General features: G+C 48.1%; 1 protein-coding gene across 1 annotated transcript; it reads left to right on the top strand.

The window, feature by feature from the left end:
- The first annotated feature begins 48,595 nt into the window (after nucleotides 1-48,595).
- On the top strand, nucleotides 48,596-69,381 carry LOC146202768 (alpha-L-fucosidase-like). Its single transcript, XM_084588324.1, has 9 exons — nucleotides 48,596-48,718; nucleotides 50,599-50,947; nucleotides 52,854-52,960; nucleotides 54,578-54,708; nucleotides 63,016-63,146; nucleotides 63,232-63,329; nucleotides 63,833-63,965; nucleotides 67,166-67,336; nucleotides 67,891-69,381. The coding sequence occupies exons 1-9, from the start codon at nucleotides 48,715-48,717 to the stop codon at nucleotides 68,225-68,227; spliced, it is 1,461 nt and encodes a 486-aa protein (XP_084444450.1). The 5' UTR covers nucleotides 48,596-48,714; the 3' UTR covers nucleotides 68,228-69,381.
- The last annotated feature ends 2,708 nt before the right edge of the window (nucleotides 69,382-72,089 follow it).

Here is a 72,089-nt window from a genome sequence, read left to right as displayed (position 1 = left end):
CGTTTTTGCGGGTTTAAATCCCAATGAACGGTCACGCGTTTTTATAATTACGCATTTATGAACTTGAAGAAATAACTTTTTACTTCCATGATTTTATTCGGCGGGGAAATTTAGCGAAGCGTTCACTGACTGCGGCTACGTTGATGTCAACGTCTCTCTGTGGGCGTATAGAAGCGCCAGCACAACCATGCGTGACTCAGACATTGTAGAGCGCAAGTAGTCTTTTTAGTATATTCCCATGACACGAAAGGTTCTCTCGGCGCTGGCAAGGGGGGTCACTGGAAGGGCGACTACAATCTACAGCAGTTTGTACCCATTTCGATACAAGCTGCACTCGCAAAAAGAGAGGGTATCTGTTGCTGTTTTGGGCGCTGGCTTGCTGCTTTGCTCGACCACTTTCTTCATCATAGCCGCAGTTATACCAAAACAACCCTCACATCCAGGACTTGCGCAAAGTCGGCCAAAAAATTGTCTGCTTTTTTCTCTTGATAATTTTGCATTGGTAATATTTGCGCATGGTACATTTAAGATTGTCCTGTGATTTCCGAAGCGGTGGTGTAACTGTGCTAATAGGTGGTACATGCATGGAAGGAACGCAGCTCTCCGGGAATATTCCTCAGTATTTTCTCATGCAACGCTCCCACGACCCCGCACTCGGATTTCGGTTCGACGGTTGCTGATTTCCACACCCAGTTTTTTGCCAGTTCCTGCACTTGTGCTAAGATCTTTGAAAAGTAAGCAGTCACATTCTTGCGGTCATATTCGATCGACCGCTCTACCACATCTATGTTGTCAATGGATGCGCTTAGGTCCATGTTCATAGTCTGCAGTTTGACAGTGGCACAGTCACCGCTAACACATGCTCAGCCATAGGCAGGCTTACAAGTTATGCCGGTGACAAATGTACCAACGCTGGACTATTTGCCCGAACTGGACTTTAGTCCTTGCCTTTTAATTTTATCTCCTCTATAGTATCGCGATCACCGATTCAGAGGTTCACAAATTAAAAAAAAACTGAATCGAGGTTTTGAATACGACGCGTTTCACGTAATTTGAAAAGTCGCTGCCTTGTGAGCTCCACTTACCACTTATCGTAAACCGTGCGAGCGGTTAGAAAATCTCTCGACAAAAAGTTAGACGTTGCTTTCAGTGTTACGGAATATTTTAGGACATCTGCGAGGCAGCACGAAGCAGATAGAACTAGGCTGAGGGAGTGGCTGTCGGAATGTGTGTAGCGTGGCTGGATATTTCTCGTTTGAACATGACACCACTCGTTTTACCAGCAATAGAGCTGCACCACCTTGGCCACGAAGATGATGCATGCTAATTCCAATGTCCAGCAGAGACATTATTATGGTGTCTGCAACCTTGTTTCTGAATTGCCACAAAGCCTGAAAACACTTCTGCATGGGCATTGCCATGAATTTCAGCCCGAGTTCGCAATGCTTGTGCCGAAATGTTTTTTCGAGCTTGAAAAAACACCATTGTGAGCAAAATCAACAATGATTTCCGGCACCAGTGACTGCTTTGGTCAGCGGCGAATGAGAGTGCTAAAATATTTCGATGGAGGCTGAAGCCCCATAAGCACGCCCCCTGACTACGCCCAGGTCCGGCAAGGTTGCAGGAACTGTCAGAGAACGGTTAAAGGTTGTACATAAAAATTGCGCTTCATTGCTTGCAGAATCACTTGACTAAAGGCCATCATGTACCTTTTATAAGTGCGCGAGGTGCATCTCTCCTAACGTGGAACTTGCTGGGCATTCAAGGGAGAGGTGAAAAAGAACAGTGTTCGTTGCTCAACGAGTTCATAAAAACGACGCGGAACAGCGAGCGGTCGCTTCAGAGACGGCATACTCAGATGTTCCCATGCAAACTACGTTTCGCTATGTATTCTATGTGTTCCGTACTCAGACACTCCTTACATTCCGGTTGGGCGCCTTCATTTATATTTGACAAATGCTTTAGAGCCCCTTCAAATATGATTGAATGTTTAAAGATTCCCGGCACTCTTCTTTTAGTCATGGCTCTACAAGATTTGCTGCGTATGAACGGTCCCATAGTATACGTACCCTTTTAAACGTCACTGTCGTAGTTACTACCCAGCTAGTTGCATTTCCATGACGTAAATGAGTGACTAATGCACGCGCGAGCACGAACGAGTGCTCTAAAAGCGTGGCATGTTAACCTGTTTGAGCTAAATTAAGAATCAGGGCCAAGCACGGCAGTGTATGGCTGCTCCTTGACAGACTGAGGTAACGAGACCTTATAATTGGTTACCGTTTTCGCCGCGGGATCGAATTTCGATCACGGGGGCCAAATTTAGATGGGGAAAATGACTCCATGGGCTATGCCTGGGGACAAGCAAAGCACCCCCAGGTGGTCGAAATCTATCCGAAGCCTTCCACTGTGGCGTCCCCTAAACTTAACACCTCGCATGTTACACACCGTTACACCCTCCATGCGAAACACCATTCGTCTGTGCTCCTTGCGCGTGCATTTCTCACTCATTTACGTCATGGAAATGTAACTAGCTGGGTAGTAAATACGAGAGTGACGTTTAAAAGGGAGATTAGAGTGAAGTGGGTGGCATTTCTTAATGGGTAAAAACTCTGTTGTCGATATAAATTGCATTCAGCCAATTCTCACGACGGTAGAGATATGCGCCCGTTCATGCGCAGCACATATTGTACAGCCACGACTATAAGAAGAGCGCCGGGAATCTTTAAAGGGGCATTGAGGGACAAATCGTTGAATTTGACCTATGACAGTCGGTTACGGCACTCTGTTGACAAAGCGCCTACTATACTTTCGCTGAAATGAGAGGTTCCAGAAGCTGGAGAAGAAAACAAAAATGAAAATAAAATGAAGTTTTCGCCGCGACGCGCTGTTTTCGAACACTGCAGTTCGTGCAAGGTGGCAGCAAGACTTTTTAAATTTTTCTTGCGCACTGTCATTCACTTCTAGTCGGTAACAATATAACGAGGTTATTTTAGTCCCTAACATCGCGAGTTCGAACGTAGAGGCAGCGAAAAAAAAAAAAAAAAAAAAAGTATCCTATATCGAACTTTAATTTTGTGGGCAAAAATTGGTCTTTTTATTTTTTTGCTAGAAACTAGAAACAGGGTCACGGGAAGTTAAACAATCAATTTTCGCTAAGAACATTAGATGTTTTTGTTCTTGGTGCCTGTTTAACTTTCGTCGTGCTCCTCTTCTTATGGCTGAAGTAATCTTGAATGTCGCAGCGGCATGATGCGTCTTACGATTCGACAATGGGGGCCTCCTGAGTCCTGAACCACAACATTATTTGTACAACAATGCTCAACCGCATGGAGTCATTTTTCCGAATTAATTTGTGGAGAGTGGCGGTATCGCGGGCCAGCGTGTTCTCTAAAATCAAATCCAAACTCTGTGTGCAGATACTCGTAGGATCTCTTCAACAGAATAATAATCCACCTATAACGCTGTTTGACTTCCGGATACTATTGGTGGAATTATAATAATTATGTGCCAAGTGCGTTCACACGCTGCAAAATTTGCATGATTATGTCTGCTTAGACGCAGCATTTCGATCGCAGCATTTATCTTTAGTAAAAAAGATATGAATCGCTCACCGGATATCTACAGGCGCTTAGTTCTATATAGGAATATTTTTCCAACAATCTCGTTCTCCCATGCATCCAGACCAGAATAACGTACGACTATTGTTCTGAATGCCTGGTTTTAGAGATATTGGTTGCCTCCCCTACAGCGCAGCTAAAACAGGGCATGTGCAATCCTTTTTTGTGTTTCGCTGGCTGCCATTCACGCTTTACCACCAAGGAGCCTCGCGGTCTGCCAATTTACGTCGCGTCCACCGAGAAGGATCGATGCTTTGTTTGTCAATGGAGAAATATAGGACCTATCTGAACGAATTCATAAGCCACCCGCACTAAAAGGACATCCCTGGGTTTAGCTGTGTTGGAAGCCTCCGGACGTGTGAGCGGCACCTGCCTGTAGAGGGCCTCCGGCTTGTTCGCCACCTTGATGCTGGAGTGGCCGTCGCTCAGCTGCGCCATGACCGAGGTGATCCAGCGTATGCGTGCATCCATTTCGACGCTGTCCGAGTAGTCGGCCAGAGGCCGCCAGCCGGAACACACGAACGCCGAGAAGTCCTGGCACGGGTCCAGGCTACGGTTCAGCCCTCTGGCGACAAGCGAAGCGTGCTTCTGGCATTCGCGGATCCCGCATACCTGCCGTATAAGACCACGGGGAGAAGATTTTAGCCCAGCTGTACCTATAGTTTGGCTCACTGCGCGGGAACGTGGGTGCCTCGACCTTGTCGAGTCTCTAAGGGCCACTTTTCGGCGGGCTTGGAGGTGATGAGAAAGGTGGTATGGTTTACAAGTGTGTTCATTATTTTAACGCAGTGCTTTACATGGTCGGCTTGCGCGAGATTTACGTGTGCTGCTAATGTCAACATTGAAGTCCCCGTCAATACCCTCTGAGATGCTTTGTGCACAACTGCGTACGTTGTGAACTTGCAGCTTGATCCCTGTTTCTGGCTTTCCTCTATAGGACTGATTTTTGTTGTTTCAGGCGAATTCAGCATCCTTCTCATTGCGAACACGGCGCTATGCTGTTTCGCAAATGCAGCAAATAATGTTTCTCCCAAATTATAGGGACACGTCCTTTTTTTTTTTTTTTCAGAAATAATCTGCCACCAATAATAATGCCATTTTTAATGCAAGAGTGTTAGTACCCTCATGTCAAACAAACAAACAAAAAAACATTGTCTGGCGGCGTTGGCGTCGGCGACGTCGACCGTATGAAGGCTTGCAGCCTCGAAACATCATGGGCATGCCTTTGGAAGGCTATTGAAAGGTGGCATGGTTTGGCATCAGTGTCTCTGTCATTCTTTTTTTTTTTTTTTTTGAATAGACGATGACATAATCATTTCACATGCTGTAGAAGAGTAATGCTCTCGTGCATATACAATATGAATCTCAATGATAGTCGTTTTTTTTTTTTTTTTTGTCTAGGTTTCTATCTATACGCTATATATACGCCGTTAACCTCCTCTGATTTTACTCTTAAATTTTCCAACTATTCTGACAATTGGTGAGCAATTTTATCTTCATATGTTCATAAAAAGTAGCCACTGATGTGTTTCTCGGGGAAATAATGGTAATAGCTCTAAGTAATAGCGCTTTTAGCTATTACCAAAATAATAAATGACGCATCAAAGAGATAAGTCAAATATCTTGGCCTCAGTAGAAATTTGGTTTGATTTGGTTTGGTTTATGGTGTTTCAGTCCCAAAGCGACTCAGGCTATTAGAGACGCCGTAGTGGTGGGCTCCGGAAATTTCGACCACTTGGGGTTCTTTAACGTGCACTGACATCGCACAGCCTTACTTTTGGCCTCCATGGAAAAGCGGCCGCCGAAGCCGGGATTCGATCCCGCGTCCTTGGGCATAGCAGTCGAGCGCCTTAACCACTGCACCAAATAATACGCGCTGGAACTCACCCCATGTTACTCAAACGAAGACGAATAATAATAATAAAAAAAGACTGAGCCAGACAACATCCTATAAGCGAAAATTCGGCGATAGCCGGCGGCTGCTGGCGGTGACGCTTCCTAGTAATGAAGCCGCCTAGCACGGACCACGTGAGAGACAACACTTTCGAAAGATGAAAGTCCGCCCTCTGTGCGTCGTCATCGACGCCGCTATCGTCACTCGCCGCACGTCGGAAACGATACGACGCCGATCGGCTTCTCAACTGCCGACGAAAAAAACTTGATCTTGTATGCCCCGACGTCGAGCCTCTTGAGCGCGATGCCAGTGTCCTCCGCATCACTTGCAGCACTGCTGGATGGCAGCTGCTGCGAAATCCACGCGCATTTATTTGTTGTTTTTTTTTTTGGTTTGGTTATCTTGTTTCAGCAGCCTCCCATAGAGAGGAATCTTGCCTTAGCTCACTCCTGCCGAGTCCTTTCGCTTCCGGGTTGCAGCCACTCGCTTGAGTGACGATTAAGACGAAAAGAGTGCGTCTCGCACCACCGTGGTCAGCGATAACATCCCTTGTGAACCCGAAGCAGCGCCGATAGCATGGGCGAAAGGGATAAGGAGGGAAGCCCCTGCGATTGAGTTCTATGTGTTTTTTTTTTTTTTTTTTTTTTTTTTTTTTTTTTTGTAGCGAAAACTATACTACACTACCCTTGAGCATTTCGCCGTTATTTCGCCGGTGCCTGAAACAGCGCCAACTCGGGCCTTTTTTTCCATTCATGTGGGAGGGTGACATTAGAATCAGCCTGCCGTGACAATTCAATTCACGTTACCACTACGCCACGCAGGCACGTTCATACAGCTTAGTTAAAGTGGGCCTTTATATTGTAGCCGAAGAAGAGGAAGCGCAAGCGTTTTTGAAGAAAGAAGACGCTGGTGAGGGTAGTTCTCTCAACGTTTCTGACCCCGGCGTCGCGCTTGTTCCCGCTGGTGCCCTGTTGACCTGTGATCGCTGTTGCCGTCCTGCCGTTAGGCTAGGACGCTATATTGGTGGAGGTGCTGGGTGCGAATCCCTTGCAGCGTAGCCCTACATGTAATTCGAGCCCAGTCTTAAGTCCAGGCCAGCCGAATTTTCTTTCGCGGCAGCATCTGAAAGCCGCGCTAGTCGACGTCAGCAAAGCCGGCTTCGGAATTCGGACTCTTGTCGGGGGGGGAGTCTGCCAGGGATAAAGTAACCACGGCCTTATAGCCGCAATAACCCGAAAATGCCGCTGCTGCATGGATCATCCACGTGCTGGTGACCCCAACGACTGTCAGCCTGTTTCGTGGCGATGACATGGAAAGTATTAAAGGCTGGGTCCAGCATTATGAACGGGTTGCGCGCCACAACGGGTGGACCCCCGACCAGTGCCTTTAGAAGATCTACTTCTCTCTGGAGGCAACGGCGAGGTACTGGTTGGAGAACCACGAGGCCTCGTTGACCTCTTGGGAGGTGTGCAAGAACAAATTGGTGTGCACGTTCGAGAATCAGTACCGGTGACACCATGCGGAAGATCTTCTCCAAGCTCGAAATCAGTGCCCTACCTCAGGAAGCTTTGTAGAGGACGTGCAGCGCCTGAGTGCTCGTGCGGACCCACAGACTACCGAGGAAAAAAGTTTGGCCGTGGCTTAGCTGAGCTGGGCCAGGATATACGTAGCGAAAGCATGTGTGCCTGGCGCTGAGCTGCCCACTCCTCTCCAATCCAATCTAACGCCAATCCAATCCAGTCTAATCAAATACAGTGCAATCAAGTACAGTTCATTGCAGTGAAATACTATCCAACCAATCCTGTCCAATTCAATCGAAACCAGTCCAATCGAGTTCAATCCAATCCAGTCCAATTCAATCCTGTCCAATGCTGAGTACACGCTCGTTCGAAACGCACCGCTGACTAGCCTATCATCATCACTACTATCATCCTAAGACTAAAGAAGGAGAATTAAAATGCGCTATTATTTCTAACTATGTTGTTGCATTAAAGACGACATATCTTCTTTTTTATCTTCCGGTTGATTGTTGATTGCCTGATAGCGCGGCGAGGGCGCGGGGTCCGCCATCTGCGGCGGTTGCTAGGCAACGGCTCTGTGCTTTCCGCCACGCGAAACTCCTCGTTCGTGGCCAATGTAGCTATTGCAAAAAAAAAAAAAAGTGCGCGTCTTATTGCGGAGCGTCCTAAATGAGATTTTTGGCGGCCGTATACGCGATCAACCGATAACAGTAGCGAGTTTCGTGGCCGAAGCGACTAACATTGAGCGCGCATTGGCAACGAGAACGAACCACTATCAGCGACTGGGCACATACCCCAACGTCTCGAACTTTGCCTCGTCTGGCCCTAGTGCATGGTGCTGGCCTCACTGACGTCCTCGAAATCATTTGCGAGGTCGCGCGCGATGAGCTCAGTAGGCTTTTCCCAGCTCTTGAGCAGCCTTCACCCGTACCATCGCTACAGCCGTTCGTGTGGAACTGCGACAGGCACTCACATCGGAAGGCGTTTTCACTGTGCTAATGGTTGCTGATGCAGAACAACAACCGGCTGAGAGTGCTGCCGCTCTCGATGTCGGCCGCCGCCCGTACCTCACCAACGGGCTACGGATCCTGGGTCTCGACGCCGTGAATTCCTGGCGCAGCATGGCGTATACTCGGAGCCGCGGAGACGACAAAAAACCGACACCTGGAGTACTGCGGACAGCCGACCGTTATATTTTCGCGAGCCCGGTTCATGGTTGTTTGGCCCAGCAGCCAGGCCATGAACGTTCGCACCTCCTTAGCTGTTGAGTAAGCTCAAATGAGAAACTAAAGGCAGGAGGATGGTTGGTAAGCCCTAGGTGATGCCCGTTGGGTGAACAGCGGTGCCTGCGCCGGCCTGTGCCTGGGGAGGAAGCATCATTGCACATAAAACTCTGAACTGGAACCCGAGAAGCACTCGATGGGCGAAGTAGCCGCGACAGCGAACGATCCCCTTGAATTGACTGAACCAGCAACCCGAGCTCGTGGTTGTTACGGGCTATGAAACCGGGTGTGTTCTGGAGGGACCCCAGATTCGCCATCTCCACGTTATGTTTTCACCTGTCTCTGCGTCGGTGCTCAGGTGTGCCCGGTGAGTGAGTGGCATTACCGCGAGGCCGGGCCGCACATTCGAGTGATCTTGGTGCTCTGTCTTGGCCAGGCAGGCCCTACGGGGAGCAAATATCAAAACGTCATGGCAAAACCTCGCTGTCCCCAGATCCCGTCCAACTACACATAACCCATCCCTTACTCCTATTTCCCATTTCGACGTCTCCCATCCCATTCCGCTATTTCACAGGCGAGATCAGGGGAGTCTCCCCAGGCCCGTACTCCTGGCTATGGGTCGCTGTAGTAGCATCCCCCCTCCCCCTTTTTATTACTTCAATGTTCGAACTTTTGTCCGTATGGACTTGTTAATTTATATCGCCAATTCCTCAACTTTCTCTACCCGTGATACATTAGCGGTGCGGGAGAAGTCTGACTATGGTCTCCATCTTACTCAATGTGGTGAACCTGATTACATTTACCGCCTCGCTTCCCATACCGAGAACTCGGCCTGCGGGGATTCAGCCGGGGTGATCGGCTCCCTCGTTACGGTGAACAAGCGCGAGATATCCAGGAATATACTTGATGCTTTTCATCGCCAATGTAAACCGATGACCGTGCGTCCTGCTCGCCACACCGCCCTCCCACGCCTCCTCAAGGGTTTCGCCGTGAGAGCTTGTCTCCTCTTCCACGCCGGGAAAATTGAGTACGGCGACGCCTGGAGGTGGCGTTGATGAATTTGGCTGAAAAAATGAGCCTCCACGTAAGTTAGCATCTGACACAGAGAGCAATTACAATTTTGCGGCCTCTAGCAATGCCAACGTTATAATCGACGGTCACTGCGCTCGTTGACACTGGCGCCGATTACTCGGTCTTCAGCAGAAAATATGTGCCGCCGACTTCACAAGGTGACCACCTAGTGGGATGGGCCTCCGATACGAACTGCAGCAGGTCACCTTGTAACTCCTGTTGGAAAATGCAAGCTAGAGTAAGGGTCGGAGTCAGAAATAACAAACAAAACAAACGTTATACACAGCCAGAGACGATATAGAGGAATACGCATGATCATTTAAAATGTGCAGACGAGATGTTCACAAAAAACAACGCTAAGCATATAACTAGAGAGGTATTCAATAACACAGAGGCTTACAACACAGAACAAAACACGAGAGAGTCAAATTAACAAACACCAAATTGTTCACCGGGCACTGTTGCACTCCGACGCCTCGAGAGTCACGATGTGGCCGTCATGCAAGACTAGCGCCGCTCCCTCGCAGGTCTGTGGGCTTGCCAGCACCAGCAGCGGGTGATCCCCGGGGGCCCAGTTGAAGCACTTTAGAAGATGCCTGACCGCCTGACTGACTGACTGACTGACCATCACAAGCGGCGCGGCCTCCATAAATAGGGCGCGCCGCGTCTGTCTGTTAAGAGCGCCAAGGATAGTGCGCACACACACTGAGCTTCACTTGTTGAAGCGTTCCCTTTTCCTCCTGTCGAGCCACGCGTCGTCATTAGTCAGGCGCCGAAGAAAAATCTAGATTAGATGAGCACATTTCGGCCGGTTGAGTCACCGTCATCGCCCAGCGATGAGAAAGAGGGTGACGCCGATACGTACGAGGCTACGCGCTCTCTGGCACAGAGAAGGAAGCTTTTCTCGAATGTCGTAGAACCCTCGATGCGGCGACGCGCGGGCCTCGCGCCGCGCCGGCTTAATAAAATTCTGCGCCGCTTTCGTGAAATCCACCCGAACTGCAAGAGCAAAAACCCCTGCAACTGAATATCGAGACAAAACTTGAGTCATCCCAGACACGCGAATCACTCGAAGTTTTGTATCGCTGCCACAGTTGTTTTTCAACGACATTCAGAGTTCGCCAGACGCCCGTCTCGAAACATAGAATTACTGTCGGTGGCGCGGCCTATCCAATTCGCAAGCCTTCGTACTGAGTTTTCCCAAAGGAAAGAGAAGTAGTAAAGGAACAAGTGCATGAAATGCTACATGACGACGTCATACAGCCTTCAAACAGTCCTTGGGCCGCACCTGCTGTGGTGATAAAGAAGAAAGACGGGACGCTTCGGTTCTGTGTGGATTACAGGCAACTCAACAAGGTGACAAAGAAGGATGTATATCCATTACCCCGAACCGACGACACCCTCGATCGGCTTCGTCACGCCCGCTATGTTTCATTTATCAGTTTGAAAAGCGGATACTGGCAGATCAAAGTGGATGAGCGAGACCGAGAGAAGACTACGTTTATAACACCGAATGGTCTTTATGAGTTCAAAGTGATGCCATTTGGCTTATATACAAAACCCACGACATTTCAAAGCGTCATGGACCCTGTTCTCGCCGGATTCAAGTGGCAGAAGTGTCTCGTTTATCTGGATGATGTTAATTTTTCAAGCACCTTCGCTGACTATCTTGTTCGCCTCGAAGCGGTTCTTCGTGCATACGGAACACCGGAATCACACTCAAACATTCGAAATGTCGGTTCGCATAAGGTGAGTTGAACTTTCTTGGGCATATTGTCAGCCACATAGGCGTGAAGCCAGATCCCGAGTAAGCAGCGGCCATGGCGTCCTTTCCACCACCGTCGGACAAGAAAACAGTCAGATTTCTTTGTCTCTGCGCCTACTTCAGACGTTTCGTCGCAACTTCGCCCACATCGCAGTGGCACTTACCCACCTTTCGAAAGGCCTCGCAGGGGTGGCGGAGCGGTTAAAGTGCTCGACTTCTGTGCCCAAGGAAGCAGGATCGAATCCCGGCCTCGCGGCGGCTGCGTTTTGATGGAGGCGAAACGGAGTGGCGTCCGTGTGCTGTGCGATGTCAGTGCACGTTAAAGAACTCCAGGTGGTCGAAATTACCGGAGTCCTCCACTAAGGCTTCTCTCATAGCCTGAGTCGCTTTGGATTGTTAAACCCCACAAACCAAACCAAACCACCTTTCGAAAGAAGGCGCCAACTTTGTGTAGAATGAGGAGCAGGAGTCAGCATTCAGCCAGATAAAGCCAGCCCTTTAATCACCACCTCTATTAGACTATTTTGATCAAGATGCCGACATTTGACTCCACATGGACGCCAGCAATAAAGGCATAGGAGCAGTGCTCGTACAATTCCAGGATGGCGCTGAGCGGGTTATTATGTACGCTAACCGCGAGGTCTTTCCAAGACGGAAGCCGATTTCTCGACAACATAAAAAAAATGCATCGCTGTCATCTGGGCCATAACCAAGTTCCGTACGGCTGCCCGTTTCGTGTGGTCACCGACCACCATTCGCGGGCAGGCTTTCAAGGTGAAGCCTTCGGCTACAGGAGTACGAAGTCACGATCGTGCATACATCAGGCCGAAAACATTATGATGCTGACTGCTTGTCTCGAGCACAAGTGGGACCGTCACCAGGAAGTACAGATGATGAGGAAGACAACTTCCTTAGGGCCTTGAATCTTGACAATATGACAGATCGGCAACGCCATGATTCACAGCTTCGTCAACTGATGGCGCAGCTTGCAGGAGACGAAGATGCGATGCCTCAGGTTTTCCTGCGCATTCTGCCTACATTCAAGATTCGGAATAGTGTCTTGTACAAAACGAATTTCGACGGCAGCCAGAGATCGTTGCTTCTTGTAGGGCCTGAAGACTTGTGCAGCGAAGTCACTGAAGCTTGCCACGACGATCCTACAACTGGCTATATATACAGCCGAACGCTTTCGAGCATTCAAGAAAAATATTACCGGCCGAACCTCGTAAAGTACGTGCGTCAATACACAAGAATCTGTCGCGAGTGCGAAAGGCGAAAAACACCTCCTACGCGACCGGCGGGTCTTCTCCAGCCAATCGAACCATCGAGTGTCCCGTTTCATACCATTGGAATGGATTTTCTGGGCCCATTTCGGACGTCGCAATCAGGCAACATGTACATCATCATAGCAACGGACTATTCTAGCGCGCTACTCGGAGTCCCGCGCACTTCCGTCGGGGACGGCTGCTGAGGCAGCCAAATTTTTTATTCACTGTATTGTCCACCGGCACGGTTCCCCAGCTGTGCTGACTACTGAGCGTGGTGCCGCTTTTATGGTGCAACTCACCCTGGAGATCTTGCGTCTAGGCTGCACCAGCTACCGCCGAACTACAGCGTATTATCTGCAAACCATTGGACTCACGGAGCGACTCAGCAGAACTATAACCGATATGATCGCCATGTACGTGGACGTCGACCATTCGAACTGGGACGAGGTACTGCCCTATAGTCCCGTTCGCTTACAATACCGCAGTCCAAGAGACCACCTGTATGTCCCCCTTCCAGCTAGTGCATGGAAGGCAAGTCACCACCATGCTTGATGCTATGCTGCCTCACGCATCACCAGACGACTAAGCTAATGATGCCCGTCTAGTATGCGAAGGCGCGGAGGAGGCTCGGCAACTAGCCAGACTCCACATACGGCAGCAACACCGTACCAATGCTCGTCACTAATCTCCAGAAGCTTGACGTCCATTTCCGGCCTGAAGACAAGGTCTGGGGGAGGACACCGGTACGCCGTCGAGGTCTTTCAGAAAACTCATGAAACGGTACTTTGGACCGTACGCAGTTGTTAGTCGCGTCGTTGAACTTAATTGCAAGGTGCTGCCCTGTGTAACACAATCGTCGTCACGCCGTTCCTCGCGTCCTGACATTGTGCACGTAGTGCGGCTTAAGCCGTATAACCAGTGATCACCGAGAACCCTTCTTTGTTTCTCCTCACTACATTGTTCGTCTGCTAGCAAGACGTTCCACGACTGTGTGTACTTCTGCGTGCTTGCTTATTCAGTTTGAGTTTAGCATCAGGACGATGCTTCTTTCGAAGGCAGGCAGTGTAGCCGAAGAAGAAGAAGCTCGAGCGATTTTGAAGAAGACGCTGGTGTGGGTGGTTCTCGGCGTTTCTATGAAGACCCCGCCGTCGCGCTGGTTCCCGCTGCTGCCCTGCTGACCTGTGATCGCTGTTGTTGTCCTATCCTTAGGCTAGGACGTGGCAATATGTGGGCTTGTAGCCTACGCCATCGCGTCACACTCTTAGAGGCGAAGCTTAAGTATGAACCGCCATTTTGTATCGAAATGTACACTACGCTACCCTTGAGTATTTCGCTGGTGCTTGAAAGAGTGTCCCGTTGCCTAGCAACCGGTTTCGCAGCTGTTGCAGAGGAACAAGACTAAGAAACCATTGGTGATAATAACGATTCGGTTGTTACCACCCTGGTAGACGAAACACAACAGCGAGTTGCCCACAGCAAAAACTTTCGCTCCACATTCGGTTGAGCAGCGACGAATCCCTCTCATTTTTTTTTTCTATATGTCCGTCGTCCGTCGTTCACAGCATTCCTCTATTCCCCCCCCCCCCCCTTCCACTTCATTTCCTCTTTCTTTATCGTTGCCCATCTCAGTTCTCGTATGTCGTTTTCTCTCCTCGCATCTTTGACGGTGGTCTTGGATGGAATTCAGCCATGCGACGGCTCAGGGTGTGCTTCGTTTAATAGCTCATGCCGTCAAATGTGCGCTGCTAGTTCACTCGTATGCCTTACGTAAACTGCGTCGACATGCTGGCATATCATCATCATCATCATCATCATCATCATCATCATCATCATCATCATCATCATCATCATCATCAGCCAGACTATACCCATTGCAGGGCGAAGGCCTCTCCCATATTTCTCCAATTAACCCGGTTCTGTGCTAGCTGCATCCACTTGACCCCTGCGAACTTAACATCATCTGCCCACCTAATTTTCTGCCGCCCCCTGCTACGCTTTCGGTCCCTTGGAATCCAGTTTGCTACCCTGAGCGACAATCGGTTATCCTCTCTTCGCACTACATGTCTTGCACATGCCAATTTCTTCTTCTTGATTTCCACTAGAATGTCAGTAAGTTGAGTTATTTCTCTGACCCACTCTGCACGCTCCCTATCTCTTAATTTTATCCTACCATTTTTGTTCCATACCTCTACTTGTCCTAAGTATCTATGCTGGCATAGATGGAGCTCAAGTTGTAAGAGATTTCACCGTTTTTGTTGTGTAGAGAAAATGCCTGATACGCACGGCAATGGTGTACTCGCAAGCCTTCTGGTTGTTGTCGCTTGTAGTGAGAAATGTTGCAGTGGAATCCGGTTTCACAGTGGTGGTGTTCACCTTTCCTTCTAAGGCGAGATGTGCGTACAAAGGTCACAAATATCTGGTCGTCTCCCGCAGTAAATATTGTGCCTGACACTACACGCTCGTGCCGAGTATTGTGCCGACTATTGTCGCGTTTATAAATCAGTCGATTGGTTGGTTGGTTGGCTTGTGGAGTTTAACGTCCCAAAGTGACTCAGGCTATGTCTACTGATATAGGCCGATCTGCTCAGGGAGATCTCCCAAGTTGACGTAGATTTATATTTGGCACGACGCAGCCTTTTTTACATCGTCAACCGAACACAGCCACGTGACTACTAGGTGCGGCGCAACTTTGAGAAACTTCGAAAATCTTAAATAATTTCGGCATCATTTATGCTGCAGAACTCTTTGCTATGCCTACTGTCAGGCGCGATGTCTTCTTATGTTATTTGGTGTGTCACAAATAAACTCAGCGTAAATTAATTAACCGAACGAAGAGCCTTCCTGTCGTGCCTTCTCTTCATCCTGCTGAGTTGAGCTCTGTTTTCTACGCTGACTGGCAGAGGTTAAATAGTTTTTTTTTTCCTGATTGCCCAGAGGTAATTTAGGACGTAATAAATACAATAATTTTCGGTTCCCAATTGATGCTGTTATTAAACTGAACTCTCCTGGCGGCCTACTATCCTATTTTTACTCCTGTATAGCTTCGCAAAGCTACTGCCCTATAATGGGGCAGGGGCCCTGAGGCCGAGTCACCTGAACGACATGAACAGCATTTGGGGGCCTCAGCGCACCAGGCTTCAGCTTTGAAATGTCATCCCACTAGTGCCCCATCACGTGGAAGCAGGCAATGATCTAGTGACTGACCATGTCTTTGCGAGTGAGCGGCGGCTGTGTTTCTCGCAGCAGAATGAAGATAATGGCAACCAGTATTGAGAGCGCGAAGGTGCTGACGAGGCCCAGGAGAACTGTGCGACAGGTACAGTAGCCGGCCGGTTCCTCCTGCTGGCCAGACTGGCTCAGTACCTGCGTCACCGCGCGCACAGGAGAGGTTAGGCAGCCTGGTAGGCGGAGGAGCTCAACTGTTGGAGAGGTAGCATAATCTGTATCTAAAACAGCGCACATAAAGCTGTGCGCTGTTTTAGATGGATCGCTACCAACCAGACCAAATTTCGACATTACTGAAAGGTAGCATAACACCGGGTTAATTCGGCAGGTTTAATAGGGGCTCTGTAACTGGCCCGTTTGCCTTTATAGCAGGGAATAAGGCGAAGAGAGCACACTATCTATAATTCATTTGGCATATTACGTTTCGGAGTTGGCCGGAGTCTTAAGCGTTGTTGGGCAGAACCTGTGCCTTTCTTCTCACACTTACACGTGTCTGAGCCTACGATACGAGTAATGCTGGCTGAAAGTAGCCATCGTAGAGAGCGGTGTCCCACAGTGATACGCATCAAAATTGCGCAAACATGCTGCATAACCTGAATTATTCTGTTAGCGATACATAACAAGGTAGTGCTGGATTTGTTTTTTGTTTTAAGCCATCAGCAGTGGTCCTGCTGCCAATTTTTGAATATGGCTGCGCTAAAATTGATGCGATGTGAGGTATACGGACAGGTACCGAAGGTTGTCACATGGTGCTTCTCTGCTGACAGAATTTTAATGGGCGAAATACGGCGGATCCGGCGCAAACCACGTGCTTGGCGGCGGGGAATGGACGTGTGATTATGCATGGCTGCACGTAAAAAATATAAATACCGAGCCTAGTAGCGCGGCTCCGAAATTGAACACTATAGCTTTCGACTTGCGGATCGTCTTTTACTCGCTCTTGGCAATGATTTGACCGGGGTTCGGGGGCCTAGGCTTCACCTCAGACTGGTGAGGAGTAGACGAGACATCGAGGCAGAAGCAGCTATGGAGGAGAGGCAAAGACGCTTATGTACACTATGTACATAGTGAAGTATGCACAAGTCAAGAGAGAACAGAGCTGGTGACGGATGCAACTCCAGCTCTTAAATACTGCTTGCTGTCCTCAGCTAGAGAGCTGGGGACATGGAGTTCATGTCGGCCAGTCCAACAAGTAAGACACTGGCGATCATTAGAGGTGCCGTCTACTACTATAGGTGGCACTTGAGCCACCTCGCACACCTTCATGTGGCGAGTGTGAAATTCCTTGGTGGCGATGGCGATCCTGCGCGGTGGAAATGCAGCACCAAGTTTGGACAGTTCGGGATGTCCGAGAGGTCCGCCCTTGCCAAAGGTCACTTTCTCAAGGTACTTAATTCTCAGAACGTGGCTGCACTTTTGTTTGTGAAAAGCTACGAGCCTTTGATGCCGCCAACAATAGGGAAAACTTCCTTATGGTCCCTCCTGCGAACGTCAGGCGGATATTTATGCCTGAATGGGTCGTTCCCCATCGTTCCGACCCGGCGAGGTGGTTGACTGACACGGGGTGGCGATGAAACCTTCGTCGCCGCGGACTGGGCGTCTTCGATGTCTGCTGCTCGCCGGACCCGCTTGGTTCCTGTGTTCCAGCCACGTGAACCTCGACTGAGTCATGGCAGCAATAAATCCAGGCAGTACTTTTGTGTCGCTTTCATTTTCGTTGTTCACTGACCAGAGAACAGATATTTCCCGTGTCGGTTTTGAGTCCCCTGCTGGCATAGTTTTTGTTCACGGACGTTTATATCACGCCTCGTTAGTAAATGAAGGCACGGCTTCTTGCCGATTGCCAGTTGAACTCCTGCTAAACATACGAGGAGCTCGTTAAATGTCTAAAAGGAAACGTAAGAACAGTTACAAAGCTGACCGTGCGTTAACTTTGAGATGTGAGGCTTTTATGCTCTTGCGCTGCTTCGTTGGTGGATGGCCGTGTGCTTTTAGAGGAGTGTAGCAGGTGGGATATGGGGATTTAAGATCTGTATGTCGAGAAATGCAATGAGCGGTTAACGGCAGAATCGTTTAGTCGGTGTCTTCTTGTAAGCCCGGCATTCTGGCATCGGGTCCCCACTTGGCATGGGAACTTGTGCACAATGTGGAGAGACCACGCGAACCGCTACGGTTACTGTTTCTTGCTATATATATATATATATATATATATATATATATATATATATATATATATATATATATATATGTATGAACCCCATCAGATGTGTATATATATACATCTGATGGGGTGCCTAATAGAAGTGCTCGGGACAGCAGGCAAACATATAATATGGAAGAAGGGTAGGGGCGCTCTATACGTATCTCGAAAACAGCCACTACATTGTCAGAAAATGATGGCGTGCTGTTTTATCAATCCCCATTGTTATAAATTTGCGCACCACAGTACACGTGGGACGCACGGTATTCCATTCTGAGTCGTCTGTACTATATTCACCGTGATATGCAATACGAATTTGCGTACTCACTGTTCATCGTTTGTGCCAAAGGAGATATCAACTTTCACTGTGTCTAAACCTTCTCCTACAATAGTATGCACCTACGTCACACTGGCGGCCATTTTGTGGTACATGAAGCACAGTGAAAGGCTTCAGGCATATATAATCGGCTTATCTGTTCTTGTTTATACTGCTGAAGCTGTGCTCTGAACCACAAACTGCCGCCCCTCACGTCACTTGAATACCTCACATGGCTTCTCCTCAAAGGTGACTTACGAAATCCCGCCAGTCTCGCCGATAGCCCAAGTCGCTGTCCAACATACTTTTTCTTCACTGTCCGTCCGCCTTTGTAGTACGTCTATTCATTCCAGAATGCCAAGGGCAGCGCAGTTGCTCGATGAGCATGCGAGCGACGTACAAGCCTTGTCCTATGCCGGGCGGAGCCTGACTGCATCTGATGCTGATGTGGCTCTTCCGCATTTCAGAGAGGGATCACAGTTTTCTGGATCAGACAGAGAATATATTTGAAGATGCCAGAAGAGAAAAAGAGAGAGGTAAAATAAAATGCTAAAACGACAAGACGACAATGGCAGTAGGATGAGTGCATACCGACAGGAAGAAGGAGCATCCTGACTATTCATGAATGGAGTGAGAAGAAAAGAAAGAGGAGGCACTCTTTAATGGCTACTGGAGATGTTAGCCGGGTAGTTTACCTGACAGGCTATTCAAGGCAATGTTGAAAAAATGAAGCGCGGGGACACAAAACTCTCAGGCACTCGAACGCACACAGGATTTTAACAGGTATATGAGTAGGATACATTTTTCCTTAAAGAAATTTAAGAGGGCTTTCTTTTCATGTGATACCGAAGCTGTGCCCCACCGGGGATCAAGGAAAATAGGGGGCAAAACCCCGCGGCAGACGAAGAGCAATCTAAGCGTATAGGTGCCGTCTTTTTTACCGACAACATGATTCAACTACCACAGATTTGCGCATGTGAGTATGACTTTCACCTCCACAAATTTGTCCGTGCAGCGGCTAATAGAGATAGAGCCTTCAATTGCCGCCAACGACACTTTTGTTCTCGATATTCTATGCGTCAGACAGTGGGAGAAGGCTTAGTTTAGGCAAAGCCGGGGTCTACTGTGCGCACGAATGGAAGCAAAGAGGTCTTTCGAGTGCTTCGACATCGCTGTTGCGCGACCGCTTTGCTGGCGAGTTTAAAAGCAACAGTTGTTCACTCTGAAGCCACGAAGGCGCAAAAATTATCTATCGTTTTGACATTTTGTATTATTTTGTAAAAATATCTATATCAGGTACGTGACACTTAATTCATACAATGTACGCGGTATTATGTTTTTAAAGGTACACTTCTTCAGAAGTAAAAAAAAAAAAAAAAAAAAAACATCCGCAACTGGATTGGATTAGATTCATCGTCGTCTTTGAGCCCTATATGGGCGCTATGCTAGATGGGGCGCTGCGGTGAAATTTGGCTCCCCCTAATGCAGAATCTTGCGCAAGCCTATGATGCTGACAATTGCCGTGGGAATAGCCGCTTCCTCCGCTGTCCTCGAGTTTTGTTTTTATCCAGCCTGTCATTAATGTTCCACCCGGGTTGTTCAGGCCCACGACCACAAGAAAGCTGCCACCCTCGTATTCCGCCGTGTCTACTAAGAGCAGCGTATTTAGAGTCTTCTAACTTGGCTTCAAGGGTCTTTGCTCTTGCTCTCCTCCTGCCTTTATGAAAAGCAGGGTGTATATTTTTGGTAGCGGTTTTATAGCGGTAGTACGTTCATCACTTTAATCGGCAGTTTCACTTGCGCATTTTTTTTTTATTTTATGTCCTAGGTTACTCAGGATCTTCCATCACGTGGGTGTGATGACGAACCTCCTTAACTATGATTATATGTGCCACGCACAGTTCAGTGGCGTTGTTGTAGACTCCTAGTTTAAGACGTCTTTCCGTAGGAGGGCAGGGGTACTGCTTTATATGCCTGCCTTATGATCCTCTCTATTTTGTTCTGCCAGCATTGTCTTGATTTAGGGGATGGCCTAAACTATTCTGCTTACCACAAAGACCTAAAACATATGGCACGAATCTCTCTCTTTGACTTCGCTTCGTATGTTGGCTATTTGCCTTATCAACCGGGTTTACATGTTAATTGTCGACTGAAGTATGTTCTTGCTTCTCTGCTATTTCTGTCTTTTTAGACTATCAGTGCCAGAACCCTGATTTTGCCCACTCTTGTCAACGGTGTCTCATTTACTTCTAGCGGATCCTGGATCACCAGAAGTTCAAATTTGCTTGGTGGGGTTTTTAACCTTGCCCATTCCGAGTATTCTTCAGCAATGCCGATAGCCTGTTGGAGATTTTCTTCAATTTCCCCACGCATCGCTGCGTGTGTGTGCGTCCATATTACAACAGCATATAGCGAATGTTTTACCCCTTCAACAGTCTTCAATTATGGCGGGAACTTCTTTAACGTCAAGTTGAAGAAGAAAGTGGAGTACACTGAGCCCTTGGGGTGCCCTTGTCCCCTAGCTTAAATGTTTTCGACATGATGTCTCCTGGATTTATTTCTGTTGTTCTTGCGGTTAGAAAATGCGCAACGTAATCGTACATCCTCTTGCCAGGGGCAGCCGCCTCCAGATTAGTTAGTAGGGCTTCGTGTTGGACATTGCCGAATGCTTTATGTAGATGAGGCGCAGTATATAGTTTTTCTACCACTTTTGTTGTGCTAGTATATGATGTCTGCTTTGAGTTGAATCATTACATCCTGCCTAAACAACTTGCATCTGAAACTTAGCATTGTTTCGGAAAATACCTTCCTTTCCTTTGCATATTCCTGAAACCTGTTTAACATTACATGCTCCATCAGTTTCCCTAGGCACGACGTTAGCGATATCGGCCTGAGGTTGCCTTCAAGTTTATTTCCGGATTTGGGAATGAATAATATTTTAGCATGTTTACGTTCTGAATGTATTCTAACTCGTTTTTATACCTCATTTAGGAAGTATGTGAGAGCCGTGAACGATACTAAACGTAGGCTTCTCATTCATTTTATTGGCTACTCCATCTCCCCCCCCCCCCCCCCCCCCCGTTCCCAGCAGAAGGTGTGGTTCTTAGCTGACTCATTGCGCTCCATACCTCTGCTATTGAAATGTCCCTATCCAGCTCTGTGTTCTCTGGTATTCGATATGATGTAGATGAACTCCCCTTGACCGTGTTAAGGTATCTGTTCTTCAATTTCTCTATGAGATCTTTATCCGTGCCCTGGTATGTGTGAACCAATCTCTTCAGCTATCCTTGTGTTGTTGTCTTAGTTTGTCCTAGGTCTAGCAAGTGGCCAAGAAATTTCACGTGCTGTTACACCCCAGCTTCCCATTCATTTCATCGCAAATCTGTCCCTATAGGGCTGACTCTGAACTTTGTTCGCGTACTCTCCCATCTGTCGCTCGAGTGTCGACATTCTCTTCTTTAGCCCGATATTATGTCTTCGCTTTTTCCATTCCTTCATGAGACACTCGTGGAGTTCTTACATGTGAACCAACGTCGAGTCTGTAATATCATCATTTCCGGTGGTTGGGGTCTTTCTAGTGTGAGTATTTACACCACTTTTGAGTCTTTCGATCAGCTCATTGTTTTAGATCTGAGATCTCCCTCGAAGATTTCCTTCGGAGCGGAGTGCGGAATTTGCGCGCATAATTTGTTTCGCTTGGAGGATGCCGTCCTATATACCCATGCTTTGCTGGGTTCGGGGTGTTAAAGCCCTCACTTATTACTAGGCTTTTCCTATCAGCTAGTCTTATGGCTTTCCGTAAAGGTCTGCCAACCTTGTTCCTCGGTTTCTGGGTGTGTCGCACTCATTTAGAATATATTGTTATCTCTTTTGTGTTTAGGATTAGTTCTTCACTACGTAGTTTTCACTCGTGTTTTAGAGTTCGTGTTGTATTGATGACAGATTTATCTGCACCAGCGTGACCGTGAAAGACTTGGGTTTACGCTCCCCTTGTATCTATAGTGGGGTATGCACGGCGTAGCCGGTTACTTGCCGCTTGTCTCTTATAGCGCATTACACCCGCGGTGTGTGACCGTGAAAGACTTGGGTTTACGCTCCCCTTGTATCTATAGTGGGGTATGCGCGGCGTAGCCGGTTACTTGCCGCTTGTCTCTTATAGCGCATTACACCCGCGGTGTGTTCTCACTTTTCTCAATGTGTGCCTGCAGGTTCCTTCTATTAGAACGGCAGCCTCTGCAGTTACACTGGCAGATTATAATTCGTTGGCTAGGGGCCATGATGTCCTAGGGCTGCTGCTGCGGTTGCAGCTGAGGGGAGGGTGCTGCCGGCAAACAGGACAAGCCTGGCTCCTATGTTTGTCAGTCGTTTCTGTTGCAGGCCATAAGCTCCCGCGTGAGCGTTACTAGCCCATGCGAATACGCTAAAAGGCATGAAGATAAGAAGAAGGGAAAGAAGAGTTTTGGCTTTTCTTGTTATCGCTGACTGCAGTACGCAGGATAAAATTTACAGTTCCGCGGCCTAAAAACAAAAAGATATAACTGCTATTGCCATTTCTTTTCTCCACTCACGCCTCTTTCAGTCACCATCGTGATGTAATTTCAAGTTTGCGCCAGGAGCTAAGAAGGCGACGAAGAAGAATCGGCTGAAAACGTTGCGAACGGAGACTAAAATGAAGGCAGGTGCTATGCTGGAGCTATAGAAAAAGTTAAAACTGACGAACGGTTCAAATTTTGGTCGTGCAATTAGGCAGACAGATCTTGAGCTTAGACGCATGTCCTACTGTCCTATTCGAAAATTGTCTCACCTTGTGTCGCTGCTGCGGTTTGGGTGAAATCTGCAAAAGAAAAAAACATATTGCGCTAACTCATCGAAGCGGGATGAGGCCTCAGCATGTTTCAAAATTTTCATATTTAGCCAAATTTGCCTCTCTTCGCTCTGTTTTTACTACTCATATGTAATAACCCTACAAGAGAAGCGGCACGATCTAATTAACTAACCGGCTAAGCCGCGTATACCCCACTAAAAATGCAAGGGGAGCATAATACCAACGCTTGTAACGCTTGTGCAAAGAACTCCGAACACTACTTGTTGATAGAGTTATGAAGCTATAATTATTAGAAAGGTTCAAAGCGTTCAGTATAGACAACTACTGTAGTCCAAATTAGATTTTATGCTGTTCTAATATTTCACAGGTAAGCCATTTGTACAATGAATCTATCCAATGTCTTCTTTTTACACATTAACAAATGCAGTTTCACAAATTCAAACGCGTTCCGATACTGAGTTTGACAGCTATAAAAAAAAAAAAAGTCGATATTTTTTCATGGAGTAAGCATTCTTCAAGGTCGTGAATTATTATGAAATTTGACCGTGAGCAATAGATCGCATAACAACAGCACGTACCACCTGACCAAGGTGTAACGAAATTGCGGCCTCGGATATAACGACGACGCTGCCTCATGTATAACGAATCGGTGCATACCACGTGACCTCAGATATAACGAAATTGTGACGACGGCTATAACGAAGCCTGGCCTCGGATGTAACGAAAATGTGTGCGTACCACGTGACCTCGGTTATAACGAAGTCGGGCTTCGAATTTACCGTCGTTGTGTGCGTACCACGTGACTGCAGCTATAACGAACTCGGGGTCTCGGATATAACGCATATGTATATGTACCCCATGGCCTCGACTATAACGAAATCGGACAGCAGGTATAACGAAGCAGTGACTTCGGCAAGAACGAATACGAGTATGCACCACTCAGCCTCAGTTATAACGAAGTCGGGACATTGGCTATAATGAATACGGGATGCACACATACGGGTCGTTACAACGTTGCTGGATCAGTTTACGCGATCGTGATAAGCAGCATGAGTGTCAACGAATAGTCTTCAAAGAGCTAACGCTCGATATATTAGTGGTCACATCGGCGTCGCGTCACTTTTATTGAGGTTTCTGCAATTTCACTGAACAATGTGCGTTATTATTTTGAGCCATACCAATTGGCTACACTAGTCCTCTTTACAGGGCGGGGAGAGGGGGAGGGGGAGGATGCAGCGGTTTCGGTGGATGTAGATGGACGAGGCGTTTTGAGAGAATGAGAACTCCGTTCGTCAACGTGCAGGAGATTGCTAAGAAGATAACTATGCATGAGCTCGAATGCTTGGAGAATGGCAGAAATTTTATCAGTGAGATACCAGATTAATAGGCCATTACTCTCCTTAGTATGTTGCATATAATTTTCACATGACGTGTGGGGTTTAGGGATTATGTGGTCTACTGTTCATATCCCCACCAACTCCTCGCCATGCATCTTAAGTTATTTATAACCAGTTTTTATTTATCCGCCCTGTCGAGAAAGGGGACTAGAGATAAGGCTAGGGAGCCACAGATCTCCTTGTCATCCAAGGAAAAAAGCCGCCTAAGTTGGGGGGGATCGCTCCAACGATGCGAAAAACAAGAGTGGGTTCACCCGTTGGTGCAGTCCAGGGATGGGCTGCACCGGCTGTGTCTCTATATGAATGGACGCCACAGAGGAATCCTCGCTGACTGATGTCATCAGGGGTAGGTTCAACCCTGTGTAACCCAGCACACGAGGGAAACCAGCTAGGGGCGTCCTGGAAAACACTGAGGTCTGCGGGAATCTCAGTAACGCTAAGAGAGGGAAGACAAAGCGAAGGCAAGAGGGGTGCAAGCACCCTTTGAGAGTCTGTGAGTAGTATCGCTGTGAAACTAGAGGGGTGGAGGATGAAGCCTCCACTCGCGCTTTCAGTATGTAGGCGGCAGGTCCTGGATCCAACTACAGGGCCGGCGTCAAAACCTAGACGCTTAAGAAAAATTGGTAGAATCGGGCTCTTGGAGCGCGGCACGAAGAGCGTTACCGAAAACGGGGGCCCTATGGCCCCTGGCAGGGATGCACGTCTTGGAAATGTACCACGGGAAGTGCGACCTCGCCTGCCAGACCACGTGGGTTACACCCACACGCGACGAACGCGCTGGTAGTAGCAGACAAGTTTGCCACGCGCGATGAGAGAGCTACAAGATTTGTTGGACGGTTCGACGAAGACCCAACGTAAATGGGTGCAGGAGCTTTCCCCGGCGTGGGTGTCCGCCATTTGTGGGACTTAGCTTCTGGGAAGGGGCTCAGCCAGGGTGATTCCCTGTAAGCCCGAGGGATACTGTTTGGTGAGCTGTGACTCTTCTTCAAACAGTTGAGCCGGTGGGTCAGTGATCCTTTCCGCCATTGGACAACCATAAGTCCGCATCGTGCGGCAGAAGCCCATATGTGGTAGTTCACTTTCTTATATATATATATATATATATATATATATATATATATATATATATATATATATATATATATATATATATATATATATAGAGAGAGAGAGAGAGAGAGAGAGAGAGATATATAGATGATGTGGTGTTCCAGATGGTCCGTTGATCCGGGGACACGTTGCAGGAAACGGACGGGACAACTTTTCGAGCGCTACGGGCACTTTATTGCTCGGGTCAAAAACACATTTCGCTTTTGCGAACACAGTTCGCGACTTCCTGCCACAAGTCGTAAGTCGGCAGTCAGTCTGTCTACCCGTCTGTCCCTTTTCTCCCCAAACACCCGTATTAAGTATACATTTTCAACATCCTGGTTACCGACTTCGTGGCCAATCGGAGGAAAAGAGCTACTTCGAGCCAATCAGAATGACAAAGCCACATTTCAAATAGCCAATGCAACATCGGCACCTCCGAGATTGGTCCTTCGCGAGCCCCGCGTGCCTCCCACCAATCGTTCGCCCTTTCCCCCTGTGGAGACGACGCACAGATACTCTCTCAAAATCAGGGGCGAGACAAAACACATTAGCATAAAGACACATGAACACCCTTTCACTTTCACCAGCAATGCATACACGTGAGAGGGCACACAGGGCTTCGCCCTTTCCCCTGTGGAGACGACGCACTACTATCAAAATCAGGGGCGGGACCAAATTAACAAAGACACGTGAACGCCACTTTCACTTTCACCAGCAATGCATACACGTGAGAGGGCACACAGGGCTTCGCCCTCTCCCCCTGTGGAGACGACACACTGATTCTCAAAATCAGGGGCGAGGCAAAACAAATTAGCAAAGACACGTGAACGCCACTTTCACTTTCACCAGCCATGCATACACGTGCAAGGGCACACAGGGCAGCAAGAAATACGAGGGTAGTGTCCGGACCCCGCTGGCCGTAAGAAGAGCGGGAAAAAGAAGCGAATTTCTTGCTACCACCTCATCAACACGGGCGCCGTTTGCTGCGGCGATGTTCCGTCAACCGACAGCACCGGATGTGCCCTCCTGTTCTCCCGCGTCTTGGCCGGCTGGGCAAGAGCGCCGCGGGGATATTTATGTTCACGCGACGCGGTTCGCTCTCCGCAGTCTCCGCGTCGCCGGCACGCCTGACTTGTACGGATCTGTCTTTGAAACTGAAACAACGTATGCTACCCGTAAGACGACCCTGGGTTTCCCACGCGGCTGCAACAGCAACCAGCACACTCTTCCGGTCGCACAGGCCAAAGGTCACTGCAGCGTGCACATTTGCAGGCCCCTTAAGTGGTACGAGCGGCAGATGCGGCGCAGGTTGTTTTTCTCGAGAGTCATAATTCTCGCGTCTGGCGACGAGATGCCTATTCTGTCTCACGGTGCGACCAAAACCTTCCAAGGTCTCAGCCCCGAACTCCCGGTCAAATAACCTTTCCTTGCGTATTTCAAGTTCAACGGGCGCCCGGACGCGGACTCATAAAAAAAAAAAAACCCTGACAACGAAGTTAACAGCCAGAAAGAAAAGACAAACAGAACACGCGAGGCGGCTGTTTTGGAGTGCTCCCCTCCTCCACAACGGCCCAGCAACTTAACACCTTCCCACTAAGAATGTTGTGCGTACACTTGCTGTCCGCACAACACTTGTCCCCGGCTACGTGGGGAAACATTTTGGGCATACAGAGCAAAAGCGTAAACAAAGCTGCGCCCAACGACGTGACCATGGGGTCTGATTTACAAATCTAGAAAATCTAGGAACTTTGCCACTGAAGCGCCACACAACTCCGCGCCTCACTGTACCGGCTGACACATTACATCGTCGCTTACAGTGGTACAGCACAATTCACCATCACAGCTCTAATGAAAGAACAACAACAACAAAACAGGGCCGAACCTCAACAATATCTGACACTGGTCACCGCGACGCACACACAATACAGTGCATTTCAGTAACTTGTGAACACAAAATCACCGTTCACAAACATGTGTCATGCACGCACGCATCAGGCAAGACCCCGTCCTGCAAGCACCAAGCGCGCCATATCAGTCTGTACCACACACAGGTTAACATGCCATAAACAAGAGGCATATGCCTATATACACCTATTCTCCTTTCTTTTTTTCATGTCATTATTCCGCGTCCAGTCTCGAAAGGGCATCAGCGCACTTGTTGAGGGAGCCTTTTATGTGTGAGAATTTCAGGTCGTACTTTTGAAGCGCCGGACTCCATCGCGTGAGGCGGGCGCTTGATGACGTTGATCGCGTCAGGTACGTCAAAGGGTTATGATCAGTGACTACATTGATCCTTGCACCAAACAGCCACGTGTCCAGACGCCCCAGAGCCCACACGATAGCGAAGGCCTCTCTCTCGATCGCAGACCATTTTGCCTGCTGCGGCGTGAGCTTTTTGCTCAAGAACGCTATTGGCCTTTCTTTTCCTTCATGCTCCTGCGCCAAACATGCTCCGACTGCTCTCTCCGAGGCATCGGTAGTCAAAACATACTCCTTCTTCAGATTAGGAACGGTTAATCTGGGCAGTTTAGCCAATTCGGCTTTTACGGCGTTAAAAGCGCGCTCTGCATCCTGGCTCCAGGGAATCGTGTTCGGCACTCTCCTGTTAGTGAGATCTGTTAAGGGGCGCACCAACTCAAAGTAGGCTGGAACGTAGTCCCTGTAATAGTTGAACAGCCCTAGCGCGCTGCGCAGATCCCTTTTCGTCACTGGCGATTTTAGCCTCAGAATCGGCCACCCTTTCTGGGTCGGGCGAATGGACCCCGGATCCCACCACATTCCCCAGGTACCTCACGCTGGGCTGTGCGAACTTACACTTGGCCGGGTTAATCGTCAGGCCGACCTCTGAAATTGTCCTCAACACCTTATCCAAATGTAGCAGGTGTGACTCCCACGTCTGCGAGTACACTGCCACGTCATCAATGTAAGCGCAGGCATATCCGCCGTGCCCTTGGAAGGCTTCATTCATAACTCGCTGAAATGTGGCCGCTGAGTTGCGCAGCCCGTATGGCATTACCCGCCACGCAAATAGTCCCTTCGGAGTAGCAAACGCCGTGTACTTACGAGAGGCCGGCTCTACGGCGATCTGCCAGTAGCCTCGCGTCATGTCCAGGATAGTGATATATTTAGCGCCGGCTACCTCGTAGAGCAGCTCCGTAACGTTACCCATAGGAAAACTATCTGCCTCCGACACGGCATTCAGCTGGCGATAATCGATGCATAGTCGCACCGTTCCGTCCTTTTTCGCCACACAGACTGTCGGGTGTGCAAAGCTGCTCTCTACTCGGTACACTAGGCCCCATACTATTATTTCTTCTACCTGCCGTTCGACCTCGGCTCTGAGTGCGACGGGCACTCTTTACGGGTAAGCCTTCGCTGGTTTCGCGCCCGGCACGAGGTTGATCTTGTGCTCGCCCAGCTTGCATTGTCCTGGCCTATCTGAGAAGGCACCGGCGTGCCGCGCTATAACCTCCCTGAGCTGAGTCACTTGGTCTGCATTGAGACTTTCCTCCTCCTGTAATATATCAGGCATGCCGCTCCCGTGCCTGCGGGTGTCTGGGAACGTTTCTACACTGCCAAACTCCTTGTCAGACTCAAATATCACTCCGACATTGTTTGCGCGAGCATAGTATTTCCTCATGCGGTTTGAGTGCACCCATCGCTCTGACCCGTCCTTAAACTGAATGATATAGCTATCCGGTCGCTTTCGTTCTTTGACTTTAGCCGGGCCTATCCATTTCGGTTGCGTTTTGCTTTGCTGGCCTGTCTCAAGGATTAGTACTTCTTCTCCAATGTTGAACTCTTTAGCACGGGTCCGAAGGTTGTACTTTTCCGCGTACGCCCTTTGCAACTGGCTGATCCGCTCGTCTGCTTTTTCTGCTGCCTCAGTCATCCGCTGTCGGAGCTCGACCAGGTAAGCAGCTGCCGCCTTATTCAGACCGACCGGGGGTGTCCACATACCGGTCCAAGTTTTTTGTAGAATAGTGAGTGGGCCTTGCGGAACTCGTCCGTACATCATCTCGAACGGGGATGCCCCTGTTATCTCGTGCGGCACCTCTCGATACGCCCAGAGCATGCAAGGGATAAATCGGTCCCATTCACGAGCGTGTTCATGTATCACGTGTCTGAGCATCGCTTTGAATGTCCGGTTCCAGCGCTCTACTATCCCGTTACTCTGGGGGTGGTCGAGCGTTGAGAATCTCATTTGTATGCCAAGGCGCTCCATCAGCTCTCTAGTTAGACTTGAGGTGAAGTTAGTCCCCTGATCGCAGCAAATGAGCTGTGGAACCCCAAGCCGCGAAAATATGTCCACCAGCGCCTGACACGTCGCTCGGGCGGTCAGAGATCGCAGTGGTATAACCTCGGGCCATCTCGTACACAGGTCTATTACACAGACAGCGTACCTGTGTCCTCGCGCTGAAGCGGGTTCAATGGGGCCTATGCAGTCCATATATACTACTTCCAATGGTTCTTGTGGACTCGTCAACAGAGTTATAGGCACCCTGTCCGTGGAACGCCTGTTTGCGAATGTTTGACAAGTGTGGCACGTCTGGCAGTGCGTCTTAACGTCAGCAGCAAGCGTCGGCCAGAAGAATGCACTACGTATGCCCTGCTTGGTCCTCTTTTGAGAAAAGTGCCCCCCACATGGCATATCGTGCGCCAATACAAGCACCTCCCTACGACTATTTTGCGGAAGGACCAGCTGCTTACACGGCCTACCGTCGACCACCTCCCGGTGTAAAAGCATCCCCTCCTCTATCAGCATGCCATGGGTGCCGCTGCGCGCTTGCTCCCATGCATCCGCTAGAGTTGAGTCCGCTCTCTGTTCCTCGGCTAATCCGCGCTCAGCTGTGGCCGTTTCCACCGGAGAAGTAACTTCAATTTGCATCGCTTGAATGTCTGCGGGGGTTCGCACAGCGACTTCTTCAATTTCGAAATCTAGTGCAGACGCGCTCCTCTCGTCAACATCATGCTGCTCGGTTTCACTCTCTGCCCTTATTATTCTATTGGCCAATTCAACTCCCTCTTCCCTCACTTTTCTCAGTCCCTGAAATACATCGTGGGTCAGTACAGCGTCCACTCCTTCGGCCAGATCGTCAGTCACGGCACAAAGTATTAATGTTTGTGGGTCCGCGCTACCGTCCTCCGTGACCAAACCGAGGGGGACGTACCGTCTGTTGCAGAAGTTTGCAGCCCAACGCGCCGGTCGGAGGAGCAGTATCGCTCCCGAGAGGCGGCCTGTTGACGCAGCTATAAAGAGTGAGGAGGCTTGATCTCTTCCCCTCATCCTGCGGCTGAGAGCAAAGAAGTGCGATATCAACCGCGAGATGAGGAGAAGAGAACAAGCCTCCTCACTCTTTATAGCTACGTCACCAGGCAGCACCGGCGGGCGCGACGCCGCCTCTCGGGAGCGATACTGCTCCTCCTCCCGGCGCGTTGGGCTGCAAACTTCTGCAACAGACGGTACATAAGATCGGCCGGCACAGTGTGGCCAAACGCTCCACGCAGTCGCACCTTCCCTGAGCCCTGCTCCCTCGCGTCAACCGGGACAACGCTTTTTCTCAGTACCGTTATATCTGCCCCCTGAATCAAGGCAAGCTTGGAACAGATGTTTCCCAGAGATAAGCTCCACCCATGTCAGCCTGGACTCCTGTGGTGTCCCGCTTGTTTCTATCTCTCTACTGGCCTCCAGCTCACATGCTGCTCTCGCTGCCAGTCTAGAAACCTGGGAATTCCTGCCTGAATCCTGACCTGCTGCCCCCTTTGGTTTAGTTTGCGGACAGTTTCGCTGCATATGCCCGAGGCCTCCACAGCCAAAGCATCTTGGGGCCGGTCGACGTTCATTTCTGTGCTCGTTATCGGCTGATCGGCTGCCTGCCTCTCGCGGATGGCCACCGATTTTCTTAGGTGCCTCAACTGTTCCCTGGCGGTGTACAAGCTTGCTTTACTCAAACTTCTCAGCGAGTTGGGCTATCTTTGCAGGCTTAAACCACTCTTCGGTTTCATGCTGCAAGACATATGCGCGTAGCTCGTCCGACATCATCTGTTTTGCCCGGTCCGCTACCACCAATTGACGCAAGTCATCTAACGTAGTGATGCTTCTACTACGGAGATAATAATCCAACAAAATTTCCACTTTGGTCACGAACTGACCCCAGCTTTCGCTGCCCTTACGACATGCATAAAGTCTGCGCTTATACTCTTCTGGTGTGAGTTTCAACTCAGTTAACACTAGCTCTCGGATTTCTCTATATGTGAGTACCCCCTCGTTGGACTTGTTGCCTACCAGCGTGCGGCTCCTTTCATTCAGAAAAGGCAGTATGATTTGGCCAGAAACCGAATCAGGGATTGAACAGTTTCGGAGCATGCTTTCTGCTGTCTTAAACCATGCAGGCGCAAGTTCGTCTGACTCGGGCATTGGCGCAAGGACCGCTCTAAGCTCATCCGCGTACACTCCCAATCTCGTCCTGTCACCGCGACCTCCACCTTCGAAGGTTCCAACCTCCATTTCGAGTTTCTTCAACTCGATCGTCAATTTCAGCCTCTGTATCTCGAGCTCCTTTTCTCTGAGCCGCATGACAGCATCATCGCTGCTCGCGGCTGCCGTGCTCTGCTCCCCCTCCGGAGCGTTCTGCCCTTCCGAGTTAGACACATACATTCTGGGGATTAGCAGCATCTGTTCCCACACTCCCAGATTCCTCTGCGCGCTGAGACTGAGATCGTGTGGTGACCGACATGACTGCACTCGGAGCAAACAGGAAAGGGCCCACCTGAGTTTCACTGTCGTTGTCCCGTGTCGGTCCCGAAGAATGATGCCGCAGATGGCCTGCACCTCGTGTCGGCTCTCACTGGCTCAGGCGTCGCTAGATGCTCTCGTTAGGCGATGTCCACGCAACCCCGAGTTCGTTCTCCACTTCGTCTCTAGTGGCTGCTTGAGCGACGGAGTCCTTCCCCGCCGGAGCCGCCGTTGCGATAGCTGTTCGTCGTCGTATCTCCACCCGGGGATACTGCTCATCGTTGCTCCGCCACGGTCTGGTGGTCTCCTTCCAAGCTCCAACTCTTCGCTTCCTCGAGCTACGGAGGCCTTCTCGAAGACGTTTCTTGTTTACAGCAAACGCCCAGGCGTTGTGGTTTTCAGCTGCAGCTGTGAGGCCGCTCACCAGGATGTCGCCGCCGTCCGAACCGTGACTGCAGGACCTCTCTTCAGGGTGTCCTCCTCCTCAGCTCGTGCCCCGTAGCGCCGATGTCCTTGTCCGCTCCGCAAAAAGCCGCCGGATCGCCCTGCTCGACTGCGCCAGTTAACTTTCTTATATATATATATATATATATATATATATATATATATATATATATATATATATATATATATATATATATATATGATGTGGTGTTCCAGATGGTCCGTTGATCCGGGGACACGTTGCAGGAAACGGACGGGACAACTTTTCGAGCGCTACGGGCACTTTATTGAACGGGTCAAAAACACATTTCGCTTTTGCGAACACATTTCGCGACTTCCTGCCACAAGTCGTAAGTCGGCAGTCAGTCTGTCTACCCGTCTGTCCCTTTTCTCTCCAAACACCCGTATTAAGTATACATTTTCAACATCCTGGTTACCGACTTCGTGGCCAATCGGAGGAAAAGAGCTACTTCGAGCCAATCAGAATGACAAAACCACATTTCAAATAGCCAATGCAACATCGGCACCTCCGAGATTGGTCCTTCGCGAGCCCCGCGTGCCTCCCACCAATCGTTCGCCCTTTCCCCTGTGGAGACGACGCACTACTCTCAAAATCAGGGGCGGGACCAAACAAATTAGCAAAGACACGTGAACGCCACTTTCACTTTCACAAGCAATGCATACACGTGAGAGGGCACACAGGGCTTCGCCCTTTCCCCCTGTGGAGACAACACACTGATTCTCAAAATCAGGGGCGAGGCAAAACAAATTAGCAAAGACACGTGAACGCCGCTTTCACTTTCACCAGCCATGCATACACGTGCAAGGGCACACAGGGCAGCAAAAAATACGAGGGTAGTGTCCGGACCCCGCTGGCCGTAAGAAGAGCGGGAAAAAGAAGGGAATTTATTGCTACCACCTCATCAACACGGGCGCCGTTTGCTGCGGCGATGTACCGTCAACCGACAGCACCGGATGTGCCCTTCTGTTCTCCCGCGTCTTGGCCGGCTGGGCGAGAGCGCCACGGGGATATTTATGTTCACGCGAGAGTTGACAGTTCGACGGCGCGGTGCGCGCCTTTCCGCTCGAATTCTACGAAGGCATCGCATTAGAAATGGCACCCCCGGCTCGCGCCGCGCAGCCAGAAACACGAGACCGCTTGTGTGTAAACGGCGCGCTTCCCGAGCGACCGTCCGTTTTCGTGTTGTGTTTTGACAGCTTATGGTTGCGTCGGTGCCGTCCCATCGGTAATGCGCTGAGCAGGAAAGTCATAAACCTTCGCCCGTTAGTTATTGGTCTGAGCTGACAGGTTAAACGACGACGCGGTTCGCTCTCCGCAGTCTCCGCGTCGCCGGCACGCCTGACTTGTACGGATCTGTCTTTGAAACTGAAACAACGTATGCTACCCGTAAGACGACCCTGGGTTTCCCACGCGGCTGCAACAGCAACCAGCACACTCTTCCGGTCGCACAGGCCAAAGGTCACTGCAGCGTGCACATTTGCAGGCCCCTTAAGTGGTACGAGCGGCAGATGCGGCGCAGGTTGTTTTTCTCGAGAGTCATAATTCTCGCGTCTGGCGACGAGATGCCTATTCTGTCTCACGGTCCGACCAAAACCTTCCAAGATCTCAGCCCCGAACTCCCGGTCAAATAACCTTTCCTCGCGTATTTCAAGTTCAACGGGCGCCCGGACGCGGACTCAAAAAAAAAAAAAAAAAAAAAAAAAACCCTGACAACGAAGTTGACAACCAGAAAGAAAAGACAAACAGAACACGCGAGGCGGCTGTTTTGGAGTGCTCCCCTCCTCCACAACGGCCCAGCAACTTAACAGTGGTCCTTCTTTTTTATCCATGACCCCTTTCGCAAGTATTTCATCCCAGAAGAGTCGAGCGCCAGGCATGGGGAAAGCTTGTTCCCATTGAAAATCAGTGGGTATCCGGTGGTAGCAGGGATCGAACTTGGTACCTTTCAAATGCGAGGCTGTTCGCTTAAGCGCGGTACTTCATATCTTCTTGATCAAGAATATTGTGTCTGAAAAATCTGTTTTCAACAAAAACAAAAATGGGTGACGCTTAAGTATATTTAATGGCCAATACGATAGCGCTCGCATATGAGCCAAGTAATGATCTTAATTAGTAGCCCTAATTAAAGTGCTAAGGAGTATGGATATTGCTACTACTTGGAAGTGCGAATTTGAAAGAGTACTGAACAAAGGTTGCGGGGGAACTTGATTTCGCTAACCGAGCCAAAGTTTCGACAAGGGGAGGTGGCTTCAACAAGGAGACAAGCCCCTTGTCGAAACGTTGGCTTTGCTTGCGGACTGAGGCTCTCTCTCAAATCTTGTTCAGTTATATTTCATACTGCGTAGCCATCTTCTTGCTGTCATTCTGCTTTACTAGGGCGGAGTGGTAGAGGCAAGCAGAAAGGCTACTTAGAAGGGCTGATTAGCTTTCTAACTTCAACTGAGTGCTACTGTAATGTAATGTGTGATTTTTGAGTGCTTTAAGCTTTGAGGCAGCATAGCATAAGGCCTTTGAAATATGTCACAGGACGAACGCTCCTCTGTAATAAGGAGGTAAAGCCAGGCTTGCAATTCAAAGGGTAGCAGTTCGATTCTTGCTTGTCCACGTTTTCTTTTCCACAAGAGTTTTTCTTAGGAGGCGCTGCTCAGCGGTAGTTGACGGCGCGACCTCTGGCGTCATCACTGTGTTTATCTCTCACGTAATTTATTTGTGACACAGGTGTTTTCAAACAACGTGCCATCCTAGGCCCGTTTTATATTGTACAATTTTCACCTCCCGACGCCACGATTTACGTCGGTGTGCGACAATAGAGAGTGCCTTCTAGCCGCAGGTGGCGTGCGACCGGCTTCAAACCTGTTTCATTTCAATCACAGCGCGGACGTGATTGGTCTGCGACTGACTTATAGGAAGTTCCGCGATGTCGTGTCACGTGCAGTCAATTCGGAGTAGTCGAACGGAGCGACGGACTCGGGGGTGGCCGACACGATGAGCGCAGGCAGGCGACCCCCCCGGTTATGAGTCTTCAGCCGGCAACTCAGAACTGTTAGCACGAGACACGACGTTACAACCCTTAACCCGAAACGAATTCGCTGGGCATGTTTTGTTTGTGAAGGCCGCGTCGAAAATCGCACAGCGGCATCACAACTATTACATTCTAGTCGCAGCATGAAATGGCCCTCATGTTGTCGCTTCATTAGATCCGTTATTTCCAGCCACAATGGAATGATACATGCAATATTAGCTAAATCAGAGGTTTCAATCGGTCAGGTTTTGAGTCATCTCATCTAAAGCATTGTAAAGATAATCAAGGGCATAAAAACAGTACACGCCCCCCCCCCCTTTATTTTTTATTGCAGGCGTACACGAATTGCCCCTTATCCGTGTCCGAGGTAAATAAATAAATATATATATATATATATATATATATATATATATATATATATATATATATATATATATATATATATATATATATATATATATATATATATATATATATATATACACACACACTGTGCAGAGAATATTTGAAAATGTAAAAAAAAAAATATGTTGCAGTTGAATCTATATATGAAAGTGAAATTGTCATCGTGAAATTTCTAGCCCGGTTTCAGCGAGAACCCACAGACGTCCGCTTAGTGTGAGCCGTGCTATGAGAGCATTGCCAATGAGAGGTAAGATAACAAAGAACAAGAACGACTGTTGCGGTGAGACATCGCTAATTATTATCGACAGGAGCGGGAGAAATCACTTCTTGCAAGTCTACACACAAGAGTGTAGTTTGGTACCACAGCGCGGCGTCCTTTAAAAATTCGATGCATCACCAGAAGCGTCATCAGTGCTTTTATCGCGCTGCACGCGCTTTACTAATTAAAAACGAGGTAATATCATAATTAAACTTCCCTGGCGGTTCCAGACGACAGAAAGACGAGGCGGCGGTAACAGAGCAGCACTGAGGACGCGCCCCTCCATCGCAGAGCCCCATCGCTTCGTACGGGTGCACCAGCGGTAACAACTATAGGCGATGGCGTCCTCATCGCGTGATGCATCGCCAAGGAACACTGCCACATGCGGTTACCGCTTAGTTTTTCATTTGTGAAGAATTTCCTTATGACATACCGCACAGTTCATAACCCCGTCAGTGCGAAAAGTATCGGATGCGATTGACCCTAGTGTGTGCCTTTCCGCGCGCGTTCACCTATACGAAAGTGGTGTATGTAAAGAAAATTACATTTTACAGCGACAGCTAGCTTTCAGTGATCACGTACCGCACGTTTTCTGCCACCAAAGCAGAAAAACCAGAAGCCTCTGCCTTGAGAAAGGCGAAAGTCACGCGCTGGCATCAAGAATGCTTGTTGCATTTCTACCGAAGGATACATGAGCGTTCTGCATCTCGTAGATGAGTTGCAAGCATCTGTAGCTTGTACGCATTTTCAGCAGGATTCACGGCCACACAGCGAGTAGCACCTGGCTTTTATAGTTCGCGCGGCGCCACTTCGCTCTCCCGAAAATGAGCGATAAGCAAACAACTGCAGGTGAAGCAGCTCCTGCCGTTACTGTGAGCAACTAGTTAAAACGAACTGAGCCAGCTTACTGGAAATCTGTAAACACTTGCATGCTGTACTAGGAAAGTCATTTAACTCGAACGTCGAAATGAAATAGCTCCTGTAGTAATACAAAACTATCGGTTAATTGGCCATTGATAGTGTGGAGTTGTTGAAACTATCCGCAGTGTAAAATGGCTATTGATAAAACTGTGAATAAACTATCGATACCACCAATAGAATATCAATAGTAGTGACAGTAGCAGTCTCAATAGGTTTGGTTTTGTGGAGTTTAACGTCCCGAAGCGACTCAGGCTATGAGAGACGCCGTAGTGGAGGACTCCGGAAATTTCGACCACCTGGGGTTCTTTAACGTGCACTGACATCGCACAGCACACGGGCGCCTTGCTTTTCGCCTCCATTGAAAAGCGGCCGCCGAGGCCGGGATTCGATCCCGCGTCCTTGGGAACAGTAGTCGAGCGCCGTAACCACTGCGCCACCCCGGCGGGGTATATCACTGGCAATAGTAAAAATAATGATAAAGCAATTGATAGTATTATTTGTTCCATTTATAATATTGCTATACCGATAATATCGATAGTACTGTGAATAAATATGCAGTTGTTGGCCCCCAATATTGTCCAAATTTAATGATAACTGATTATAAGTAATACTGAACTCATGTAGGTAACGAAAGATGTTTTGCCGAATTAAATATGTCATTTAAAATCCCGGAATAGATCAAATACATACATCAATACCCAGAGTCCAGTAGGAAGCAATGCCCAAAAATTTAATACCGATCCTTGATGCACTCGCCCAGCCCGCTGAAGTCTTCAGAGTAACACCCATTACACACCTGGTGTATCTGATGGGTATTGACGATGCCTTTTTATGTTGGGCAGCCGCCCCGGTGCCGTGCTCGTGTGGCTGAAGAAGTCTGCATATCAAGGTCGGGGTAGCGCTAATGCTTTAATTTATCTGATTCCCAGACGCCGAACGAGGGCGGGGACTTTCAGCAGATGGGCTTGGTTTTGCTTCGCTACAAACATCTTCCTTTGCGTCCTTGGGTTCAATCCGGACATAGTCGGCCTGGTTGACGTCCTTGCCCTTTGCTTCTTGTGCGCTCGTAGTCTCATTTTCGGGCTTCTCTTCGGTTTTATCAGCTCCTTCTGTGCAGTCTTTAGTCGGAGATTCACTCGATGTCGCGGCGGTGACGACCGCAATGGGACTCGGGGTCGATGCCGGCGACAGGGGCGGCGAGTTTGCCACTCGTGCAGTGGTTGTGGTGGCAAATTTGTCGACGTTGGCAGTGACTCGCTCCGAGTTGCAGCACGCTGGCGGTGCTCCAGTTGTAATCTTCGTAGAAGAAGAGCGACAGCTACGCTCGCCGCAGACACTGTTATGGAGGCTGCTTCCGGAGGCAGAACGCCAAAGCGAGCTATCCACGCATACGTTCACGGAATCGGAAGACCCAGCAGCGCTCATTAAGCGCTGGCGCTGCATCTGCAGCTGCGATGGCGGGTCGCTCCCCCCGTTATCGTCGAAGGCGGCCTCCTCCTCCTGAAGGGCCCGCTCGAAGGCGAGGTACTGCTCATGTCTCTTGTCTACCTCGGCCAGCATAGCAACCACTTCTTCCTGCTCCTTCCGCAGTATGTCGAAGTTATCCGGGATGCCCCCCACTGCACCGTCGCCGTTCGTCGGAGCGTCACCGTCACTCTGACCACTTCCATCGACAGCGTTGTAATAGTAGGGCAGGTAGCTGTCTTGCGCCCACTCATGTTCCTGCTGCTGCTGCTCGTGGTGCTGGTACGGGTGAAACGAATACGGTCCTTGATGCGTCACGAAGCCAGTGTCGTCGCAGGCTGTGTAGAAGCCATCCCCGTCAACGCACCTGGGCTGCTGCATCGGGAAGCAGCCATTGCTGGTTCGCATGTCCCTCCAGGGCACGAACGAGTTCATAGGCTGCTGGAATACGAATCCATCGGCAGTGATGCCGCTGTACGGGATGTAGGCGCCCTCGTGCTGCGGTTGCTGTTGCTGCAGCTGTTGTTGCTGCCAATATACCGCATTAGCCGCAGTCGCTGCCGCTGGCGACGCGGCGGCCGCGTAGTAAGTACCTGGGCTAACCACGTCCGTGAGTGCGGCGGCGGCGGCTGGAGAGCTTGCGCCTGGCGCCATGCGCTGCTTGTGGCGATGCTGTCGTGGCTGCTGTCGTGGTTGCTGCTGTGGTTGCTGCTGTGGATGCCGCTGTGGCTGCTGCTGTTGCTGCTGCTGTTGTTGCTGCTGTTGCTGCTGCTGCGATGGCCCTGCGGAGCGTGCGCGCCTGTCCCGGTACATGAGCTGCGCGTAGCCGTGCAGCGCCGTCCACGGGAGCAGCTCGCCACCGCTTCCTGCCCTGGGGCCTCTGCTATGGCGTCCCCCGGCGGCGAAGGGCAGCACGAAGTCGGGCGAAGGCAGTTTGATGGTCCATCGTCTGCCGCGCCCCGGCTGCATGGCTGCTGCTGCTGCTGCTGCAGTCGCTGCGTCCGCTGCTGCAGTTGCGGCGCACCGGGAGGACCGCTCCGAGAGCCGAGCACCTGCCACGCGCCCGCACCTGCCGAACGGCAACGCGCCGATGCCCGTGCATCACGAGCCGCCTCGATGCTGGCACGCGATTTTATCCAACTACATGGTGGTTGTTCAAGTGTTTTCGCGACAAATACACAAGATATTGTGTATTGTATTTGTCGCGTAATATTCTCTCTCTCCCTCTGTGTGGAGTACTGTTCTTTATGTGTAAAATCTGATAATAAATTAGGCAATAAAGAAAAAAAAACGTTTTTTCCTGATGAAATTGATGATGATATGCTAAGTCGCATCATCATCAAATTCGCATAGCACCATGCCAATAGAATGGCTGTCATCTTTCTCCACCATGTGGATGGTTTGCCTGATTTGTGTGCCGTGGAGACAAAGCTTCACGACGACGCTGCAGCATGCCAGGCCAAGGATGGGAAACTTCTACAGAAGTCATTGTCCCATATTTAAGAAGCTACCGTCAATTCCGTTCATTGCAGCCCGAGGAAAGCCCATTGAAGCGCTGTAAAAAAAAACAAAAAACAACGTCATCGTCATGAACGATTCAACCTAGCACCGGTGAAAAAGGACTACTTCGTAATGCTGGTGCCTTAAACAACTGGGCCACTGCCTCATCTTACTGCACCGCATGCATGCATAGGGAATCGTTCCTTCATAAACATTAGTTTTCTCTTTTCAGTCGACTGGTGCACTGAAGTAGTTGAAGCCGAAACTAACGAGAGTTTCCTACCTACACATCTCAAAATCTAATATCACTGCACCCCAATTCTTGGCCGATCCCCCTGTGTGGGTATGTGTCATCACATTAGAGGAGAAGAACAACAACAACAATCTACCTCTGCCAAGCCCTTCAGGAGGTTAAAATAAACCCGGGCTTTTCATCTGATCAGGAGAACCTTCTTTTGTCTTTGCTAGCTTACTTTGACGATTCCTTCGGTACGAGCTCCAAGGTCTGACGTACTCCTGTCGGCGAGCATCGCATCATCAGCGACGCGGCCACGCCACCCGAAGCGCTAACAGCCGAGAGTATGAAAAGGCAGCCCGCAGCACGCCCGCGACAGTACGCTCTGGGAAGATTCAGTCTTCCGGGCCTTTCTCGCGGCCGCTCGCGCTGGGAAAGTGTCTTGTTTTTCACCGAGCCTGCGATAAACTCATTGTTCTCGTCATCTGTACGGCCGCCGCTACCGATCAACTCTGCGACTTCGACGCTTCACCTAACAAGAAAGCCGCGAGAATTCTTTTTTTTGCCACAGACTGTCGGTTAATTGAACATTGTTTTCGCCTTTGTTTAAACCTTTGATCTGGCTTAGTATTTTACGCTGAGTTTTCTGTGTAATTATTGCCCCCTACTTATTATATCTGGAAGACTTGCTTTGCTATCTTTATAATCTCCTTTTACCACTGTATTTGTTCATTGTGTTTTCCTCCTTGTCATTACCAAAGTTGTTTCTTATCATTATCGTGTCGTGGAATTTTTTTGTTCTGTTATTATGCAGTGTAATTTGGACTACTAGCTATAAATAACCCATTGTTTGTAAAAAAAAGTGACTTTTGTGAACTACTTCTTCAATCACACACCGACACACGTACTTCGCGGGTTGACCAGCCAAACATTTTACTGTGTTCTCAAACCCCTAGAGGGACGACGAGTAACAGTAAAGGGGATCCCGCACCTCTGTTGACCGTAAAGGCGGGTGTTTGTGACAGTCTATAAGGAACCGGGTGCCGGAGATTGTGTCAGTTGCCATAAATAGGCGGCTCGGACGACTGGCGGGACCACACGCCGCCGTTAGCTATCCCGGCGGGCATTTTGCCGACCACGAACAGGGCGGTGTACACTTTGTGGCCCGGTGTCGAAGACGCCGGTGGTACCAGCAGAGAGCCACTGGGACTCCGAGCTTGACGTGCGCGCGAAAGAGCGCGATGATCGAGACGAGGCGGCCGGGTCTCTTGGGGTAGGCTGCGGAGTGCGGCGACTGAGGCGGCAGGCTCATCGAGACGACCCTCCAGGCACGAAATCGCCGGGTCTGTAGGCGGCACGACAGCAGTGACGGATGGGGAAGTCGCCTCATTAATGTTTTAGACGAGCTCAGCCACGCGGTCGAGGGTGACGTCACCGGCCGCCTCAAGGGCCAGGCGGATGGGCTGGGGAAGGCGTTGGAGGAAAAGCTGTCGAAGCAACGCTGAGTGGTTGGAGGTATCGCTCTCACCAAGATGCTGGTGCATCCGGTGCAGAAGCTGAGAATGGCGGTGATCGCCAAGGCCTTCCTCAGTAAGGAGCTGCTGTAGGTGGGAGCGCTCCGACGGCATACATCTCTCCAGCACCTTGGTATCTCAGGTGCTGATGTGGTGTATCACCCATGGGGGCGGGGAGAACGTCGGAGAGCTCACCGGCAACGTTGGGAGGAAGACTTGATGCGACATAGGAGGCAAAATTGCGCCTCAATCTGGTGGAACCGAACTTGCGGTTTCTGGGGCCAGAAAGGTGGGAGAGGACTCTGCAGTGACGAGACGTCCTGCGGACGTGAGTTCTGTTCCGTAGATGCTGCGGGATCGGTCATTTCTCGTCCTGGGTCACCAGATGAAGAAGGCCTAATGCCTCAGGAGCGAAGGAAGAAGACTGCCGTTGATTGGCACCAGAACAAGATTGCCTGTAGAGGCTGCGCGAGCCACGACCAGGCACCGTCTTTATTTTCTTCGCCGGGTGACGCGCGATCTCCACTTTCCAAGAGGGCGGTACAAGCTCATTTTTTAAAGCTCTGTGACACTTCAAACATAGGATGAAGGTGAAGGTACAAGACTCAAGTTGTAGGGAAGACTGCATTTCGTAGCGCGTGTGTTTTTTCGGTCCAACGTTGAACATTATAAATAACGACACCTTTACGCAGTTTTTTGCATTCTGTGTAGGCTACAAGACATTGCCGTAAACTAAGCTTGCTTTCAAACTGCACGTTGGCTGTCACTTTGCAATTCCATGGAAATGAAGAATGAGTTCATATACAGGATGTTTCACGTATCTTTAGCCAAGGACTTAAGAAAGCGGTCCACAACAACTCCTGGGAGTATTTTTATAGTCAACTTGATCAGGTAATTCAAATAAATTATGCGAAATGTTAACATTCAGGTTAGGGCCAATTTCCCTTCATTACGTTGTAGAAGGGCTACAGAATCAGCTGATCGTTTTTTTATATGATTGTGACTCTTATGTGTCTTTCTTTTAGGAACTAAAAGAACACGAACTACGAAAAAGATATATATACCGAGCGACTGCATTCTTGCATATCTGTTGCCTTTGCGCAACCGCAACTCATATTATTGCGAAGTTTTTTACTTTCACCCTTGCATCGCCTGCTGAGAAAAATGGAATTGCCGCTATATATGCGATCAGTGCAAGTTATTTTGAGGCAACCCTTATTTCATTCCAAGATTGCCGTAAGTGATTGTTCTATGCTGAGAAGTTTCAAACTTTTCCTAGGTCTCGTAATGAAAGTTTAGTACCACTGCAGCTAGAAGACATAATAAGTGAAACGGCCGCGCTCAGAAATGAAGCTCAGCAAGGCTGTTTTTTGAGCTAGTTGCTATAGACTGCTCATTTTGGCGAAGCCTGAAGCGCAAAAAAATTACAAGGGTTCAACGCTGCTGAACCAAATATTGAGCGAAAGCATTAGCGGTGGGTGACCGAGCGTTCTTCTTATCTTTTTCTTCTTCCTCAGCCCACATATAAAGCCCCGCTTTAACCAACCGATATGAACGTGCCTTGGTGGCCTATAGGGGTAACGTGAATGTCAGGGTCCTAGCAGGCTGATTCTGACATAACCATCCGATGTGAAACGAGAGACCCAAGTTGGCAGCTCCTGCCAGCCACGTATAAAGCTCCGCTTTAACCAAGCCGTATGAACGTGCCAGACGTCACGTATCATGTGAGCCCCAGCTGCGCCTCTAGCGCGCCCCGCCAGCCGCTTTTGTGTCACGTGGGGTGTGACGTCACGCGATGCGCCGTGGCTGCGACCGCGCTACGCCGACCGTTAGAGTTGGTAGCCCAGCTCGCACCCTAGTTGTCACGTGGGGTGGGACGTCACAGCGTCACGTGGGTGCGGCCGCGCTACGCTGACCGCTTGAGTTGGTAGCCCAGCTAGGGCCTCAGCTCTCACCCTGCTGTCGCGTGGGGTGTGACGTCACAGCGTCACATGGATGCGGCCACGCCACGCTGAAGGCTCGAAACCTAGAGTATTATTGCTTTCGCAATAAAAGACAAGGATATGTGTTTATGTCATGTCCTTCTATTTTTTGCGCTTCAGTCTTCGCCAAAATGAGTGCCCAGAAAGTTCAGCATTATGGCGACCAGATCACAGGGCGGGTTAGCTTGCTCTAATCTTACTGGGCTGAATTCGAAGAGTTACAGACAAGATTTTGAGCAGTTTCAGAAAGCATACTGATGCTTTATTTCAGTCGTTCCTGACAGCAATATTATTGTCCTAGTGAGCATAATTTATCTAATAGCGGGTCAGTCATTTTGAGGCCTTAGAGAAGCGCAGTGTTGCGCTTGCTAGGGCCTTGGCTGCATGATCATCTCTCGGACAGCCATAATGAATGTTAAGTGGCTTTCCATAAGTCCTCGAAACGCTCAAAACATATTGATTCCAAGTATGTTTTTGTTTTCTTCTACGTGCGGTTTTAAGCGATTGAAACCAACGTAACAATTCTATGCCGCTGTGAAAGAATAAGGTGCGTTTTAGTTCACTCAAAAGTTGACGCAGGGCGAAAATGTCGGGCTCTGCTTAAATCTCTCAGCTCCCGGTGTAAGTACACAGCCCAAGACGAGTTGTGGTTGGTCTGCCAATCTGCAGGATTTGCATTATTAGACATCCTTGCAATGCACAGAAAAAAAAAGAAACACAAACGAGGAGCGAGTAGGCAGCACGGACGCCGGACTGCAACTGAATTTTATTCTATAAAATTTCTTGAAGTCCTCTGTATTTCTAACGAGAAATATTACTGCGTTAGTGCCTCTTCTGATGCGCTTGGAAAAAGAAAAAGGGGGGGGGGGGGGAATAGATTATCTAAGGGCAAATGTGTTTCCTGCGTTAGTGAGGTGTAAAAAAACAAACAAACAAGATGTGCAAAAATGAAAGTGAGCGCTATGAATCATAACAAATGTCTTCGTTTAATTGCTTTTTTCCTTTGCCACCTTGGGTAATAGTTGTCCAGCTCCCGAAACACTTTCAGTTAGTTTGTTATTAGCAGCTACTGCAAGACATGCTCGTGGCCCATGCATTGTCACAGAGGTCGTTAAGTGAAATGTTCTCACCAAGCTGTCACCCTCGCGCTCGAGGTTATCCACGTTGTTCTCCGTGTGAGGCGCACAGTCAGGCGCAAAATGAACGTAAACACAGGGATAAGAACGATAAGCATCAAAAGCAGTCAGATATGCGAAGGCAGCCGCTGACGTAGTTTCGCGACTGCTTTTGTTGCCAACAAGGTAATCGGATATGCCCCATCACTTCCTGCCCTTGTGGTGATAACATATATGTGAAGAGCTAGAATATGATAGGCAACTCCTGATTCCGCGTCAATTTCGCGCTGAATCGTGGAACGTTTTGCGGCGAAGAAATGGAACTGAGAGTCGATTGTTTGTTAAAGCTCATTTTTTAGCTTGCTTCTAGATTTATTTTTTCAAACGGGGACGCTAAACACATTTTGTGCTCAAATCGTCGACACTAGGCTCCTGAACGATGTTCTTGCTACGAGTGCACTTAACGGGCACGTTTTCACCTCTCTTGCTATGCAGGGTTTTTTTTTTTTTTCGTCCGTCCAAGCCACGGTAAAACTTGGCAAATTAATACGCAAGCGAAAGTTATAGGTCTGAATGGGATTCCAATCCACGCCTTTTGTGTGAGCGACAACATCGCGCGTTGAAGCCGTTTGCGCTGATGCATGCATATGCACTGTTACTCGTTTCATCTAGCAATTATTTCGTATAAGCTTCTGCAAAAGGCATATGCTCATGTAATATCCTCTTTAAAACTAGTGCGGTACGAACAACTTCAGCGCAGATAAAAACTGGCAGGAATTTCGTACGCTGTGAAGCAGAGAATTTGATAAAAGACTCCGCACGAGAGATAATTGTGCCCCGGCTCTTATAAGTGCGCAATATTGTCACGAGATGATCAAGGAGCGTATCGATCTTTGCAAACGTTGCAGCTTTTTTTATCCTTTTGGAATGCGCAGTGCCTTTTTTTTTTCTTTTTTTATGATGCCTTCCTTGCGTTCGAGCGCACGTTCATAGTCTCCCTCGCATGTGGTCTTGTCCGCGCCCGTAAGTGCTTGTAATGTCTAAGCGTCCTCATTTCTTGCACCCGCGAACGCCAGGAACGCTTGATTCTATTATAAAGTAAATTAAATTTAAAACAAATGCTTCTCCAAGGCACCGATAACAGGCGAGGATTCCAAGTATACATTTCGTGCTTTCTACGTCATTACTGCTTCAATGGGGGCATTTATAAGTGGCTTACAAGAAATAGCGCGTACTTTCAAGCTTTCCGTGGCAAGCTTTGTGGTGTTCCTTGTGTATTTCTGTGATTAAAACGTCGAACAGTAGTGTGGTGTCCGGTATCCGGACAGAGGGAACGAACAGGCGCAGACGGAAGCTAAGGGTAGACTGTTTATTTGTGGCAAAGAGTGTGAGCGTGCGGGCTCGAGAGAAGAGAGATAGAAAAGTGCTGATGATGATAGCACTGGTGTATGGAAAGCGAAACCGAAACTTGTGCGGGATACAACATCACCTCCAGCTTAAAAAAAAAAAAAAAAGAAACACGCGTAAAACGAAAGTACGCATGAGAACCGAAACAGTGAAGTCAATATTAAAGTCTGTCAAGTGGGCGACTCTCTCTAGCACTTTGACGACGCAGTGCTTGACCTGTGGCGTTGCTTTGCAGAGGAGTTGAACTTGCTCCAATCCCTGGAGAAGTAGAATGTTGTTCAGATGTCGTTGTTTCAGCTGGTGCTGGTTCTGCGCGATCTCCAGGAGCAGTTGGCTCATTGTTTGGAGGAAGTGCCCCTGGCGGTGTAAAGTCAGACCTGTTTTCTGGTACGCGAGCTAATTTAGATACATTCTGTATGCTACCGTCACTTAGGAGAAAGGAATTGCGGCCTCTATTTCTGACTACTTTAAGTGGGTCCATGTATGAAAACGATGCCTTGCCTCGAGCTCTGGTAATTTTTATCCGAACGAGGTGACCGTTTCGAAAAGTTCAGGTGGTCGAAATTTCCGGAGTCCTCCACTACGGCGTCTCCATAGCCTGAGTCGCTTTGGGACGTTAAAACCCACAAACCAAACCAAACCTATCCGTATACTGTTGGGTGTATGACTGCTTAGCTTCGACCCTCTCGTGAATCAGCACAGCATGCTCACTGTTGCGAAGTGAGCATCCAGCGTTGCGGCAGCAGCATGGAAGGAGTCTTCATCAGCACTTGACGTGACACTTTCCCAAGGATCTGCGGTGCTCCTTGTTAAGTCGAGGCTGTGGTACACACGTTGGCCCTTGACTTCCGAGGGAGTTCAGAAGTATTGCCTTGCGACGCTTGAGCTATAGCTCGTCGCCTCCAACCGCTTTCAGGAAGTTCAGGAAGAGCAGCTTCTAGTATTGCCAAGGTACTGCAGGTTCACCTGGCGTATAGGAACGGTTGGGGCGGTGGGAAGGATCCGCTCGACATAATCCCGATATAGTACTGTTCTCGCAACGGAAAACTACTCGAGTCCTCGACGCCATTTTGTGGTGTCCGGTATCCGGACGGAGGGAACGAACAGGCGTAAACGGAGCTCAAGGTAGACTGTTTACAGTTTATTAACTTTATTTGCGGCGGAGAGTGTGAGCGCTCGAGAGAAGAGAGTGAGAAAAGTGCTGATGAAGATAGCACTGGTGTATGAAAAGCGAAACCGAAATTTGTGCGGGATACAACAAGTAGGCATGCTTTCCTGTAGTGGGGTAGTCTAGGCGTAGCATAGATTAGACTGCAAATATTAACTTAGCTGCAGCAGATATACAGCGACTTGTCTTTCGATAGAAACGACAGAATAGATCGCACTGCCGAATATAATTACGTAAAGATCATATTCCTATCATCAAGATTTAGTAATCAAACTTTAATTACCCTTCAGTACTCTTGAATAAAGATTCTTTAGTGAGAAATTGTTTCTACTAAAGCGAGTAATAAGGAGTTGATTATGAGACAATGCGCAAGCTATTATATTGTCCATGGATTTCAATGTTTCATCTCTATTGTGTTGCCTGGTAAATCTAGGAGCAAGGTAAGGCCAAAGTGCGCAACTTACCGTTTGCCATAGCACTTGTGTTCGAAGTTCAGGCCATGTTGAGAAACACAGGGGCGCAAAACCATGTTTGTTTTTTTTATTCTGTGTGCTACTTAGAACCAGTTCTCTTGGCGACCCTTAATTACCACTATTTTGCTGGGAACAACAAGAAATGTTTTCAAAGCGCAGATTCAGCTCCTGTCTTGCGAGATTGAAACATGCAGCGTGTGTGTGCTAGCGAAATAGCATGCGGGAGCGAGAAAAGGTTACACCGACAGGCAGTGATGACGCGTAAACCAAACTAATTAATGGGCGCATAGTACCTCCCACCCCTATTTTATATATAAAGATAAAGATATAATGATCTTTAGGTTATACTTCGTGACTTGCTTGCATCAGCAAGACAACCTGTACGTGGTATGAGCGAAAGTCAGCGCAGGAATATGAGGGTAAAAGTAGCTCCATGAATTGATTAAAAAAACACGAAAGGAAAGCCCGTGCAGTAAGACACGGTAGATGTGCTCGGCCGAGTCACTCGTGCGAGCATCGCGCGCAAGCGTCGCGTTCCCTGCTGCTGTCTTTATCTGGCCTTGACTTCGAGTATATCTCCAGCTGGCATCGCTGTTCTCCCAGATAGACGCAGTGGCTTCAGCAGAGACGGGCCATGGGTGAGCTCCGCCGTGCTACGGGCCGGCTGCGCATGCTAGCTCCTGCTGTTCGCTTTACTTGCGTGAGCTGCGACTTGTGAATGAATCACTCTGTGGGGCGAGTCCTCCCCCACCCCACCCCCATCCCCCAACCCCCATTTTGTATTTTGTATTTTGTTTAACTCTCGACTTTGCACCCCGTCTCCGGCAGTTTATCATATCAGGAACTGAAGACTGAAAGCATCTCGCACGTAGTACGTAATAGGGATCAGTGACTTGCTTACGCTCGTCACTTCATCAGTCGTGGTAACTATTAAAATCCGTACGCTGTTTAGCCTGCGCCCGCTGTAATCCCTACTCCAAGGGCAGCCGATAATTTGTGAAGTAGAGTAGTTTAAACACTCTGTTAAAATGCACTGCAAGACCGGCAAACTTGCACTTCCGAGCAAGCAAGTCAGTGCGGGATTAGTCTGTGTCGAAAGCTAATCGCGATTACCACCGAAATGATTGAGCAAGAAAACCTCTGTGGACCGGAACGTTGCATTTATGCGCTACTGCACCAAATTTGAGCCACACTACCTATTAGAATGTTTATGAAACCCTATTCACGAATAGGTGTTAGTTTCACGGCGTTTAGCCAGCGAATCGAGCGAGATTTGCCTGTCTCCGCGCAGTTCGCCGTATGTGTCGCAGCAGATTTGTCGGGCGAACAGAGTGAACCACGCGACTGCCGCCACTGGCGTGTGCACTCTATGGTCATAGCCTCCATACCAAGGTGGTGTATATATACTGCGCGCAACAGCGCATATAAATGCTGCACTTAAGCCCATTAACGTGTGACCATGCGCAATTAGGTATGATGATAAGTTGAATGAAGGTGTGACTGAAAATCGCGCCATTCGTTCTAGTGCGAACCGTGGAAACAGATGAGTAATAGAGAACCGCACGCGATATGCTGAAGTCGTGAGTTCAGATATAAACTGGGGGTGTCATATTCCCTTCTTCCATTTATTGTGAAATTATCTTTTGTCTGAATGATTACGCAATTAATCTGTTACCGAATCTACCATAACTAAAAAAATACATTTCCTATGTTTTTTCTTTCTTTTTCAATTCGGTGGCACTGTGCAGCGGCTCTCTGCTTCAGTTAATGGTGATAACATATGCGAAATACGTTGTTGTTGTTGGCCTCTTGAAGAGAGATATGCTCCGAACGCCTCGTCGTCCTTCTTCCTCTTTGATCGTGCGCGCCAGCATGCACAGGCCGGCACAGAACTTTCCTGAACGCCGCGAAAATAGAAAAAAAAATAGTTTTGTTTTTTAAACCTGGAGGTACGGTCTAACTTATACACGCTAATCACTCTGCACATCAAGGAGTGCAAAACAATCCCTTTAGTTTATCGCTGTATTCGTAAAGTGGCAAGCATTAATACATTTTCATGACTTCTATGCCCCGAAACGTTTACGGATCAGTACGCGCAGCCCTTCCTGCACGTTAGAATATATCTGACTCAATTCTGTTATTAAAAACGGGTAGCGAAGAGGCATTGCGGTAGCACCACGGTGCCTCTTGTGATGGCCCTTCTTTATTGCTCCAGCGAGAACAATGTTATTCTCACCTGCGTTTTACAAAACTCTTCGCCGTGAAGCTTCACATTAGTTGCTTCCTTTTAGCAGAGTCTATGTTGTTGGTCTTCTAGGACACCTTTGGTCATATGCAGCTTTGTCTTCCTGAGCTCGTCAATCAGTATAGCTCGCTTTAGAGAGACGCTAATAACAATTTTATAGGCGGCATAATGCGACTAAGGAAAGTCTCATGTATCGTGCAAGCAGTACGGAACACGAAAAATGCAAGAGCAATGTACACATATTCCGTTCTTGTCTCTTCTGCACGTGTCCAGTGCGATGGTGGTTGGTGGCGGCCCTTGTGGCTCTGGCACCATCTTGGGTTGCCGCTCGCTACAAGCCAACCTGGGATTCACTGGACGCGCGTCCACTGCCCGCCTGGTTCGACGAGGCCAAAGTGGGCATCTTTCTTCACTGGGGCGTCTTCTCTGTGCCAAGCTACACGTCCGAGTGGTTCTGGTGGTACTGGCAGGGTTGGGAACAACCGCAAAACCCCAACCCTGCCAAGTTCATGGCCAAGAACTATCCGCCGGACTTCACGTACCCTGCCTTCGCCAAGGATTTTACGTGCGAGTTCTTCGACCCAGATGAATGGGCACGCATATTCCAGGAGTCCGGAGCACGGTGAGATGACTCGGCAGCACGCCGTATGATATGGATGAGTGGATGGTTATGGCTGAACCGCTTGAACTGGGCAGCCGGGATGCACCTAGCCATAAATAGCATTATATTTTGTACTTACTCCTGCCTTGATTTTAGCCATGAATCGGCTAACCTGTGTTTGTTTATGTCTACCAATTCAAAGTCTATTTCATCCTTAAATTCTAGTGTTTTGGCTAACTCAGCCCCGTTGCCTTGAACTGTGGAGTGGAGCTCATAGGAAATTATCAAATGTTCATTCGTTTCCTGCTCCACTCCGCACGTACCGCATATACGTGTCTATCTCTTGGTGCTTGACTCAGTAAGTCTTAGTTCGTAGTACACCTGTCCTAGCCTCGAACAACAATGAGCTGCATCTAGAATTATCGTAGATGTTTTCTTTGGCTATTTCGTGCTTGAATGTTCTGTACACTTCCAGTGCTGCTTTGGTCTGCATCCCTGTTTTCCACAGACCCCTGTCTGGGTTTTTAACTTTTTTTTTCTGGATGGATCCCCTACCGCGCTCTAAATATTTGCTTGCCAATTTTTTAGTTTGTTTTGTCCATTTTCTTTGAACATTCCTCATGTGGAGATAACTGAACACTTTCCTAATCAATAGCTTGTCCTCCAATTCTCTCAATCTCTGTTCAAATCATTGTGCCGTTAGCTTCCCTGCCCTCAACCCTAGGTTACCTTGCACCCCCTGATCGTCTTAAGCCGGACTATAACCCACATCAGGGCGAAGGCCTCTCCCATATCCCTTAATTAACCCGGTCCTGTGCTAGTGAGGAAGGAAAGCGTAGCAGGGGGCGGCAGAAAGTTAGGTGGGCGGATGAGAAGTTCGCAGGCGTCAAGTGGATGCAGCTAGCACAGGACCGGGTTAATTGGAGGAATATGGGAGAGGCCTTCGCCCTGCAGCGGGTATAGTCAAGCTGACGATGATGACTTCACCCGTGTAAACTTCTTAATTGTATACGCCCATCTAAATTTCTGTCGCCCCCTGCTACGCTTTCCTTCCCTTACAATCCGATTTGCTACCTTTAGCTACTATCGGGTATCCTTCCTTCGCATTACATGTCCTGCCCATGTCCATTCTTCTTGATTTCGACAAGAATGTCATTAACTCGACTTTTTTTACTTAGTCCATGCGCGCCCAAAGCAAGCCGAGGTCCGAGCATGGTTGAAAATTAGGTAGCGCGGGGTACCTATACCCTGCGATGCCTGATTTTTAGCCGTGCTAGGACCTCTGATCTCATGCACAGGAATGCATTGAAAAAAGTGAGACTACAGGAAGCCTCACCGCTTTGCAAGCCCCTCGTGCCCCTTCACAGCTATTGTAATTCCATAGTGCCCTATTTTTCAAGACCACTGCAATCCTGCTGCCTTTTAGCCGTTACATATTTTTTTCATACTCTATTAGTAGCATACTACTCTGAGCTAGCATTAGCTGACGCGAGTGGCCTTACCTGGTTACAAGCTTATTTCACATAGTGCGATGTACGCATTCGTGCGGGGACCGTGGTCTGGTCACTTGCTGTCTAGAAGTTTAAAAGCGTCTAAATTGTGCCTTTAACAGGCCTAACGCTAAACAAGTAAATTACGCAATCAGCTCGCATCCTCTCCTTAGGCTACGGCATACATAGCAGTAACCTCTTTAATTTAAGCGAACTTGCCACTCTTCGTAGTGTAAATACTATGCTTTTTCTATGCAACATAGACAATGCTGTAAATAACACTCCTTGAAATAGTGAGCTTTGTGGCAAGTCCTCTACCAATAAGGATCACTTTTTATGGCACCACAGTTGATATGTGTCTGCTAATATTGTACTCAGTTATACCTTTAAAGTGGTACCATATATGAAGCAATACCTGCACCCACCTCTTTTGGCAGATACGTGGTGCTTACAACAAAACACCATGAGGGATTCACCCTCTGGCCGTCGAATGTGAGCTTCAGCTGGAATGCAAAGGATGTTGGACCGAGGAAAGATTTGGTCGGTGCGTATGTCATGCTTCACCGTGCCGCGTCTGGTCATTGAAGTGTGGCTTGCCCAATAAAAAGAAAAAAAAATTAACAGAGAAACTGCTTGATTCGTACTTTGTATTCTGTTTTGTCTGGGTAGCTGGCAAGGTACGTTGTCAAAGTGTAATACTGCTGAAAAAGCTTTATTATGACTTCCCCTGGTGTAGTGCTTGGCTCTTCCGGAGTGAAATCCTTCGGAAAAGAGGGCCCACAAATCATCTTTACCGCAAGAAATGACTCACTGACCCGTCAAAGCAGTTGTGGACGGCTAATGTTCGCAATTTTCCTCGTTCTATTTATTGGCATTTCGCACAGCCACCTTTGCGCTTTTGCAGCAAAAGGTGGCTGATGCAACGAAACGATGTTTGGTAGTCTTTTGGGTGCTCTTTACTTTTACTTTTTTAATTTGCATTCACTGTGCAGCTGTTATCAAGAGTTCGACGGAACATCGCCTGGTCAGGTGGCGACATAAAGAAAATTATATGGTCACTGACCAAGTCAAAGTTTAATAAAATTGTAATGACGTTTCGGAAGCCCTACAGCTTCCTTGTGGATTGTGAACTAGGAAGCCGTAGGGCTTCCGAAACATCATTACGTTTTTATTAAACTTTGACTTGGTCAGTGACCCTATATTATTCTTTACTGTGCAGCTGTGTATGTACGGAAAGGAAAATTCGGGCATGTAAGTGTCGGTATCAGCTCTGTGTGTGCTTCCCATTTCACTGACCCTTGATGGGTCTCTCCGTCTGTGCGACATTGAACTCAGCCCGAGCGAAACTATTACTGTATACTTGGTTAACTACGATATTAAAAGGTATCGGAAAATCCGGCGAGTCCTGTACCTTGAGAGTACCTAGCATTACATTACGATTACCATGACGCTGGAAACTGATGGGTGCATTGCACTGTGATTATCAACAGCAGGCTAGTATATAGGAGCTTTTAACATACCCTTACCGCGTATAGTTATTGTTATCGTCTTTGGTTTGTTCGCATTTCCACCGCGTGGATGTTGGGACAGTTACCAACGCGGTAACGCTGCTAGAACGTTCTATCCGTCATTCTAGCAGCAACGGGATGGTCTTGTGCTGTTTCTAACTACACTGAGATATTTTGCGATTGGTACACGCAACGGTGGAACAGTGTTTGGGTGCTCGACTGCTGTGCCCAAAGATGCCGGATCGAATTCCGGCCGGGGCGACCGCTTTTCGATAGCGACTAAGAGCAAGGTGCCCGTGTGCTGTGGTCAGTGCACGTTAAAGAACCCCAGGCGGTGGAAAGTTCTGAAGTCCTCCACTACGGCGTCTCTTATAGCCCGAGTCGCTTTGAGACGTTGAACCTCATATATCCAACCAAATCAATATTTTGCGATTGCCAAAATCATTCTCAGATTCGTGCTGGGCACATTCTGACCAACTATAGCTCTCCATAAGAGCGATGTAATCACTTCAGACCACTTAATTGTTTCAGGAAACATGTGGACTAAGATCAGATAAATGAGCGACTCATTTTGGTGTGTTTCTACGCATTCACGGTGCAGCCTATGCTAGCTGTGAAAGTTGCCTGCAATAAAGAGCCACTCATTCCTGCAGGAGACCTGGCCAACGCAATTCGATCAAAGACTGACCTTGTTTTCGGCGTCTACCATTCCTTATTTGAGTGGTTCAATCCACTCTTCCTGCAAGACAAGAAAAACAACTTCACCACGAGTTACTTTTCAGAGGTAAGTAGATAAACTGGTTTCCAAGGGCAGGGCTGCGGGCTAAATGGTTTTTGATGCGTTTTAAAACAGTGGACACAACATTGACAGATACTCGACATTGACTACTTTTATAGCGGGGATTGGCAGCGATGGCGTAGCGGTAGAACATCCGCCTCGCATGCAAGAGGGCCGGGGCTCAAATCCCGGTGCCGCACAATTCTCCACCGGATTTAAAAAAGAAAAAAAAAATCCGCGTGTCGCTGGAATCGCATAAACAGGTTTGGGGTGCGACCTGATCCGGTGAACACCTCCGGCAATGCACTCCCTCACCAGAACAGGAGTTGGCCACCCTGGTGCAGTAATTGGCCATGACCTCTCATGATAAGCTCCATAAAACCCCGCCCCTCAGTCACCAGCGGCTGCGGAACAACTGACCACGGCGGCGGTCAGACCTGTGACGCAGCAGGGGGTGCTAAGAACTTCTGGCTCCGCTGGACAGGCCGCCATTGGAATCTGATCCTGGCAACGTTTAACGTTAGAACCCTAGCTAGTGAAGCTAGCTTAGCAGTACTGTTAGAGGAACTAGAAGGTATGAAATGGGATCTCATAGGGCTTAGTGAGGTTAGGAGGCCGAATGAGGCATATACTGTACTGAAGGATGGGCATGTGTTGTGTTATCAAGGCTTACCAGAAAGGCGGACAACTAAGAGTAGGTTTCCTTGTCAATAAGTATATAGCGGGTAATATAGATGAATTCTATAGTATTAATGAGAGGGTGGCAGTCATCGTAATTAGGCTTAATAAGCGGTATAAACTGAAGGTTGTAAAGGCCTATGCACGTACATGTAGATATGATGACCAGGCAGTTGAAAGCTTCAACGAAGATGTAGAATCGGCAATGCGAAAAGTAAAGACGCAGTATAGTGTACTAAGGTATTTACTAAGGTAATCGCTAATAGAATCAGGACAACCTTAGACTGCAATCAAGCAAAGGATCAAGCAGGGTTTCGGAAACGGTACTCTACTATCGATCATATCCATACCATCAATCAGGTGATAGAAAAATGCTCGGAATATAACCAGCCCTTATACATAGCATTCATTGATTACGAAAAAGCATTTGACTCAGTTGAAACCTCGGCGGTGATGCAGGCATTGCGAAATCAGGGGGTAGACGAGCCGTACGTGACAGTGCTGGAAGATATATATAGTGGCTGCACAGCAACCATAGTTCTGCATAAAGAAAGTAACGAAATTCCCATAAAGAAAGGTGTTAGGCAAGGAGACACAATCTCCCCAGTACTATTCACAGCTTGTTTAGAGGAAGTATTCAGAGACTTGGGATGGGAACAGTTAGGGATAAGGGTAGATGGAGAATACCTCAGTAATCTGTGATTTGCTGATGACATTGCCTTGCTAAGCAACTCGAGGGATGAACTGCAAAAAATGATTGATGACTTAGACAGAATAAGTAGAAAGGTAGGCTTGAAAATCAATATGCAGAAGACTAAGGTAATGTTCAACAGCCTCGGGAAGGAACAGCAGTTTACATTAGGTAGCGAAATACTGGAAGTAGTAGGCGAATATGTCTACTTAGGACAGGTAGTAACCGCAGATCCGGACCATGAAAAGGAAATAATAAGAAGGATAAGATTGGGATGGAGCGCATTTGGCAAGCACTCTCAGATTATGACTAGCAGCTTACCGGTATCGCTCAAGAGGAAAGTATACAACAGTTGCATCTTGCCTGTACTCACCTATGGGGCTGAAACGTGGAGGCTAACCAAGAGAGTTCTACTTAAGTTAAGGACAACCCAGAGGGCTATGGAACGAAGAATGGTAGGGGTAACATTAAGATATAGAAAGCGTGCAGAGTGGGTCAGAGAAATAACTCAAGCTACCGACATTCTAGTGGAAATTAAGAAGAAGAAATGGACATGGGCAGGACATGTAGTGCGAAGAGAGGATAACCGATGGTCGCTGAGGGTAACAAACTGGATTCCAAGGGAAGGAAAGCGTAGCAGGGGGCGGCAGAAAGTTAGGTGGGCGGATGAGATTAAGAAGTTCGCAGGGGTCAAGTGAATGCAGCTAGCACAGAACCGGGTTAAGTGGAGAAATATGGGAGAGGCCTTCGCCCTGCAGTGGGTATAATCAGGCTGATGATGATGATGATGATGATGATGATGATAGTGTACTAATGGGCGACTTCAATGCCAAGGTAGGAAAAAAGCAGGCAGGAGACCAGGCAGTAGGTGACTATGGCATTGGTCCTAGGAATAGCAGGGGGAGTTACTAGTTGAGTTTGCAGAGCGCAATAACTTACGAATCATGAATACCTTCTTCAGCAAACGCAACAACCGGAAATGGACATGGAAAAGTCCTAACGGGGAGACTAAAAATGAAATGAACTTCATAATGTGTTCAACCCCCGCCATTGTGCAAAATGTAGAGGTAATTGGGAAAGTGCGACGCAGTGACCACAGGATAGTGAGGTCCCGAATTAGCCTATAGATCTGAAGAATGAACGCAGCAGATTAGTAAGAAAGAAACCCATCAACGAATTAGCGGTGAGGGGGAGGGCAGAAGAATTCAGGATCCCGCTACAGAATAGATATTTGGCTCTAACCGAGGATGGCGGCATTGCCCTGGAAGCAATCAACAATAACTTCAGAGATAGCATTACGGAGTGTGTGGTAGAAGTAGGCGGTAGGATAGTTAGAGAGGATACCGGTAAGCTGTCTAAGGAGACGAAAGATTTGATTACGAAACGCCAGAATATGAAAGCTTCCAATCCAACAGACCAGATCGAATTGGCCGAGATATTAAAGCTAATCAATAAGCGCAAGGCGGCTGATATAAGGAAGTATAACATGGAGAAAATCGAGCATGCTGTAAAGAACGGAGGAAGCCTTAAAGCGGTAAAGAAGAAATTGGGCATAGGCAAAAACCAGATGTATGCGATAAGGGACAAGGCGGGCAACGTCATTACTAATATGGACAAGATAGTCAAAGTAGCCGAGGAGTTCTATACAGATCTCTACAGCAGCCAAAGTAGTCAGGACCGTAACGAGATTAGCGGCAGGGAAAAAGTCAGGCGTTCCACCAATGACGAAGGACGAGGTCAAGAAAGCATTAGAATCTATGAAAAGGGGGAAATCAGCTGGAGAGGATCAGATAACTACAGATTTGCTAAAGGACGGGGGGGATATCGTGCAGGAAATACTGGCCACCCTGTATACGCAGTGCCTGGTGTCATCGACGGTACCGGAACCATGGAAGAATGCAAACATTATCCTCATTCATAAGAAAGGGGACTCTAAGGACCTTAAAAATTACAGCCCAATCAGCTTACTGTCTGTTACGTATAAGGTATTTACTAAGGTAATCACTAATAGAATCAGGACAACCTTAGACTGTCACCAAGCAAAGGATCAAGCAGGTTTTCGGAAACGGTACTCTACTATCGATCATATCCATACCATCAATCAGGTGATAGAAAAATGCTCGGAATATAACCAGCCCTTATACATAGCATTCATTGATTACGAAAAGGCATTTGACTCAGTTGAAACATCGGCGGTGATGCAGGCATTGCGAAATCAGGGGGTAGACGAGCCGCACGTGAAAGTGCTGGAATATATATATATATAGTGGCTGCACAGCAACAATAGTTCTGCATAAAGACAGTAACAAAATTCCCATAAGGAAAGGTGTTAGGCAAGGAGACACAATCTCTCCAGGACTATTCACAGCTTGCTTAGAGGAAGTATTCAGAGACTTGGAATGGGAGCAGTTAGGGATAAGGGTAGATGGAGAATACCTCAGTAATCTGCGATTTACTGATGACATTGCCTTGCTAAGCAACTCGGGGGATGAACTGCAAATAATGATTGATGACCTAGACAGGAAAAGTAGAAAGGTAGGCTTGAAAATCAATATGCAGAAGACTAAGGTAATGTTCAACAGCCTCGGGAAGGAACTCGCAGATTATGACTAGCAGCTTACCGGTATCCCAACAAGAGGAAAGTATACAACAGTTGCATCTTACCTGCACTCACCTATGGGGCTGAAACGTGGAGGCTAACCAAGAAAGTTCCACTTAAGTTGAGGACAACCCAGAGGGCTATGGAACGCAAAATGGTGGGGGTAACATTAAGAGATAGGAAGCGTGCAGAGTGGGTCAGAGAAATAACTCAAGTTATCGACATTCAAGTGGAAATTAAGAAGAAGAAATGGGCATGGGCGGGGCATGTAGTGCGAAGAGAGGATAACCGATGGTCGCTTAGGGTAACAAACTGGATTCCAAGAGAAGGAAAGCGTAGCAGGGGGCGGCAGAAAGTTAGGTGGGCGGATGAGGTTAAGAAGTTCGCGGGGGTCAAGTGGATGCAGCTAGCACAGAACCGGGTTAAGTGGAGAAATGTGGGAGAGGCCTTCGCCCTGCAGTGGGTATAGTCAGGCTGATGATGATGATGATGATAGCGGGGATTTTACATCTATACATATAGATGGCTATATGCGCGACAGGTCAATAAAGGGGTACGGTGCGCAAGCAAAAAAAAAAAAGAAAACTGATGTTATGCGCATGCTCTGTCATTACGGAAGTTCCTTGTCTGGTAATGCACGGAAAGGGGTGCTAACGCAGAGTGTGCTTCGATGATTACCTTTGTTGTGCAGGCCTTGCTTTTTGTGTTGACTCTGCAGTATATAGAACAATTAATGGTTGGCAATTTTCTTTGTGTTTCCTTGCGTTTCTTTGTTCATTCTATGCAATCCTTGTGGTGCTGGCCTTGCTTTCTGTGCTGACTGCAGCATAGAGCAATGGTTTGCACTTTCCTTTGTATTTATTTGTGCATTCTATGCAAAGGTGCACTAGGTAGCGGCCTTTCAAACTGCGCGTGTCTTTTTTACGTCCTCTAATATATTATTGGGAAACGTCCTGTTTGTTATATCGGCTGCAAAAGCTTTCGGGACGTGTGTTATCAAAGTAAAAAAAAAAAAAGAAAAAAAAAAGAACAGCTTTATTGCAGCTCTGCCTTGTCATCTTCTAGTCGCGCGGTATTGTTACTACCGGGCAGTTGGTGTCAGTCGCCTCCTACGTTGACATATTTCAGACGACTAGACTTTTTTTAATTTTTTTAAATAATTTTTTCCCACGAACTCACGTCCCGAAAACTTTTGTGGAGTATGGCTGCTGTATTTTACCGCGTCTTCAGGTTTTTTATGTCACAGCCACACACTCAGCAACTAATACGTGCATGTACCGAGGGTATTTTGCTTCCATTAGCCTAAATTAGACCACGGCTGAACTCGAGTGGCCGTTCGCGTCTGGTCATTACTAGACTAACGGGTGATGGCTATTGTTCACATGCAGGTATCTGTTGCCGTGGCCGTAACATAGAAAATTGAAAGAAGGACGAAAGAACAGTGCACATTTCTTACATACATAGGCTGTCCCACAACATAAGACAAATCACGCAACGTTCTCAAGACTAAGCAGTTTTCTCCGCTTCGTGCAAGCTTTCGATGCTTAGCCTTATTAGCAGCGCCATGAGAGTGCCAAAGGATGCATGTGAGACGCAACATGAAAACAGGTTCATTGATTGCGCTGAAGGACTGCTTTATGAGCTGCCATTATCTTGTGGAAAATAGTACGTGGAAGAAATGGGGCGTTGCGGATAGATTAGGAATAATGTAAATCACATGCTCAGTTCCAAGAACCGCAATATTTTGTATTCTATTGTTCGATAATACAAGATTAATGGTACAAGTAAGGACCGCACCATAGCGGAAGTTATTCAAATTCTTCATCTATTGCTTTATCGGAGAGGGAAGTTGCATACTTGTCTGAGGCTTCAACACTCGACTAACACCACTTTTCTTTCATGTTAGCGTAGTGCGCTCCTGTACTCCTGTCTCCATCTGGCGTGCACCAAACCATGTACAGTCGTGAGCAAAAGTGGAGAGACCATGCGCTTTGAGAAAACTACCCGCCAGCTTTTTCTTAGAGTCTGAGAAGTGCATTAGGTACCATGCATAATATACTTGCCTTCTTGCCCAAGCAATTTTCTCTGGCACATCTTTTTTATAAATCAAAAAAGCAATCGTAACAGTCAGCGTGGTCTCTCCACTTTTGCTCACGACCGTACATATGCATCTAGTGTAAGAGTGCCGTAATAGACTGAGCTGAAAGTCGGCGCTGTGTGCATCCCTTTATGCCTTCATCCGTGTAGTCTGCGCCGTTAAAAAAGAAGATAAAATGGGCTTTTTTCTCTCTCTTGTCATGTCACCACTTCTATGATGTCACCTCCTTGATCAGACATGCAAGGTAACAAAAGAAAGCTCGGTTCGGACAATCGTTTAGAGTCATGTTCGTACGAATATGGATGGCTTTTAAATGATCTCTGCCTGCAGTATTATGGTCCTGAGTTAAACGTCGCGAAAAACTAACGAATTCTCGCCCCACGATTGTGCTGCTCTCAATCGTGGTTTGAGTGAACGAAATTAGCTGCGGCCGTGACTCGATAGCCCAGTCCCAGTGGTAGGCTGATATGTTGGCGATGGTTGCAGCCAGCATGGTGAGCTCGCTGCGAACCGTCGTGTGCGCCGACTGCCTGAAGCGCACAAAGAATCCACCGCATACAACCGGCCTGCCGCTGCGACGAGGTGATGGAGCCAAGGCCGCAGCTGATTTCGTTCACTGAAGCCTATGTTGAGAGCAGCACAATCATGGCGCACCAACGCGCCAGTCAAATGATATGTTTTGTATTTCGCGGACTTTCTTTAGAGCTTGGAGAAACGATACACGCGAGGCTTACTTTATCGGAAATAAATGGAATGGGAGTTTTGGAATGTGCTTTCCGACTCTGCAATCCATTTATTGTCTAAAGGCAATATTTAGCAAATTAGATAAATTATCTTAAGTACTAATTAGTTAATTGCAAAAATTCTCTGTGGTACGCCAGATGGCTGGCAGATGTATGCAAGTGGTTTCTTTGGTTTCTCCTCAGATGTTTAATTTTTTTTAACCCTTGGCTAAAGTTAGTTTGGACACCTTGTATGACGTTAACAAAGGACGGTATCACCAAAAAGTCGCAGTCACACATAGACGCGGAATTACATCTATATTTCCAGTTCTCGGCTTTCGAGAGCGGTTTCAGCTGTTTCTTCCTTTTCCTTTTCGTTCCTGAATAAATATGATTTTTGACGCTTTCTTTCGCGCCGGGGGAGGAGTAGAAGCAAGTCATGGTATAAGGCCTCCGATGCAAAGTGCGTGTTGATAGGAGAGGAGGGACACGCAGAGCTACAAGCCCCAACATGGTTCCCTCTTTCTCGTTGCAGTGAAAATACATGCTGCACTATAATTATCTTTTTCCACCTTCACCTACTCAAAGACTTACAACAATAGCAACGCGGCCAGTACTGTATGACAGTTTATACATGACCACTGGGGTCCCGCCATTGTTAATTGCAGAAAGCAGAAAAAAAAGTCATGCACATAACTCGCGTCAAGAACAGCGCTGCTTTGATAGTAGAGAGATTTAGCATAGCGCGATCCGTTTTTACGAAACGGTAGTTGTGCACGCGTGATGGCCCCAATGGGCACGCGTGTATACAGACACAGTTGGGTCCCCGCGTAAGTGAATCACGGTAGTGCATCCCCAGTCGCGCTATGCTAAATCTCTTCATTGTCGCAAAAATGGTTGCTTGTTTGACATACGCATTCTAAAAAAAAATAGATATAAATAAAATGTTTATTACAAATAAAGATAACATGGCCCAACGTATACCACAGATATTACGCTACCTCTGACTACGACTAACATCTGTAACTTGGGACATATATGTAGTGACTCCAACATTTTACAGCAAAAAGCAGCATGCGTACAGGGAACTTAAAAGGAAAGGCAGTGCGGGGTGCTATATCTCACCCTATCTATTCTAACAGTGCCCTTCTCGATTAAGCAATATATATATATATATATATATATATATATATATATATATATATATATATATATATATATATATATATATATATATATATATATATAAATCTGCCGTTTAAATTTTGTGAAAAATCCTGTCTTTCTCAATGACAGTACTGGCACGCCCTGTAAGCGTGGGCAGAGGTTTCATTGTTATAAGGGAGAAGGAGAGGAAAAGGGGGGTCTGTTGTCTCGCCTGATGCGTCTGTTCTTACGCTGCTATGACCCGATTAACAGCCGTGGGTGAGCTTGAAGACTCGGTTTGACTTTGCGCGTACAGGATTGCCTGAGAAAGTTGTGATTCAATTCTGACTATACGGGTGTGGCGCTGCTCTCTGTCCAGGGAAAAACGCTCGTAGAACTGCGCGAACTGGTAGAGCGGTACAGGCCCGAAATCATCTGGTCTGACGGCGACCCAGCCCCCGCAGAATACTGGAAGAGTCGGGAGTTTCTGGCCTGGCTCTACAACGACAGGTATGCAGTTGCCAGCGTCTAGGCCGTCAGCATGATGATGGTCATTCGCGGGCACCAGTAATCCGCGCTTTCCTGTGACGCGCAGCCCTGTGAAGGACACAGTCGTAACCAACGACCGCTGGTGCCAAGGCTGCCAGTGCAAGCACGGCGGCTACTTCACATGCGACGACCGCTACAACCCAGGTAATTGCGATACACCCGGTGCTACGGGCGCGGTGGTCTGCTATGCACTGTGAGATCGTATGAAACTACCCTGTTGCACTGGACAAGTTGCATGACATGTCGTTCATATATAATCAACGTGTTTTCGTCCATCGTGGACCAAAATGTAAAGATTTACGAACTTATTTCGTGACAACAAAGCTCGGCTAGCCTTGCCTCACAGCGCCACCCAGGAGCAGTTTTTGTTTCGTAATTAAGTAATTATTTAGTAGACTCTGATTCATTTCATGGAAACTGCTGTGGACTGGCGAAAAGCTTCAATTAGAAAGCTGCAGAGCAGCAAGAATACGATTTCTTAACCTTCATTGCCTTCTTTTTGAGAGCGCAACGGCTGCGCCGGTCGACAGCACTGCTGCTTCGGCGAGACGATGAGGTCTTATCAATGAAGTTTTTCAGTCAGTCAGTAAATAAACTCATGTGATGATGAGTGTGCTTCTTCTTCTCCGCCCTCTTTGAACACTTAGGTGTGCTGCAGCCGCACAAGTGGGAGAACTGCATGACACTGGATCGCCAGTCATGGGGCTACCGTAGAGACGCTGCGCTCGCCGACGTCCTTTCCATACAAGAGCTCATCACCACACTTGTCGAGTCCATCAGGTGCGGCACTCCTGTGCGTCCATTACACGTGTTCTTTCAGCCACATTTTTTACAGAGATGCATGTGAAAAATTCCTTCTCTGGGGTTAACGTCGTCATCGTACAGTAGCGGTAGTCTGTTTAACCGGGGGATGGTAACCGCGGAGAGGGAAGAGAAGGAAGGTTACCGCGAAAGGAGGAGGGTATGGGAAGTGCGCAGAATTGTACAACGGAGTGTGGCAGCTGCCATGGTAACCGCCATGGAGGATGCGTATAGCGGCAGAATAAAAACTGCCCCAAAAAACTGTCTGCATCTCTCCGTATATTTGGTTTCCAATTCTTCACTTAAATGGCTGTTGTTGGACAGCATTCCTAAATGTAGTCGTCAGAGCCTGTTTTTAACGACTGCGAATAAAAAGCTTGCTCCACTGGAATACAATTCCTTCAAGGAGATATGTCTTATTATGCATAGACGGGAAAAGCTACTCAGAGAAACTAAGAAAAAGAGTTCATGTACAAGACCGTACGGTACTTATAAGAAAAGAAAGATGATACATTGGCGTCGCAGAGATATGTTCTGGATCAGCGTAATGCTAGGATGCGAACTGATTGCAACTAGCGGTGATTGTCGAGCGTCTAGATACTACAACACACATCTGTTTCAACGCAGAATGCATATGAGGGCTACCCTCCAGTTGTTTCTCCTGTCCGCTACTTCTGAACGGAAAATTTCTAGAAGTGCTCGCGCGCCGAAACGAAGATTGGAGCGTAATCGCCGTGAAGTTATATCTAATGATGCCATTTCTAAGTCTCTAGTTGGGTGACTATAACGGGCTAAATGACATATCGTGGTAATAGTGTAATGATGTTGCTTGACGCCCAGGAGGGACGGTGGTCCTCAAACGTTTAGCTATTTCACTTCTTATGTTTATTTTTAGGAAACAGATTGCATTTTCGCCTTTCTCAAATAGCGAGAAAAAAGTTTTATAAAACATAAATTAGTGCTAACTGGACCTAGTCATGAGCGTATTAAAAAAATGGTGTGGTTTAAGCATTGCTTGAACTATTTTTGTTTAGGTTGGTTTTTAAGGAAAAGGAAGGCTCATTCGGACCCAGCGCGATGGAACACCAAGCTTTACCCCCAGTAGCAGAGACTATCTCTAAAAGACACGTACCGCGGTCTCTGTTCCTGTGATTCGTGTCTCTTTGCGCTCACAATGTGCAGAAAGTTAGAAATCTTTAAAACTGATACAATGGCACGCAACGCGCGTCGGCTCTGCAGGGGAGGTCCACTCTAAGCTAGGCATGTTTATCGAGCACGTGCCTGAAGCTGGGCCAGTCGGACCTCACTGCTGCCCGAAGTCTATGCAAGTTGCATGTTTCAGCAGGCTTTGAATCCATAACTCCTTTAACAACCTATCACCATTCATTTAAAGGTTCCACCCAGTTAAAGGTCATAACGCCGTACGTTAGAGACGATGTGGTTTCGCCTAATACGTTGCGTGAAGAATTGCAATGGAAACAAAGACTACGGTAAAATTGCATCGCACAAGTCATGCCTAGCCAATAAAAAACATCCATTTTTGAAGCTCCACGGCGGGAATAACGTTCCGTCATTGGACGCGGAAAGTTACCTTACTGTTCGTCCAGTACATACCGTTGCGACCAGCCTATAAAACGAGCGAAAAAGAAAAAGCCTCACATATTTGCCCGATCTGCTCGAGTATGTTTTGAAATTGTGGTAAGGTTAACGTAAGTGGCTGTGAAATTACAAAGAAGGTGAAAACGAATGTATCAACAGCCAGTCCAGCAGGGTCAGTGTATAGCTAACTAAAAAGTGTGACAGATACTGCGCCTTTCTTTTCCTGCAAACCAATTTAATTATTTAACAAAACGTATGAAAAAATTTTGTTGTGGTTTAGCCCTGGTTAACCTTAGCTCAATTGCGAAAGCAACGGTGGAAGCTTAATTTACCTGCTACATTATTCCCCTATCACGCCCTATCAGTGTAAGGTGCTACGTTATTAGGGACACTTAAGCTCGTCCTTTAGGGGTATGACGCAAGAGCGTAAGCTACCAGCCCACATATAAAGTCACGCTTCAACCAAGACGTATGGACGTGCCTGCGTGTCGTAGGGGTAACGAGAATGCAAACGGTTCTGGCAGGCTGATTCTGATATCACCCTCCCATATGAAAGGAGCAACTAGACTTCGCAGCTCCTGCCCGTGGCAAGGGGTAACGTGAATTCAAATGTCATGACAGGCTGATCAAGGAGGTCGAGGAGCGGGGGGTCCACGGGCCACGAACCACGCAACGAGCAGTTAGACCTGGCGTAGTATGCCTTTCGCAATACAATAAAAAATCGCCGAATGAAAAGGTTGTCTTAAGACTCTATCGTACCTACGCTTAAGGCGAAGCTTGAGCGTCCTTGTGTTTTTTACTTTATAAATCAAGCCTTATGGCAGGTTGCGGTCTGTAAGCTTGTTGAAGTGAAAGCTTTATTAGTTTAGGCAGAGACGCGTTTCGCGTCTGATAATTTGACCTTCATTTGACCTTCAAGGAGCAGGAGGACAAACTGCTGCTATGCGGTTCAGGTGTCCACAGAGAAAATTCTTGAGGCACTTAAGACCCCTTAGGAGCAATAAGGCGAAGCCTTTGGGGCTGATTCTACTATAGTGTTTATTTGTCAGAACCCCGCCGATCACACAGCGCTTCTTCCGTGCCGGATTCGAGGTGAACAGCTTCACTCCGCGGCGATGGCGCGTGCTCGTTGCGGCGCTTGGTCTTCATAGCTGGCGGAAGATGGCGTTCACTACGCACCCTCCTGGAGACCTGGTTGAAGGAGTCGTAGTTTTTCCCTACGTTGTGGTGGAGACGACAGGAAAGCCAGATAAGAATTAAGATGTTTCTCACGTGCCTGATGTGACCTAGTCTGTTAATGCACTCTACTGGTGATCGCAAGGGTAGAAGTTCGATTCCAGGTGAAGGATGATTTTCTTTTTCTTAAAGGTTAAACAGAACCCCGCCGATATTCCGCGAAACCTCGCGGACACATTTCACGAACGCACAGATCCTGCTGACACTAATGAGCCTATGAAGACCGTCGCCTAAAACGGCACGATGGTTATCCAGCCCGACGGAGCGCCAAGACGGGAGGCAATGATGATATATGCCTAAAGTTCTTGCTATCTTGGCGCAATTTCCAACTTTCTTACGTGCAGTTGTGGCGGGAACATCCTCATCAACGTGGGGCCGACCCGCGACGGGAGACTGGAGCTCATTTACCAGGAGAGGCTCCAGCAGCTGGGTCGCTGGCTCAGGGTGAATGGTGAGGCTGTCTACGGTTCAGCAGCATGGACCTGCCAGAACGACACGGCATCCCCGCACGTCTGGTATGTCCTCGCTCTGAGCTTTGCAGCGACGCCACGAAAGGAAGGGCGATACTTTGTCGTACCTTCCACGCAGTTTGCGATATAATTGCATAGATGCTTTCTATTCTTTTCCTGGAGTGAAAGACCATGCATTCACCCATACGGCTTTTCGAGCAGCGAGTGAACTCTGGTCTGAAGGTATAGCGCCGAATCGTGGGCATAAACACTGCACATAGCTTAACACAGCTTAGAGATACAGAACTGCGTTCAGAGAAAATGTCACAAATTACAAACTGGTGGCACCATGTATCTTACCGATTACTGTGTAATCTAACAGCAGTTCTAATAGCTTCAAAAATCACGCTGTATAATGCCATTTGCATAGCAAGTATAGTAACACGTACCAGACTACAACCGCATGCTGACCCGTCTCGACACATGGTCGATTCGCACCCCTATAGTTTCGGGCCCCTCATCGGGATTCGCTGAACGCCAATTCCGTCTGGTGATATTTTGAGAGCGATTTAACACGCCAGCCTCTCTATTCCTTAACAGAAAGCGGAATGTCATCGCAGGTACACACAGGGCCGAGACCAGGCAGTGTACGTGTTCGTGCTGCGGTGGCCGGCGCAACGCCTGCTACGATTGGGCTCGCTGAGGCTGGGCCACGAATCCCACGTCGTTCTGCTGGGTGCTGAAGAAGAGCCTGTGTCGGTGGTTGCACAGACAGCGAGCCTGCTCGCGCTAAAGCTGCCGCCGCTCACCGTGGACCGGCTGCCCACGCCGTGGGCCTGGACCCTGCGCGTCACGGGTCCCGCCAGCGGATTTTGCCCCGAACAGACACGCAGCTTGCCGAGGATTATGAGCTACTTCCTGCACGAAACGAGAGAGCGTCTCGTGTGGAACCCGTAACAACCGGTGCCTTGGCTAACGAACTGTATTATTCTCCATCGGAAGATGCGAACATGCACTGCTGTTAGCCTGCGTCAGCTCTATATACACCCACTTTCGCTGCCCTGTGCAGATCGTTCCTTGTTTTGAGGTGTGACTTGGGGTAGATACCTAGTTGTACTCTCAAGTTCGGTGTTCCTGAGAGCGAACGAGAAAAGCACGTTAGGTAATGTTGCTACTTACATTTCCCCACGTAATTAAAGATGTCACAAGATAAGTTACATTTGTGATAAAGGGGCATTCGTTTTCAGTTGGTTCGACAGCCTTGCAAATGCTTTCTTAAGGTAGTCGTTAGGTCTCAGTTAATGTTTCACAAAACCAGCCCCAAGTGGCATCAAGACAGTCGGCTCGAGAATATTTAATTTCATTCAGAAAGGTAGTCCTTGTGCATGATTGCGTACCAGCTGAAGGGGGGAAGGGGGCACCAAAAAGAGCAGATGTCTATGATGGCTGTATGAAGTAAAAAATTAAGATGGTGCATAATTATTCGATGACGAAGCGTTATTATTAGGTTTTTGATTAAGCGAGTAGCAAATTGGATGCACGTGAACGAGCAACGGGAGACACTAACGCTGTCGCGTAGCGCCCTTGGAAAGCAAAACAGCGCACTTCAAAACACAGACACAGAAGGGGAACAACGACACAGCGTTATTCCCTTTCTGTGTCTGTGTTTTGAAGTGCGCTGTTTTGCTTTCCAAGATGATTTACCAACTAGCCCGTTCCTTCATTCTTGCGTAGTACCCTTAAAGGCAAGCTTATATGCCCCCTTTTCTTTTACTTTAGCCAAAATATTTTAGTTCTGTTAACGAAATAAAGGTTGTTTACCAAAATATTTTAGTTCTGTAACGAAATATAGCTTGTTGCATTGAAAATAATTGTTGGGACTCTTAAGCTCCGCCTATAAGGATGTGTCACGACAATGGCTCCTGTTTGCCGACTCTCCTTGATTATCCTCGTTCGCATACATGCATGCTTCGCTACTAATCCAATTAATAATTCCTTAAATTGTTCCTCTGTCATCTCGCACATGTACACATTAGCAGAGTCGCAATCTGCCACCTTATCTGAAAGACAATCTCAGATATAAATCCTCGCTTTAACCAAGCCGTACCAAAGTGCCTGCGTGGCCTATGGGCAGAGACTCGGGAACCAAGAGTCTCGGATGGTTCGATTCCCATCTCATCCACCATGAAGCCCCTGCTAACTGGGCCACTTCATGCGGTCTCGTGACGTCGCACAACCCACCGACCAATCAATGCCCAGCCATGTCACCTGCCAACTGCCAGAGGCTTCACCCGCATACAATATCTTTCCGCGAGTTACATATTGAGTGATAGTGCACTGAAAGCCTAACATGTAAAACACTTTAGTATCGGCCATCACGGACGCACAATTTGAGACAGAAGCGCAGAAATGCAGCTTATCTTATCAACGGCTACGCGATTGGTGAGCAAACTTCTGAAAGATGTGCAGTATACATTGCCCGGCCCCTCTTGCTATCGCCATGATGTCAACGTATACAAGGCGTTGAAAGGTTATTTCGTCCAGCGAAAGAAAATTGCCACAACACTTGTTTTATGGGAAATACCTGGTTGCATGCCCAGAAGAGGTTAAGGTGAGTCACCATGTCATTGAGCATGGAGTGAGCTGCATGGTTGCGCCATCTTTATGCAAATATTGCAAAATTGCAATGATGAAACTCACTAGACGTCACAAGCAGGTGGTTACATCAAAAGGGGTTGGCCCTGAGCAATATAGGTTTTCTGGAATCCTACTAGCATGCGCCTCTTTTGAGAAGACAGGATTCCGGAGGCACACACAATAAATGCCCCTTTCTTCTCAGTGGTCGCATTCTATTTTCAGTCCCGGACGGCCCTGCGATTTTTCTATGGCGGCCCTGAAGCTACACCCATCACTATAGCTCCCGGGAAAGCAACGCCGAGTACTGAGTTAGACTGTGCGCATTCTGAGCACTTTTCATTATCCTGCATACGATATCGTGCGTTGACTACCACACGAGATACGCGGCTACGCTCTGAACACGAATAACCCTATAAGGAAGTAAAAAGGGAGTACCATGTCCTCTAGCGCACTCATTTGTAGGGCACTGTATTCTCTCCAAGCCATAAGGTAGATTTTCACCACTAACTTTACTAACTTTCCCTAACTAACTTTAACAAAATCTTATTTATTCTATTCCTAAATAACATTTACTTTATTTAATTAGCTATGAAAAAAGAATTTTAACCGCTGAAAAAGAAGTGCTGATGTTGTTAATTATATGATGCAAAACTTCATTTAACAACTACGCAACTGCTAGAATTTCGCGTATTTGAAATTGGGAGTTTACTTCCATATTCCTGGTGATGGAACTCTACCAGGGCTCGGGCAGCATGCCCAAGTCCCGTTCAACCCTTTTTGCTCATTTATAGGCTTTTATAATCTCTAAGTAACTGCTAGACGTTTGATTCTTGCTTCTTCGTTTTCTTGTACTGAAATTCACTACACACGGGCGCCCTCAGAGCCGCGAGCACGTATTGTCTGCTAGCGGTATCCAGTTTTTTGTTTCGTAATATTATCAGCGCACGGGCCTAAAAGCATCACAAGCGAATCTGTCTGTGCTGAAGCACCTGTCTCTTGTAAATGCTTTTGCAAGCACTTTCGTCTGCTTTCGAGTGCAGCGAGTTGGGCTACTTCAACCTTGGCCGAACTCCGCGAGCAGCAGCGGCAAGTAAACCCCTCCAAGCTGATTCCTGTCAAACGCTTCACATTAAGTCATGTCGCACTCCGTTCACGAAAAGCGACTGATTCGCGTCTCTGTTATCTATCTTTAGTTTACACGCACATGTACCACAGGCATCGGTGCCATGTGGCTGCTTTTCTTCTAATTTCTAATCGTTCACCTCTATGATTGCGTTACTATATTTCACACTGATCGACAAAAGAGAGCCCTATCATTTTCTTGGTGCCAATGCATTTGGCTTCCTTTGTGCGCACGTCAGGAGATAAATGTGCGCGTGACGTCACTGCAAAAGAACTGCGGCGGCGTGATGACGGATTGTTTGCATCGTCTGCTCTAGCAGACGACATGGACAGCTTCGATAACAGCAAGAAGGCTCGCAAACAGTTTTTGGTAATCAGATAGGTTTTATGCGCACAAAAAGACGACACAAAAAGACAAGGGAGACAAGACGGTGCGCTCCGTCTTGTCTCCCTTGTCTTTTTGTGCGCATAAAACCTATCTGAGTATGAACCAACTAGCCCCACAACGCATATTTTGGTAATCAGGTCACGTGACCACGACGCTGCTTCCTGTCAGAGCGGAAGTCGAGACATTTCAACAGGTTTTTATGACTGGGATCCCAGCCGAGGTTCATGCGGATAGAATACAGGAACCAAACGGGTCTGGCAAGCAGCTTCCATCGAAGGCGCCCAGTCCGCGGCGGCAATGACGGGGGTTCGATCGCCACCACGTGCTGGCGATCAACCACATCGCCGGGTCGGAAAGCTAGGGAGCGACCCATTTATTTGTAATTACCCGCCTGAGGCTCGCAGGGTTGACTACGAGAAAGTTTTCCCTATTGTGGGCGAAAGCAAAAGCACGCAGCTTTTCGCCGAACGGGAATGCTCGCGACATTCCAAGAATTAGGTGCAATGGGAAAGTTACCCTTGACAAGGGCGGACTTCTCAGAATCACGGACTGTCTCAATTTAATGCTGCATTTCCCCCGTCAGCCCAAGATCGCCATCACCACCAAGGAAGTTCACCCTTGCCACATGAAGGTGTGCTAGGAGGCTCAAGTACCACTGTCGGCAGTGGGCGG

This window comes from Amblyomma maculatum, chromosome 1, assembly GCF_055883805.1.
Source record: "Amblyomma maculatum isolate TAMU_Amacu chromosome 1, ASM5588380v1, whole genome shotgun sequence".
Lineage (NCBI taxonomy): Eukaryota > Metazoa > Arthropoda > Arachnida > Ixodida > Ixodidae > Amblyomma > Amblyomma maculatum.
The sequence above is the reverse complement of the archived record's forward strand: the minus strand, read 5'-3'. Positions and strand labels throughout refer to the sequence as shown.

Coding starts and splice junctions, on each gene's coding strand:
- LOC146202768 (XM_084588324.1), top strand. Junction 50,948..52,853: donor TTCCAGGAGTCCGGAGCACG/GTGAGATGACTC, acceptor CTCTTTTGGCAG/ATACGTGGTGCTTACAACAA. Junction 63,330..63,832: donor CGACGACCGCTACAACCCAG/GTAATTGCGATA, acceptor TTGAACACTTAG/GTGTGCTGCAGCCGCACAAG.